Raw genomic sequence first — 72,089 nt, forward strand, 5'->3', positions numbered from 1 at the left:
GCTATAGTTACTGTTTATTATTAAAGTATGGATTGTTAAAAATTCGTAAAAATATAATCTGTGTCAGCAGTACTTCAAGAAAAAACATGTAGGTAACAAAATACTTGAAAAATCCTCAAGAATTCTAATTAGAGAGAGTATCCCACTAACTACGCGACCGCAAAAAAGTTTGTATTTCATAAAAATATTTTGCGGATGACAGTCCGATTGAACGAGACACAACAAAGTACGAAGCCAACAACTTCCCTGAAGTTTTTAAGGCTATGACCACATTAATGATACATCACATGTGCTTTCAGTAGCTCAAATAAGTATGTCCAAAAATCGAACCTTGTTATTGCGAGTAGCTTTTTAACGACCAATCTGATTATACAATTCTGAACTATGTACTCTTTTTCTAATTCTCCATTCATGCTTCATTAGAGCGAGAATTTGCTGTCGGGAAACTGGACGAGGATTGTGCTCAGCATAAGACAGAAGTCTAGGGAGAGCATTAGCTGGGACAATTAGAAGGCATTAAGGCATTAGAAGGCATTTTCAACAATTAACATGTACCAATGATGTGTCAGCTAATAGCTTAACTTAGACAGAAATTAACCTGACACCGCATCAAAGTCAGTACCACCACCCAACTCAGCAAATATGTGGTGGGATAGCGTGGCCTCCGAAAGAGAACCAAAGTGACCGACATAGCCCGCAGGATTGCTAAAATCAAGTGGCAGTGAGCGATGCACATTGCACATAGCTCGTAGAGCAGGTGGCCGCTGGAGCAGAAAAGTTCTCAAATGGCGACTACGGGCCGGAAGACGTAATGTGGACAGGCTCACTAGGTGGACCGACGATTTTGGGAAAGTTTCGGGATGTGCCTGGATGTTGGCTTAAAGGCCTTTGTCCAGTAGTTGACGTCATTTAGCTGAAACGATCACGATAGTGTGGTCTCCACCTATTTCGGGACCGCTTCAATGGTAACTTTTTACAGAGGATTTTCCCTCAACATGCAGCGAGAGTTTTCAACTAAGTATTTCAAGTAATTACGGACCGATGCCATAGAAATACAACTTTATCTGAAGACTGGATGGTGACTTTTGATTGCGACTTTGCGTTTGAGTTATTTTCTGTTAAGTTTCATTAAAAAAAATAAACTAAATTAGTCAGTACATTACGTTGGAAAAAAATATTTAGTAACAAAATCTGTTGATACTATTTTAGAAACATAAACGAGTATAGTCTAAGACCTATAAAGATCATAAAATGGATGCCGTAAAAAGTGCAACGTCCTTTCTTAAATAAGCCAAATAATTTTATTCACGCTCACCCTTTATTTCAATCACACCGTTGAAAACACCATAATGGGTATGTTAATGTAATCTCGATCTAAAATCCGTGACAAAGAGACTGCGCATTTGGCTCATCAGTTTGCAAATTAAAAATACACCGCAAGCCTAAAGCTTGGTCACAATAGACAATGATGCAGTTGCTTTAATTAAATTACCTTTACAGACCTTCTTTGACAGTCCATAGAAAGAAAGAACATTTATTACGATGAACATCACTTGGTTAAGAACAAAGAAAGTATACGGAAAAAAAAACAGAACTAGCACACAAATATTTCAAGGAAATAAAAAGTGAACTGAGCAGTGCCACCCTGTTGCAACAGCGATGCCCATCGCAATGGGATTCCACTCAGCATATGCCGTGGCCCACGGCGGGGAAGGCCCCGACTGTTTGTCCAGCGACGGCCATAGCTGGACATACTCTTACGCCCGAAATTACAAACATTACTATGAGGTCTCACAGTGCACGTGAACGCACAGGGTGACACACGAACAAATCACAGAGCTCTATTCAACGCTGTGCGTTCGATATGCTGCTTCACCAAGCATCGTTTGTGAATACGGGCGTTACTCAATACTCAGCCAAGGAACTTTTTGTTATCCAGCTATCGCCAACCCTCTTCTTGGGGTCGTCGGTCCATCAACTTCCCAGCCCTAAACCTTTACTTCAAAATGAAAAGATATTACAGGGTGTTAGGTAAATGGGTATATGAGCCGACACTAGACCATGTTAACATATGCATATAAATGGTATGGTGAAGTCAGAAAATTGATCCATCATTTTAATTATTTTAATTTTCATACAAATCTGATTTTATAAATTTTATTCTATATGAAAATTTAAAAATTAAAATGATGATATCAAATTCCTGACTTCACCATACCATTTATATGCATATGTTAACATGGGCTAGTGTCGGCTCATATACCCATTTACCTAACACCCTGTATATTAGTTAAATAGTAAAGTGGATTGAGTCTAAAATAAATCTCCGCTTAACGTAGGAGCGTACGTGCTATAAGCGCTGTTGTTTTCTTAGGATACCATTTTTCCAAAGACTTCTATGTTTTTTTAGACAGGCGATATTAAATGGTAAATTAAACTATTAGGTAGGTAATATTTTTATATGTATGTATCAGAAACATTTATTTTATAGATTGAGTCTCACAGAGAGGAGTCGTCACGAGGCCTGCGTCATACATCATTCATAGTGACTCTAAAATGTCACCATTAGTTACTTTATTTTGTACACATGATTTGAAGTTACATTAGTCGCTCGGTGTATGGCTATTATTGATACTGTGGCATGCTCTGACACAATTTTATTTTGAACAGATCGTGTCTAGTAGCATGCTTAGAAGTCTTGGCCTCTATCCTGTATATTATGCGTTGTCTATGTGCGCGTGCCGTGTCCCCGAACCTACTATATTTAAATCCCTTATGTCACAGATAAGAACCATAAATACGCTCTATTGTTTATCCAACAAAGCGAATATTTCTTTTAACGTGACCCTTTCGGTAATAAAATGCGGTCAAAAGTGCTAAACAATAATCTGGTTAGCATCGCGTCGTTGGGCGCGCCCTTGGGCCCCGTAAATCGGGCAGTATTCGTTTTAATATTTTGTATTGATTTAAATAAAAACGGGAAACAGGATCATGGTCCGGTGAAACAATTCCCTCGGTAGGTGAGGGTTTCAGATTTTATTATTATGGATGGTCGATATTTTTGGGTTTCAGGCTCATAAAAATGACCTCGCAATGACATAGATGTACTTGATTACCTAATTGGAATTTGATGCCGTATTACCAAGGAAACAGCAGTTGCTGAATAAAGGTTTTCAAGTTAAAACAGTGCAATTCGTAGACAATGCGATGCTTAAACTGAGGCATCAGCCGAGAGAACAGCAATTTGTGTCAGAAAAAAGAAGCAAGTTATCACATTTCAAATTTACCCCGGACAGAAACAAAATAATGGCTTGAGAGGACTAATGACATCGTGACCCCAATTATTTTTATAACAATAGCTGTTTTGTACACCGGATTCGGGAGTCCGCCCGAAAATTTGCATGACATTGCCTAACACCAAACACGATTTGTTTTTGTGAATGCCCAAGCGAATTCGGCCTTTGGACTGCCGTAATTTTATGTATGAACGTTATCCACTTAGCGGCCTGAGTATACTTGAGCGGGGACGAAAAAATAAATCGAGATAAAAATATCTAATGGCCCCAGGATGATACGGAACGTGGCTCGCAAACTGTCACCGCTCCGTTCGTTTAATAGCGAAAAATGTTCTTAAAGCGAGACTGGAAACGTTATATCTCTTCACTACATAAATCAAACATAAATAAAGAACCTCATAAGCTGTCAAGGTAATGCCATTCAAGCCAGGCCAGGGTGCGTAATATCACCAGATAAATCACTTTTAGCTAAAATATGCCTCAATACCCACTGTTGAGAGTAAAATCACTTTCACATTAGTTGAAAAGGTAACCGATTCGCGGAAAAAAGGTGAAATTGCGAACATTTCTCAACTTTTTCGTACTGTCTCAACTTTTCGTAGGTATTTGGTATCCTATTTATTTGTATTTTTCCGAGAAAGCTTTGTATCGTGAATATTTATTTAATAAAGTTTTTCAACTTCCACGACCTGAAATAAGCAGTTTCGATAAGTGGCGTCAATTTAACTTTAAGCCGAAAGTTCGGTAAATTGATTCGGTCTTTATTGGTACATTAAAGTTTTAAAAGGCTGTTCACACTCTATTAAAACAAAGTACCACAAAAGATGGAGTTACTAAATTATTAAATACATACCTATAAACTGATGGCTCCCAGGATTGGTAGTGTAAGTACCGAAGTACAATGTCACTAGCTTTGACTCCTTCTTATTATTAATGTGTATTAACACGACCACTTTCAGATTCATTCAGTAGTTATATTCTTTATTATGTCACCATAATAAATAATCTCTGCTAAGATTCTGTTTAGATCATGAGTGTGATATGTTGGAGATTAATTTAGTAAAAGCAATTACTTTTACTTACAAAAGTAACTATTTACTTTTAAGTTGTATAACAAGCATAACGTGTATAGCATTATGTTTTAAGCCGGTATACTTAACTTTTGTTTTAAAGTGAAAACTGTACTTTGGGGTACTTTTTCAGTAGCTTCTTACTCCAACTTTCACCCTGCTTGATTAAGTGCGGAACATTAAAAGAACTTTTAGTGAGTTTTGTTGAGTGTCCAAGTTAAAAAGGAAATATCTTACAGCTGAGATAATGTCACTTAGCATGCAACGCTGCACTTTTTAGTGCTGCCAAGAAACTGCTTTTTGTTTTATTATTTTGTTAATTAGATAAGGAGGTTTGAGTACCTTTGACTAGACAACATGGAAGATCTTGTCCTACACCTTACCTAATGGAGAGTGATGATCACGCTGGAACTGGAAACAAGATTTACTTGGAATCCTCAATCACATAACATCAAAATGTAATAAAAACAAATGAAAAATTAACTTAGACCCTATGGCACACGCAATTTTAAAGTAAGTAATGATTTTAAAATATTTTTGATTTTAACAAAAGCCTTCTATTTATACACCTGCCAACCAGAGTAGCATGAACGAGTCGATATAATATTATTGCAATATTATATCGATTTGCGACAAAGTGTGTAAGATTCAATCGTATCGCCTATGCTAGTGAAGCAGAACAGTTAACTAGATAAAACCCGCTTCAGAAAACCGCGTCCAAAACGCAAAGTAAACAAAAAAATGCGCTGATATTTTACGGATATTTCCCGTACAGTTACGTTCAATAGTATTTACTCTGCGATATCATCCCTTGTGAAAATCTCTCGGATTCATAAATCGCTCCGGGTGACATAATAGCGTAAAGGGAATGGTCTGGATTTATGCATGTTTGATTTAGAGGGAGGTGAGGGCTGTCATTTCTGTGCCCTCAATAAAAATATGGAATGCTCACTTTGCCTCGCATTATTTTTTACTTGAAAAACATTCGCGTGTGTGATGCCCTTACCCGGGTAACGTCAACAAAAGAGAGCCCTGTTTAATTTATTTATTTGTTGTAACTTATAATGGTTAGTGTTTGTCTGTCGTGAAATTTTTATAGGACGATCTGCTTTAGAACTATAAAAACCAATTTATGTTCAATTTTAATAATGCGTTTATTGCAGAGAGAAAATAATTATTATATTACAACGCCTAAGTCTTGCCTTGCGTCTCCTGTTGATGAGAGCGCCAGATGCAAAGACACACTTGGCACAATAGAGCAGCCTGAGTGACAGATTAACATTTAATTGAATGTCTTTTTGTCATGTCATTTTTGTCGTTTAATGTCCATTGTCATTTATCGACTGGATTTGATTTGCTTTTCAGCATTTAATGACATAAATTGACATTTTAATTATATTGCTGACTGTACTAAATTAAATTAACAAGCCTCATTGGTTCCACATCTTACCAAAGCCCAAATAAGGCGCTTAAGGCAAAAGATGAAACACCTCACGCGCTATTGATCTGCATGCTCAAAAATTGAAATTTAGCCTTTATTCTCAAAAACAAATACTTATTGCGAAATTCGCCTTTGCCTTTTGTGAGCTCATATTTTGCGCTCGATTGGTAATTATTACGAGATTGAATATGATCGTAAGGTTTTATTTTGGGCCCTTTCGCTTGAGCCGAGAAATTGAGATGAGAATCCAGGTACAAAGATAACTAAACTAAGGTTTCGTGATACAATTTAGGATTTTAGACTAAACAAAATCTCAATAATATTCAATTTAGGTTTTTTTTTTCAGTTGGACTGTTAAGTTGTTTTAAAACGAATTTCATGTAAGTAATTACCCTTGATTAGATTTCACTCTATCACATAATTTATTTACCGTTCGTCACTTACGCCCGTATTCACAAACGTTACTATGAAGTCTCACAGTGCGCGTGAATGCACAGGGTGACACACGAACCAATCACAGAGCTCTATTCAACGCTGTGCGTTCGATTTGCTGCTTCATTTAGGTTAGCATCGTTGTGAATACGGGCGTATTACAGCTTTCAATATATTACCTACTTACCTATAATCAAGATAAAGATACGATTCCGAATCACGTGGCCGATTCTAACTCAAGGTTACACGTGCATCGACTGCAGTAGGTAAGTATTTCTATGAAATGTATTGTAAGAAAAGTCGGCAGTGACTATAACGATTTGCAATTGCAGACTGTCACAAGTCGCAGTTTGGAAAGGCACCATCTGGGTTACTCCGAAAAACGTTATCCGAAGTTTCGAATGTTTCTATTCCTTTTCACGCAAAGCATGAGTGACGGTGACAAGTAGACCCGAAGCTTCGTAAACAACGTATCGTAGTAGCCCTGCTTATTATGATTGTACCTACCTAACTATTTTTTCACAAGATTTTGGTGTTAAAGGTTCAGCAAGGTAGATAGAGATAGATACGCATGCTCATTACTAGCACAAAAGCTTGCTACTATTGAGCAGATTGCTACCTAGTAGCATAATGTGTCGAAACTATTGCAATAATAAGCATTCTCATTTCTCATTATACCTATTTTTCTAGCACGCTTGTTTTAAGCTAGCTAAAAAGCATGACATTTTATGAGCATGTATCTGTATCTTAACATTAATCATAATGAAAAACATATTCTGAAGCAACAAAATACACCCAGTTTTGTATCAAACTGCACTAATTTTCTTAAGGCTAAATTCATCCAATGGTTGGAGTAATATAATAATTTAAAACGAAGCAATAGGCTCGGCGTTTAGTAAGCAGTACACGTCCCAACAAACATATTAAACAATACCTAGCTGTTTACGTAAGCCTCTCTCTTAGCGTTTTGATTGGAGTGTCTAGAATTAGCTATTTCTCGATGCTGACACAATAAATGTGTAAACAGAAAGACTACTTTATTTATATTTACTAAAAAACTAATGTCGCCAGATTTGTGGGTAAAAAGTGTGCGCTATGACAACACTGAGCAGCCGCAGGGTACGGACGGACGTGAGGGCTTGCTGCTAGCTCATACATTTAGCACACCGTTCGTTTGTTCGGTTCAGCACTTTCAGCCGAATTACGTCCACTGCTGGACAAAGGCCTCCCTGCGCCGCCTGCATTCAGGCACCTCCCGCGACCTTCATCAGATCGTCGGTCCACCTAGAGAGGGTGGTGCCTGTTGAAACTCAATGTAAACGCAGTACTCAGGTGGTCTTAAAGGAACAAATTATCAGAAGTTTAGGTACACATCTTAGGCTGGGTTGCACCATCTTACTTTAACTTTGACAAACGTCAATAATCGAGCCCTTTACTTTCAGAAGCACTAAGCTTTCTATGCATACTTCAATTGTATTGCCAAGGAAGTCGGTGTTCTAAATTCGAGACACGATTCAAATTAAGTGATAAAGCGGGTGAAACACGCTGCCCGGTTGACAACCGGTAACGTCAGCTAGACGTGCTAGCAGCAGAACTTTGGTGGGGACGTCACGCAAGCAGACCCTGCGGTCTTAACCCCTCCGTTCCCTCCGATAAGGCCTTATGGCATTATACTATAATGCCATCCGGGCACTCAGCGATTAATTCATAACTTGGCAGGAAAGAGGTAGCAGATCATTAACGTTATCTTCAGTAGATTCTCGGAATATTTTGGCATTTAGTATGATCAAACCAAGATGACCCATTTATGTAAAAAACTACCCCACAATGATGACGATGAGATTCTGGTGCTAAAATTAACATTTTTCGACATCGAAATCTAAAAAAAAATACAGTTTCCATACCAATGTTGACTGACCACCTGTGACGATTCATACATGGAAAAATATTTTTAGCTAACTGCAGCTAAAAAAGCTGCTGCAGAAGTTGCCCGAAATCTTGTTCTAAAGGTATTATCACAAAATTAATATTAATTTTGCAATAATTTGTCTAATTTATGTTCATCTATAACAACTTGAAAATATTTGCCATGCAAACGAAAAGATCCACACACAAGGTAGACCAACGACATCGTAAAGGTAGCAGGAAGGCGCTGGACGCAGGCCGCTGCCAACCGGGCAACATGAAAAGCATGGGGGGGGAGGGCTATGTTCAGGAGACGTCCAATGGCTGAGATGATGATGAAATGAAAGGATAAGTAACTTGAAACATTCTGATGATTATCACTTTTGATGTAAACTGTACAATACAATAATGTACGCATGAAGATGACCTAGATAGTTTTCCAATACAAAAGATATACTGCATCAATCCGCACAGCCAGGCTATCGTTTATTCTATGTCCAATTTATCGGATGCTCTATTAGTTTTATTACGAGTATTCCATTTATATTGTCTATTATTCAGAACCACTTTCAGTGAAATGTTTTGTCCAGTATTTTGGATATCAAAGTTATCCCAAATTCTGTTTAGACTGTTTAACTGAATTATTTAATACAATAGGACGTTAATCAGATAAGGTGATGTTTAGGCGAAATTATTATCTACACTAATATTATGAGGAAACATTTGACTTTTTTTGTTTGTATTGGATAAGCCCCAAAACCACTGGACCGATATGAAAAATGCATTTATTAGTTTTGATGAACATAAGTGGTACGAAGTTCGCGGAGTCAGCTATTATTTTAATAAAAATACTAGCGCAATTAAGAACAAAATAACAAAAACAGTTTTTTTAGTTTCCAGAGACTAACCAGAGTCTGGTCTGAATAAATCTTTAAAAAACTTTTGATTACTTTTCTAACTTTTCTAATATCTTAAACAGCTCGTGAAACAAAAAAGCTTTTATATCAATTTCATCATTTTTATTCAAAAATCTATTTTAAAAATACTTAATAACTCGTAAAGGCGCGCCATGATCAAAATTTTTAATCAAAAGCATTTTGAGACAAATTAATTTTCCAGGAAAATTTCCAATTTTGAAAAATGCTTGCGTTATTTTGGAAGAAAAAAAGATATTCTGCAAAAGAAACGTAGCAGCAAATTAAAGAAAAATAACGTCCAATGTAAGTAACAATGATAAACCATAGTTTGGCGAATGTGTATGATAAAAATGTTAAGCGATAAACGGTTTTATCAACAAGTACGCACAGTTCTAAATGCTGTTGAAATAACATCAAATCACACCAACACGATCACGTACTCCACACCAAATTCATAATCGGAGGGTACTTGAGGATATTTGTAAGGGATAACGCGAAAACTGGGGGTGTTTATGATTTTACGATCCTCTTCCATCCTCGGTATTGTAGACCGGGAGGCGGGAGACTGAAATGGTGAGTAATCGAATCATTGATTTAGTTTCTGTTTTTAAAGTAAGAATAGTAAGTAAAAGTATAGAAGAACAGTAAGTATAGTGTACTCTTATCTGTAAAATATAACCTCATAATGTGTAATTTTCATTTTCATTAATTACATCACGTTTTCATTTTCACTTAACATAAATGTTGGACTCAAAACTGTTAAAAGCTCTCATTGACTTCCCATGATGACGGTCTATGAAAACTTGCAAAAATATTAATAACACATTATGCATTTATTAATGCAAACATTGCATTTTTTAAATTTAATTTTTGATCTTTCATGTTGGTTCGAAGACGATAGTGAGTTTTCGATTTTCCTTAGGTGCACAAAAGTTTCTCTCACAAAATACAAGCTACATTACTTCTCCGACGCCCGGTCTAGAATCGTACAATAACGATAAACCGTTACGACCTTCTCTGTGTACGAAAAAATTGTCGTGAACACGTCCCAGCGTGAAGGATACGGGCTAATGATATTTTTACCTTAATAACGGGAACATGTGATGCTGACGTGTTAAGAGAAATACGCCAGGATACGAAAGTGTCGCGCTTTGCCGTAATTGATTCATTTTGATGACGTATACTTTTAATATAAATGATAATGGGGCGTGGAAAGTGTGAATGCTTCTTTAGTAATATTGGTAGAGGGCATTTTGCGGATACTGTATTTGATGATGACTGGTTTTGGTAATAGGAACTAAAACCTGCCAAAAAACGGGGTTCTTGAATTAATTTGGGGTGACAGTTTTGGAAGCATAAAATTTTTGGAGATAGTTGAGAAGGATATTTTTGAGGCGTGAAACCCTACCCCTCCTACCTCTAGTTTCGTTATCATGCCGTGACAATCACGAAGTTTTTTTTGTGTGACAACAAGTGACACTTTTTTATGAAAACAAAAAATCACCCAGCAAATAACAATAGAGGCGCTTAGATGTCATTCCTGCTACTCCTTTCAACTACTATCTCTTAATAAGCTACAAGAACTCACAGATTTGCTATTTTGGCTATCAATAAACATGCAAACGTTGAGTATGTCCTGCAATGTGGTAGCCAAAAAATTGTCTCGTCAAAGCATACAAATGACTCGACGGAAACAAAATGTATTACAAACTTCACAATATTGTTCCAACTCTATATCACTTTTTGCTTGTCGGGTGTGAAATAATACACAGTGGAGACATATTTATACGTCCGAGCTTCCCGTCAGCACCCACTTTGAATATTATACAGCACCTAGAGTTTAGTAGTTCATGAAACAGTACAACAAACTACATGGTCATTTTTCATACGATAGTTGCAGGTGTTGTAGGAAATAAGTTGAATTTCAAATAGAACCTGTGTAATGAAGTAGAGTGGCGCCTCGGATGATGTCGCATGTAGAAATAAAAGAGCTAACTTAGTACCAATTCCATGAAACAAAAGACAAGTGGGTTGATTTGAGCTTGCAACGCACTAACTAGGAGCTATTAATAACAATAAGCTTAGCTAAGAATAGCTTAAACGATGTAAACATTCCCAGAAGTTAAGCGCGATTTTAAGTTCTAATAAGTTAAATGCGTCTCCAGATCGACAACTATCCTTTTGCACCTTGCAAACCCGTATTGGCCGTATTTAAAACATCGCCGCGTCTCCTAGATGACGTAGGGCGTGCGTCATATATGTACGAACTTTTGTAGACAGGCTGCGTTGAATTGCGTGCTGAGCAGTCATGAATGAACACGTGATAATGAAAAATAAATGAAAGCAAATGTTTACTTACTCACTGCTTCATCAAATCACGTAAAACAACGCGTCGAGCTAGCCATAACACAGATTTATCAGAGTTTACTTGCTCATTGGTTCAACGAATCACGACTACAAAGATTATCTGCTTTAACTACTAATCACACGCAACATGGTCAACAAAATACAACGACACAGTGTAGCATGTTATTTGCTTCATCAAATCACGTCAAAGCTAGTCACTTAAAAGATTATCAGATTTTACTATATCAAACGCAGCATGGGCAAACAAAATGCAACCGCATAGAGAGTTGTAGCATTCTATAACTCCAGGGGGACATAAAAGAGGTTGGGGAAAAAATGTTTTGCGTTGGCACACGTCGCTCGCATTGTGGATTGTGTGCTTAGCTTGAGTGTCGGCGTTTTAATAAACGTTTCATTTCTTACTGTGACGTCTATGACTGGCAGCTTTCGTGGGGTTGGTAAGACAAGGATTTTTTTCTAACTTACCTTCTTTTAACTTGAAAAAACAAACGGTTTCGCATATTCCAGAATGATCTAGATTAATGCTATGACGCCGATGTTCATCCCTAGATGCCTTAATTAATATTAAAAAAACATACATTCGTTTCACTTTTAATGTTATTAAAAACATAAAAACCTAACCTAGTAAAAATCACGATGAAGTTTCAGTGGTTTTGATGTGTTACTAAAAATAAAAAGTGTAAGTTCTAAAAAAGACTACACTATTTTCGGAACGGTAATAAACAATTCATAAACATGAAAAAGGCATATTTACTTTGACTGTATAATAGGTGCAATTAAAACGATCAAACTTGTTGTCAAAGCCATCGTCAAACCTAAGCAATGCCTCGAAAAGTCAAACTTACTTTGTAAAGCCCTATTATCGGTATCTGTCCCTTGTTTACAAAATTAAAAGCTTGACAAGTTTCTGTAAGCTACTATTGTATTCTTTAGTTTATCTTTTCTCACTTTTCTCGTTAGTAAATACGCAGAAATTTTTATAAGGAGCAAAACTACTCGAAATTTGTGACTCGTTTGAACTACATATTATTATATGCAACTAAACTCAGTGTGACTCAGTGTTTTGAAAAAAAAAATGTAGCGCACCAATACGCGAGCTTTCAAATAATTGCAACATTTAGCAATGTAGACTTTAGCAATAAGTAATAACAGCGATTATCGACTTGTCTCATAAGGTCATGAAAATATAAACGGTTCTGTATGACCCCGAGTGGGCGCGGGGCGAGCGGTCGCGATTCCGAACTCGCTCAGTCTCGCGTCTGCCGCCGTCGAGGATGGACGTGTGTTGTGCGCTCTGACAGCACCGATATTACGTGTCTCTAGTGCGTTACCATACAACTCGGACCCAAAGTATGTAATTCAAGGTGTGACTGTGTTTGGAATATCCGGGAGTCTGTGATAAGTGATGGAACTGTTATTTTGAAACTTATGAGGATGTATGTCTTATTGGCGATACTCAGCTTACTTGTGAAAGGTAATTAGTTTTTTTATGTAAATGGAAGTAATTTTTGGAAACAAAATATGAATGTTCAGATCATCTGCTAGAGTAAAAGGGACCGACGCGAAATGCATTTAAGTAGGGTCCCACGTTGGGCGCCAATATCCGCGTAGTTCGTACCATTGCGACTATATCCGAAATGGAAAGGAGATGTCAAATTAAATTACATTTTGTATACAGAATACAAATGCGGTATGTAAAATCTTTGTGGAAACATTGTGAGTTTGGAATTCTGAACTACGTTAGCGTTAATAATTTCGATCGAATACTGCAGTATTTGAAAGCATACCAAATGTCGAAACAGTGTATTTACTGTTACATACTGGATTTGTTATAGTCAATAGGTGTAATTATTGGTTTTCCACGTAAAGCAAATTGTACGTTTGCTGTCTGTGTATTTAGCGTTAGAGTAATTACAGTGGATGATTAAAACAAATAGGTCACTTTGATTATATCCTCTTTCTATTTAAACTATATTTACTTCAATGTTTCATAGAAACATATTATTAATTTTCTATAATTTTTTTTCACGTTGAACAGGGTCCAATCTTTGAGTATCTTTTACGAAATCTTTTCAATCATTTTTCAATAGAACTTTACGAATAAAGTTTTCGTAAAAGCCTGTTAGCAGAAGCATTATTTAGATGTTTTAATGTGTAAACGAAAAAGTTAATAATGTCTGTTTGATTCTTCGAATGAGAAAGTTTTGGTAACAAACTTACTGTTACTTGACTTTATGAGGGGAACTCTGATCTAATATTGCTAATGTATAAGGGCGCTATTTATTTTTCGATAGTGACTGAGTTTCTTGCTTTAACGCTTTATTGTCCTGAAGCAGTTGTAGGGTTAATACTGGGACGTGTAATAGTGCTTTTTTAAAGCCTATTTGCAGAAATACATGAGTTTTTATGAGTTTTTTATGTGTTTTCCTCCGGATAATCTATAATATAAAAATGAATCTCAAAATGTGTTGTTACGCGTATAACTCAACAACACGTGGACCAATCTTACCAATTCTTTTTTTTAAATGTTCGTTGAAGTCGCAAGGAAATTGAATATGTCCGAGTCAATTTTTTTTCGTTCTTCGTTGTCACATTTTACTTATTCTGTCGATGCCATTCGTACAGTTAACAGGCACATCATACTATAATCTTATCTTATAATTACTCGTACACTTTCGTTGTAAAAATAACCTTTATTTCAACAACATAAGATGCCACAGTATTTAGCTTTATGTACTGCTGTACATTAAATCTAGAATTCGAAATATTATAGGTAAGTGGATTTCAAGTTTCCAACGCTCGTTGCAGAAATTGCTGAACGATTTTCCTAGAATATCGTATTTAGGAATTCGTATATGAATTTGTGCTGTTTTATGCGATTTAGAATTTGAGCGCTTTAAAAATACGAACCATAGTCTTGATAAGATTGAAGATTTTAACTTAGTACTTTAGACCAAGCATCGAGTTACATAATTCTTACTAATGCTACTACTGATAAATAATATCCTACTTCCTACTAATATTATAAATGCGAAAGTCTGGATGTCTGGATGTCAGATCTAAAAATCATACAGAAGTATTTTGTTGTCATATTTCGAACCCGCGACCTTTGAGTCGATAAACCACTGCGCCATAATGTCAAATCGATTAAAATAATAAAGTTGAATGCAACTGTACGTATCAATATTTACTTTTATCTGTTACTTCTTCAACGTAAACTTCGATGAATGAATGGAAAGTGCTTCCCCCAAATTTGGTTAGGGAAAGTGCTTCCCCCAAATTTGGTTGTCACAGAAATCTGAGGGCACGGCAGTGCCCCCACCAAGTCGAGCAAAAAAGCGGCACGGCCGTACCATCCTTTTCTCGAAGCAATTCAGGCCATTTTCGACCCCCTGTATCATCGTTGTGGATAAAACTAGAAGACTGAATTTTCAGTATCCATGCAGGCATTGTAAAGACACGGTATATTTCAAATTTCATTCAATTTGAACCAGTAGTTTAAGAATTATAACGGGTCAAAGTTTCTTAATTTTGTCACTCACTGACTGACTGACTGACTCACCGATCATCAAAATTCTAAGGCACTTCTAGCAGACCTAGAAGCTTCAAATTTGGAATATAAGTAGTGTTTGGTGTATGAATCAAGGAAAAACTAAAATATTTGGGGGCACGGTAGTGCAACCGCTAAGTCTAGCAAAATTTTTCAATTTCGGTCCAGTTTTATAAATATTTAACTACTTACCTAAATAAGTTTGTAATATCATATAAATTAAATATAAAGGCACACGGTAGTGTCCCCGCCAAGTCGAGTAACATTTTTCAATTTCGGTCCAGTTTTCAGCTCCAGAACCGGAAAAGAGAAAACGGAAGGCTACCTACAAAAATAAGAAAATTTCATAAGTCAGAGAGAGGACTTTAAGAAAATTCGTTGCTGGTTAGTTAAACATACAATAAGTAGAAGGTACCGAAAAGGAAAAAAGTAGAACTGTTTACAAAATACAATAAGTTAAAATTTTATAAAAAAAATAAAACCGACTCCAAAAAACCTACACTAAAAAAAAGTAGAAAAATAATTACTAATTACCTACTTATTTATTAGGACGAATTATTAATGTTTATGTAGGTATACCATGATTGATACTTCTGGAGTCGGTGCCAAGATTATGAAACATGTAAAGTTTGCCTGCACCGACTCCAAAAGTATCAATCATGGTATACCTACATAAATATTAATAATTCGTCCTAATAAATAAGTAGGTAATTAGTAATTATTTTTCTACTTTTTTTTAGTGTAGGTTTTTTGGAGTCGGTTTTATTTTTTTTATAAAATTTTAACTTATTTCTTGCTTTTCAACCGACTTCAAAAAAGGAGGAGGTTCTCAATTCGACCCGTATGTTTTTTTTTTTTTTTCTATGTTTGTTACGCGATAACTCCGCCAATTATGAACCGATTTGAACAAATCTTTTTTCGGCGTATAGGTAATACCTCAAGGGTGGTCCCATTCAAATTTAATAATAAAAAAAACAACCCCCTAGGGTGGAAAATTGGGGATGTACTTTTTTATACGCAATATCTCCGCCGATTATAAACCAATTTGAACGATTATTTTTTTTGTTGAATAGGTATTATCAAAAGGGTGGTTTCATGCGAATTTGAAGAAAATATTTCACCCCCAAGGGTTGAAAATTGGGGATGAACTTTTTTATACGCAATATCTCCGCCGATCATGAACCAATTTGAACGATTATTTTTTTGTTGAATAGGTATTATCAAAAGGGTGGTTTCATGCGAATTTGAAGAAAAACTGGTCATGGTAGGTACAACTCCTTAATGCTTAGGAGTTGTAGGATAATTGAGAATGTTACTAGGTATGCAAAATCACTTGAAACCTATATTACAGTTAAGCTTTTACATTTACAAATACATTAGTTTTTATTTCATTCAAAAATACCCAGTAGTTATGATTTTATAGGCATTCAAAGTTCGCTTAAATATTGAGTCCCGCCGACGGTCACGTGACCCCGCGTGACGTACATTCACAGTGTCCGCTCACTAGAAAACGGATATAAACATACTTAAATACATTTTTTTTTTTGTAAATACAAACTTATTATAATTAACACCCAGACCTATCACAGAAATTAAAATTGAACCAAACCCAAACTTGATGCGATTGTGTCGTTTTATTGCGAATTACCTTCCAGCTTCATCATTAGACCCTGATTACTATATAGAATTAAAATACTCATTAATACAAAACGAACGAGCCCAAACTCGATGCATTTAACTCGTTTTATTATAGAGTTCCTATGGCCACCTTCCAGCTCCATCATCAGATCAGCTTCATGTCATCATAATATTGCATGGTCATCCAAATCACATGTGTTTGCGAAATTTCAACTTAATCGGTTGCCTGGAAGTGGGTCTTAATTCAGCTTGCAAGATTCCACCCATACAAATATGAGCCAGTCACTGTAATATGACGTCACGCGCATAAAATGGCAGGACGGCCGCCGCCCGCACTTTTAAAATTCAATATCTTGGAAACTAATTGACGTATCGAAATAATTCTTTCACGTGTATTTTTTATTTTTAACAGAGAATACAGAAAGCTAAAAAACAAAATTAGTGAACATTCTTCATTCTTTAAATATTATAAGTACATACTGCCTACCTTCAGTGGTAACATCAAGGTAATAATTAGTTAACTAAAAAGCAAGAAATAAGTAAAATTTTATTAAAAAAAATAAAACCGACTCCAAAAAACCTACACTAAAAAGTAGAAAAATAATTACTAATTACCTACTTATTTATTAGGACGAATTATTAATATTTATGTAGGTATACCATGATTGATACTTTTGGAGTCGGTGCAGGCAAACTTTACATGTTTCATAATCTTGGCACCGACTCCAGAAGTATCAATCATGGTATACCTACATAAATATTAATAATTCGTCCTAATAAATAAGTAGGTAATTAGTAATTATTTTTCTACTTTTTAGTGTAGGTTTTTTGGAGTCGGTTTTATTTTTTTTAATAAAATTTTACTTATTAGTTAACTAATTATTACCTTGATGTTACCACTGAAGGTAGGCAGTACATTGAGACCATATTCTTCATATCTAGTGTAAAATAATATTCCCTACAAAATACAGGTTACCATATAGGAAACCTAAAAAGACCTTAAACCGTCAGCCCACCTTAAAAACATGAAAGAATACAACTGTGGGTCTATTTGTACTTATAATATTTAAAGAATTATCCTACAACTCCTAAGCATTAAGGAGTTGTACCTACCATGACCAGTTTTTCTTCAAATTCGCATGAAACCACCCTTTTGATAATACCTATTCAACAAAAAAATAATCGTTCAAATTGGTTCAAAATCGGCGGAGATATTGCGTATAAAAAAGTTCATCCCCAATTTTCCACCCTTGGGGGTGAAATATTTTCTTCAAATTCGCATGAAACCACCCTTTTGATAATACCTATTCAACAAAAAAAATAATCGTTCAAATTGGTTTATAACCGGCAGAGATATTGCGTATAAAAAAGTTCATCCCCATTTTTCTACCCTTGGGGGTTGTTTTTTTATTATTAAATTTAAATGGGACCACCCTTGAGGTATTACCTATACGCCGAAAAAAGATTTGTTCAAATCGGTTCATAATTGGCGGAGTTATCGCGTAACAAACATAGAAAAAAAAAAACATACGGGTCGAATTGAGAACCTCCTCCTTTTTTTGAAGTCGGTTGAAAAGAAATGAGATCCCATCAAAAACAATACTTGTCAAAAAAACCAAGTTTCGCAACTCAGTTGTTCTACGGTAAAAAGTTGTGAGATCCATGTAATACCAAGTCCAGGTAAATAAATACATATATTGACTTGGCCATCGCATGAAAACACGTGTAAATTAAATTATTTAGTAATATTTACTTGAACCGCGTAAATAGCAATTTTATTTATTCTACCAATGGTCCGTGACCCTCACTCGGCATGGGGCACACTGAAAACCAGCGCCGTGGCCTTCGTCACCGTGGGCCACGGTATATGCTGAGTGGGTCCCGTCCCGTTGCAGTAGGCATCTTGTTGGTGAATGGGTAGCAATGCTCAGTTTACTCTTGTTTTTATTTTATTTTTTTCTTCTTCCATTATTATGTGCCACTGTCATGTCTATGTAATTGCCTGTATTTGTGTGATGACCATTGTAATAAATGTATCTTTATTTCTTTCTAAATTGGTAACGATTTAACCAAACTACGAGTATGTAAATGAATACAGATACAAACTTATTGAATAATAAGTCCCTTTGTGGAAGGTTTCAGCGCTAACGGTTGAATAAAAAAGTCTTTAAATAAACCTAACTTTGTTTATCAGTTCAATTTCCACGGGTCCACTATACAACTGATCACCATACGATTTGCATGAATTCCGTTATAAAACAATTTTACGGGTTGAGTTTTAAACTCGAATATTTATTTAGTTTTGCAAAAATATAATATTAGTAAGAGCTCTATGGTGAAATCGTTTGGAATTTTTAGGTTGGTTCAAACATCAAAATGTATACAAATACCAATATCCAGTAAGGTGTTACGACGGAAAAATGCTGCTTAAAGATATAAATAAGATGAAGTAAGAATGAAGTAGATGATAGGACTAATGTTTGTTACTCCTTCACGCGAAAACTGCTGGATGGATTTCTATAAAACCAAAGTCTGTAGTTACTGTAAATATACATCGTACACCGGACAGAATATTTAAGGTGTAGTTAGGCTACATTTTATTGAAAGTTTGCGTGAACAGAGCCGCAGGCAAAAGCTGGCAATACAATTGGGTGTTCAGCATAATACGCAATTGTTCTGTTCTACCTTTATATTTATTTTTATATTATCACTAACGATGGCAAGGTTATCAAAAAAAGGTTAATAAAAACAATAACAATCATTTAAACAATCCTGGATCAGACGTCAACACATGTTAGGATTTGTAATATACATAAGAAGAGCTATTTTGCAATAAATGTTGTCTCCATTCTTATAATACTTATTCATTGATAGGTATGTTTAAAGATAAAGTTTACGAACGTAATAAATTATAATAATTTAATTTTGTTAACTCATAATCTGATTTTCAATCTTTCTTATATTCAAGTCGTGTTGCTAATTTTTAGGACTCAGTTGCTAAAATTTGAAATCTACGTGCTACGTCAAGCTGCATTAACAAACAAAAATTTTTTTTACAATTTTATTCAAGTCCTGTTGCTAATTTTTGGGACTCATTTGCTAAAATTAACACCATGATTGTAATTTACATGCTACGTCAAGCTGCATTAGCCAACTTAAAGCAGAACAGATTCTTGAAGCAAGTAATAAGAGACGACTTGCGAATTCACAAAGGAATAAACTTGTAAGTGCACTTAACCTCTAACACGTAGTGATGTTCAAGACTCGACGCGTCGAGTCCTATTTTTGAAGACTCGAGGTGGAATGGCAAGACTCAGTGAGCTCGGCAGGCTCGGTGCCCCGAGCTTAGCCGAGCTGTAAGCTCTCTGAGCCATGCCTCGAGGCTTTAACAGAGCTCGAGCCTTCAAAAGAGCTCGAACCTTCAAAAGAGCTCAAACCTTCGAAAAAAAAAACATCACCTACATTGATTTTTATTATAAGATTTTTTAAATTTACTTATATTTTATTATGTTAGGAAAAGTTATAATTCTAATTGTATGTTGTCATTATTTGATTTGTGTCCTTTTGTGAAAAACGTTTTTCAAATATATATTTTATTGTAGGTATCAGTATTCCTGCAGTTTTATTAAATAGAACGATCTTAACACAAAAGTTAACAGGGCTTTCAAAAAGGCTCGAGCTCTGCGAAAGACTCCAAGCTTCATACAAACGAGGCGAGCCCCGAAAAGGCTCGAACTCTAAAAAAGACTTCCGAGTCGTCGAGCTTCATACAAACGAGGCGAGCCCTGTAAACGACTCTGAGCTCTCGGCAAAAGGACTCGGAAGCCTCGAGCCTTGTACGTACATCACTACTAACACGACCTCTATAAAACGTAACGTTGATCTACTAATGTGTCCGGCACAAGAGCCATAATTAACCAACTTTAAAGCAGTTACCTTCGTGACGTCTCGGTAGCAAGTCAGAGTTGAGAGTACAGATTAAACAGTACAAGTTTGTTGGGTTAACAAGTTTTCGTGCCCGTGTTACTCGCAAATGATTGTTCTGAAGTCCGGTTACCTTAACCGCTAGGGAAATAAACGGCAATATTATCTACCTTTGTTAACATCTTGAAGAGCGAATGTAAATTATTAATGGAAGTAACTTTAGTCCTACCTTTGTAAGGTGATGAAAGGCGGTGAAAAAGTAAAAAAGTTTCGTTGTATACCTACTTTAATATAAGACATTTTTATGGAAATACCTACCTTTTTGTAAATATCTGTTGGGATGTATTTTTTCCTTCTTTAGGAATAAAATAAATCGCTAGTTGATCGTCTTAAGGCCGGGTAACAGAGAAAATGGCGAAAATGAGGTTTTCATTTTTCATTTTTGAGGTACTAAACAGTAAAATAAAAGGCTAAGATTTTTTTTGGGCATAGTTGAGGATATTTTCTAGGGCTATTAACGGATGGAAACACGATTTGATGAAGTTGACTCGATAGAATAAATTCCCAAAGTTACCTCTATTCGTTTTCTAATTATGGTTTTATTTTTAAAATAAGCGATTTGAGATTCTGAATCTTTTACTAAACTAAAGTTCAGAAATAACTTGAGGGCTTTTAACGGATGAAATTTTTATATTGCGTCTTATTTAGTTACTATGTTAAAAAATGTGGAAAAATCGCCCATGACGGCTTGGACAATCTCAATCAGTCGCGCGGTGGCGCTTACGGAGGACGGACGCGTGCCAGTTTTTTGGCCGTGACAGTTCTCGATTTGTCAATATTTTTGACAATGATGACTTTGATGAGTCACAGTATAATAATACCAGTGTTACTGGAGAAAGCTAAAATTTTTGATAATTAAGAATTCTGAATTTTGTCTACCTATTGAAATTTAAATCGTTGGCATCCTTTTAAACTAAGACTCTACTCATGATACATTCCTCAAATATGAGACAAAACCAATGAGTTAAAATTACATTTTAATAGTACCTACATACAATCGTCTTCACTCTTTAGAAGAGCACACTGACACAAATAAATAATAAAAAATTAGGTCAGTGGGTCAAATATAGGGGCAGCTGCACGTCACTGAAAGACAATTCTGTTTACTCGGCATCTGGGCTGGAGAACATGAATCCTTGCTTACAGATGCAGATGTAAATAGAGTTATAATTGGACAAATTTTACATGAAATGTTTAACAGAACTCAGTTAAAAGACACATACATGGAATACCAATAAGGTTGCGGAGGGAAAGCTACCTATTATAAACTAGCGGCCGCCCGCGACTTCGTTCGCGTGGACCTCGTTTTACCCCCGTTAGATATGATGTTTTACCTCATTTTACCCACGTTTCACGGTTTCCCCCGAATGAATATTTACGAACGTCATACCGTAGTTTGTCCAGTGCTGTAGATTTTAACCAATGACGATAGATGGCGCTTTTAGACACGTCTTATTTATTTATTGAAATTTATTTGCCACATATCGTCATAATGTTAATCTGGGTTATAAACAATAATACTGTAAAGTTTCAACAAAATCCGTTCAGTAGTTTATGCGTGAAAGAGTAACAAACATCCAGACATCCAGACATCATGACATCCAGACATCCAAACTTTCGCCTTTATAATATTAGTAGGATATTTCACAATCCAAACTAATATTTACTATTTAGCATTTACTTACAGTAAATATCAGTTTGGATCGTGAAATATTTAAAATAAAAAAAAGAATAAAACAAAATAGGGTTTCAAATCACCTATCTATAATCTAATATTATAAAGAGATAAAGTTTGTGTGTTTGTATATTTGTTAAATTGTAAGGGGTAATCTCGGGATCTACTGAACTGATTTTAAAAAATCTTTCACCAATAGAAAGCCACATTATATCTGAGTGTAATAGGTTATATAAAAACCAAAAAATTCCACGCGGGCGAAGCGGCGGGCGGAAAGCTAGTTTATTTATAATTATGTAAGAGCATAATTATTAAAGTCGAAGTCAAACATTCTTTATTTGTGTGGACCTATATTAACGAGAGATTACAAGAGATTACAAGGCGTCAAATATTTCAAGAAAAAAATTAAAAACTATTATAAAGCTAAATTTTGCTCTCATGGAGCCTTTACCTACTCTGACAAATTAAGACTCAGAGAAGAAACTAATAATAAAACTATTTAACTGTCCTGCAATGAAAAGCTTGATCGGGTACAACACCTCAAGTTATTTCAGAACTTGATTTCATTAAAAGACTCCGAATATCAAATCGCTTAGGTATCTAAAGTCAAACGATTCTGAAATGTCAAGTGGACTAATGAATAACCCATTAAGATAGTAGCGCCCTCCTGTCAATTACATACCTAGAACGATAGAGTTTTGAACAACTAATAAAAATGCTTTGTCCTAAATGACTGACGGATATCGTAGAGACCTGAAAGTTGGAAGGTGTGTTCTTTTTATGACGTAGGCATCTCATAAGAAAAGATTTTCCGAAATGGGGTCATGAAATGAAGGGGGTGAAAAAAGGGGGCAAAGTTTGTATGGGACAAAGTGATTCCTTGGTTCAATCTACTTGAAATTTAGTTTAACAATACCTTAATATAATTCATGAAAGACGTGTGGAACGGGTAGAAAGTAATTTTGGCAGTCATTTTCTTCGAAGTTGATATCAATACTACTTAGTGCCTTTGATTTAATTACTTTTTATTTTTACAAGTGTTTGAAAACTCCATTTCAGATTGTGTTCAATGTCAAGTGAAATCTCAAATTGAAATGTATCAATCTCAATGAGGAGACTCTGTATTTATTCCTAGAATTCCCCAAACACCGTCAAATTACCCTTTCGAATTCAAGACAGTGCAGTTTCCCATCAGTCTGCTTCGTAATGACTATAAACAAAGCTCAAAGTCAAACTCTAGGGACCTCTGCTTAAACTCCCATGAGTGCACAGAGGTACGCAGGTAACCGCGTGTGATGCTCATAGCAATTTTCGATAGGTACAGAACCCCGTACATACGTCATACATATTATAGAAAGAAAACACCCAGACCAATACAAACAAATATGTTTCTGCAATTTTAGTATGATATTTTTATTTATTAATGAACAAAGAGACTAAACAAAATTGATGCGTACCTATACTGATTAATGTTATTAACCACATGCAAAGCTTCGTGAATTGCAACAACTATAATTAAATTTATTATCCAAGCTCTAAATAATCGCTACTAAGAGTAACTTATCATAAAAAAAAATCCAATCGCTCAAGCTCCCAAGGGCCTACCGATAGGTCGGGTGACGTAATCTTGAAATTCTTTAAGCCGGCGCAGAACTTCCAGAAGGTTGGGCGACGCCACGGCCACTTTGAACCGTGTTTACTTCTGCAGTTATATTTTATATTTATTCGATTCTAGAATATATTCCCAAAAAGTCTGAAAGGTGTTTTAATTTGTATCACTTGGATATGATTTGTATTAGAAAGTGTTGTGAGTGTGACGCTTGAAGGGAAGGAAGTCAACCTAACCTAACCAACTGCGTATTTCTATACTGTGTAGCTGGAAATTATGGCGGGAGCTCTTTGACGCGCTGTTTTCGGCGAAGAATTGCGCGCGCAGATTTTGACAGCGCGAAATACCTACTTTAGAAGAAATACCAAGCCTTAATACAAAAGAAAATTTAGGCTCCTCCCTTCTCACTCTCTTGCTCTCTATGCTATTGTAAAGACTCGTAAAAATTTGCTTTAAAAGTACTTACACGTTTATATTATGTATGTTTGAAGTCATTATCTTTAACGCTGTAGGTATATTTCTATGTATAGATGAATAACGTCAAAATAGTTCATTGATTACACAAACTTTTGAACAATGTCCCCACAAGAACAACATTCTGGCCTTTCCAATATTGTAGTTGTCTATGTTACAGTCAAAACTCAAATTCGGTCAAAACTAATTTTGACAGATTTTTTTTTCCAGTCAGAAATGGTTTTGATAAAAGGCATTAGACAAAACCCATTCTAGATGATGTCCTAATAACCAATCATAACTTTGTGTGAAATTTGACTGATTGGTAAAATTTTAAATCAGGCGAACCACTTTTGCTGATTTTTGGCAGTCAAAAGTGATTGTGACTGACGTGACGTCCTTGGTCAAAATGACTTTTGACTAGAAAAATCGGGCAAAAGTGGTTTTCACCTAGCTAGAGCATCAGTCAAAACCCCTTTTGCAGTAAAAAGTGGTTTTGACTGATCATGAGTTTTGACTGTAACATCTATAACGACTTGCTATAAGCTTAACTGGATGGAAACTATGGTAGATAGATAGGTAAACTTCTGTTACTGAGTTTCAGTAAGGTGCGACCCTAGCGTGTATTTCAATAACATTTAAACTATTAATAATTCGCTCGAGTACTTCACTTGAAAGGTGGTTCAGCAGGAATAACTTCAATATAGAAATTGTATAGTAGACTATTTGAGTGTATGTGCAATATAGTTATATGCTTGTTTTATTGTTTTAAGTATTTAACGCAGCAGTTGCTAAATATAGTGTTTATTGAGGCATGTAGGCGTGAAACAATCAGAAGTATTCCATTAAAACTTATAACAACCTACAAGATATAATAATATTGTAAGGAAATTTTCAAAGCATCCTCACACGGTTCTAAATAAGCCAATTTTAAGCTCCAATTGAAAGATCGAGAGTAAAAAGTAATAAGTAATAAAGTCTTTACTGTGTATGAACAAAGGTTACAAGGTTTCTTTAAATAGGTTACAGGCATCTCTTAGTTCTACCTTTTCAGGCGTATACACTATACATTATTATAACATTACAATTTATTTATATTGCAAATATTGTTGTACACTATAGAAACATTTATCAATAAGCCATTTTTTCAGTACAGTTTTATACTCTTTAAAATCATCTGGCAATTTATTATAAACTAGCTGACCCGGCGAACTTTGTCCCGCCTTAATGGCAATAAATAAGCAGACTTTTTTTTTAATTTCGAACGGGATAAAAAGTATCCTATGTCTTTCTCCTGGCTCTAAACTACCTCCCTGACAATTTTCAGCTAAATCGGTTCAGCCGTTCTTGAGTTATAAGTGGTGTAACTAACACGACTTTCTTTTATATATATAGATAGATGATGATGCACATTATTAAAGTATTATTAGATACAAGTGTTAATTTAGACTGAGGTTTGTATAGTTTATTTTTATACATCGAGCGAAGATTATGTTTAGAGACTTGACAATTTTGTTCAAATAGGTCATTATGTTGATACACAAATAGACATATATCAAAAATATATAAACTGGGCAGTGAAAGTAAGTTATAGCGTCTAAAGAAAGGTCTACATGAATCTATTTGCCTAAGGCCAAATATGGCGCGAATACACTTCTTTTGTAAAATAAATACCCTATCTTTATTGACAGAATTTCCCTATTATCATAATTTCGTATCTTAAACAAGAATTTACGTAGCCGTTGTAAGCGGTAAGTGCAGCCTCTATCGATACAATCTGACTGATGCGAAAGAGGGCAAATACAAATTTATTTAATTTGGAGCATAATTTTCACTTATGTGCTGTTTCCAATCGCAGAAGCAGTCCATTGTAATCCCAAAAAATTTAGTACTTGTAGCTGTTTCTATAACTTTGCCATTAAAATTAATATTAAGCTTATGACGTTTTTAATTTGTTTAAATAACTACCAAATTGAAGGTACTTAGTTTTTTCAATATTTACATTTAAATTATTACAACTTAACCATTCTATTACTTCATACAAGGCAGTGTTTATATTATTTTCATAATACTTTACATTTTTGTTTTTATCTCCCTTAATTATGACAGTTGTATCGTCTGCAAATAAAATACACTCATGCGACAAATATTAGGCAAATCATTAATATATAAGAGGAACAATAGTGGACCCAGAATGCTACCTTGAGGGACACCAAATTTATTGACCTTAAAAGTAGATTTGTACTTTTCTAAACATTTGGTCTTAGGACAGGATCTCTGGATTTCCACACATTGTTCTCTATGTGATAAGTAGGTAGTTCTTAATCCAATCATAACATGATCCCCGAATTCCATATTTATAGAGTTATATCAACGCATAAGCTTGAATCAAGTTTTTAGAATCGTACCATGCGTATACCTTAAATTCACAAGAGAGAGTATCGATTTTATGGTGATAATGGGATTTGATTTGGAATGAGATGGTCTAGGACGCGCGCACGATAAACTGTTATCAATGCATTCTATCGATTTTACGCAATCATTATCATCTCAGCTATAGGACGTCCACACCGTCCACTGCTGAACATAGGCCTCCCCCAATGCTTCCCATGTTGCCCGGTTGGTAGCGGCCTGCGTTCAGCGCTTTCTTGCTACCTTTATGATGTCGTCCGTCCACCTTGTGGGTGGACGTTCCACGCTGCGTTTTCCGGCACACGGCCTCTACTCCAGAACCTTGCTGCTCCTGCTGATTTTTCGCAATAAGCTAATTTAATTAATTAATAAGCTAATTTAATTTTTTCAAAGCGTTCCAATTTCTCATACATTTGCCAGCTAAAATCCTCAAAAAGATTTTATCCCGGTGCGCATTTTAGAGGCAGGAGATCCTTTTGTAGATCGCAATAATGATACATTCCAGTGTCAATTGAGTTCTTTTTCACAATCCCGGTAAAAACATGTTACGTAATTTAAATGAAGTCTTCATAAGTGACAGAAGGTGAATGTGGTTCTCATTATATTCAGCTGTTCTCGTACCCCTTTGAGGCGGGAGCTTACATCTGTTTTTACGGGGTCAACCTTGACGTATAGCACTGCGTATCAACAGTCTAGTATGATAATGTCATGTGCCTTTGTATGGTCGTTGGAACTTGTTAGTTTTATTTATGTGTACAATACGTAGAAGTAGTTGAAAGTTATGAAAATAAAATTTACGTTTTTATGTTTTTTTCATCGTGTTTAAATAAATGACGTCACAGCAAGGGTGAAAGCTTTTATAAGCCGCCATTGGGGTCTGGCGAGACTGAATGAACCAACTTAACATTCATGTTCATTTTCATCCTGTATCTGGAAACAAATAGACCCAAGTGTATCCAAAAGCTCTTGACTCGAGAGAAACCATCTGTCTAACTCGTATAAGCATTCTATTTTTGAAATGAATGTATTGGTATAATTAAATTACATAATATTGATTAACAAATTATCAATATTTTAGCTATAAAGTAATTGCTAACACAAAGGGAATTACAAACTTATCTATTATGTAATAACTTCTATCTTTGGAATCATACACACATATCACTTAAATGGAAAGAAAAAAGATCTATAAAGGCAGAGTTGCCTCATTCATACAATAGTATTAACAAGGAAAATGCGAGGTGAAATCCAATATTCAGGTATCCATTAACCAAATATTACGTTCTTCGGAAGCATAATATTATTACCATCGATTGACTGTGAATACTAAATCGTACAGTACAGTGGGAGGTTTTAGTTAAATCAATGTTATGTGTGCTATTTAAGTGAAATATGGACCATAAGCGCAGTTTTAAGTACCTACTGGATAAAGTTAATAGTCATAGTAAAATTGAATAGATAACTCTTAAATTAGAATAATATTGCACTGCAAAGATTTTTTTTTAATTTATTTGGGTAAAAAAACAGTATTGAAGTACAAGTAGTAAATAAATAGTAATAATATACCAAAATTATCTAATTTCAACACCAGCATCATTTACCACAGCTTAGATAAAACAATTAATTAAACTTTTGTTGAAAGCGGTCGTATTAAACACTTAATACGTAGATACAGGGGGTAGCACATCGAAGGAGACACTGTGGCATTTTCTGCGGTTGTCTAAATGCCACTTTGGAGCAAAAATAGCATAGCAAGAAGACTACTATTCCTTCTAAATAATGCGTCGTAAAGTTGTCGAAAATACTTAAAATACTTTTCATTAAGTAAACATGGAAGCAAAATCACTATAAAGATCCAGGTTGGATTTGTGGGACAGGCCGATCGATCGAAATGACTGTTTCAAAAACCATTGTAGAGATAATTTATTACAAATAACTTTTTGTAGTAAAATTATACACAGAGAAATGAGTAGTAGTCTACTCATTTCTCTGTGTATAATTTTTTTATATCGATTTTTTAAATCTTTGAGTATACTCGCTCGTATGTAAAGCCTTGATCACACCTACCGAGTAGACGGGCGATACAGTACAATGATACTAGGCCGAGAGAGTTGGGTGAGTCGTCGAGTAGCTGACTCGCCAAAAAACTCGGCTGAGCGCACTCGGCGTAATGTTCATACACACCGAGTACTCGGCCGAGAGCACTGTCTCGCCCGTTTGCTCGGAACGTGTGATCAAGGCATAAGAGTATTATAGTCAGTCAGTCACATTTATTAAACAATTTTTTTACAATCTTTTTTTTTGTTCCAGAATCTCTACTACTAAGAATAGTGCGAGTGTCAGTGCCCACATACAGGGTGAGAGGTCAGCCTACACAGCTAGAATGCGACTACGAGCTGGGCTCAGACAACCTGTATTCAGTGAAATGGTACCGAGATAACGAAGAATTCTACCGGTATATGCCCAAGTACGACCCGCCGAAGCACGCCTACAAGTTAGAAGGGATCAAAGTCGATGTAAGTTAACACTAATTTATTTAAAGTACCTAATAATAAGGCAGGTAATATCCACTTAAAAAGTATTCATCATTCTCTTGACGACCAATGTCCATTTGTCACTGATAGACGAATACAGTTTCATACTAAGTTGAACAACAATAAAGTATACGTAGGTGTACGAAATTAATAAGAAAAAGCTAGAAAATTGTAGTTTCTAACATTAATTAAATAACAAAACTTTAAAAATAAATAACAAAACTTTATTCTTAGGTAAGATACAGCTAAATATTTATAACGACGAAGGCACGTTACACACAACTTTTATTCATTTATCATCTAAAATAATGACTCGTGTTACATTTTCTACATAAAAATAGCTCTCAGTATTGTTTAACTTACTTTTTGAAATACCATTTGCATCTGAATATTGTATAAAATTGACTTTGGAAAGAGCATTACCATTATTCAGAAGTCGAAACGTAATGGCTTTTTTAATTTCATTTGCTACATTGTTGAGACCCTAACATATTTCATCGTGGAATAAGTGACTTTTATCATGATCAAGTAAAGCTTGTCGGAGTTTATCCATTAAAAATAATTACGCCTATTGTATCTACCATCCCGAGTCGTTTGCGCGATGAAAGCTAGAGTATTTTAACTTTCCCATTATGATAATTTCGAGTTTAAAAATGCCGGTCCATTTGAAATTCGAATACAAGGCTACAGAAAATATTTTAACACAAATGGTCTGCTATTATGCAATCTGATAGAAGGGAGAACATTATCAAATAACTCGAAAGGTTTCTTGAATTTTCGTTCTCTAAAAGAGGTTGTATGGTTCAGTTATCTATTCCGAACACAATAGGGGATGTCGTTCGAAAAGTACTGACAAAAGATCGGGGATGGGAAATGAGCGGAAAGCCAGACAATCCATACGAGCACTCGACTATTCTACTGCGCGTTTTGCGCACACAATATACAGATAGCACCCGTAGCAATCACAGACAGACAAAGTAATAGACTCATAATTTAAGTTCGACTTTGAGTTTGTCTCTTGAATTGACAGTTTCCGAGAAACAAGATATAGTTAAATAAGTTTTCTAACTCAATTTGATCGTGCGAGTTAAAACTTATTTATTTGTTGTGGCATTATTTTCAAACAAATAACTGGATAAATTGACTTGTGGTAGAATAATTTGAATAGTTGTACGCTTTTAATTATAGAGGCGTATTTGGAATTAATTCACGTTAAAATAATTTCTGTTCATGTTAGTTTAATAGTTCTGAAAATATCACAAGAGAAGTTTTAATCGATTCTAATTAACTAAAGATCCAACTACCTATCCTAATCCAATAACCAATTCAATACTAATTCCTCCCATAGTATTTTTGGTGTGGCTATACAAGCTAAAATAGCTTGACCTAGCAATACATCGAGACAGCATATTGGCTGTTTAGTCCAGTCATTATAGTAAGTTCACCTCGGAATTCGAGATACCCAGCTGTAAGTCTGTAAATACGTGTATATTCACACCCTAAAAGTTGTCTCAAAACCTACATATGGTAGGGTGTAAGCAACTATTAAATTTCAAGGTCAACGGTCACAAAAAACGGTTTTTTGCGCTTTTTTTAGAAATATCTCATTTCCTGTGGGTTTTTTGCTATTTGTATTTATTATCAATATTGTAGAATACTAAATTCTCTACAAATTTTGTTTAAAAATTTTTTTTATACGGTGAACCGTTTTCGAGATAGAGGGCGGAGAGCGCGCGGTCACTGCATCACTTCAGGTCAACTTAAGCGGTTTAGGTTTTTCATACAAAAGGATTTTCCCGCTAATTCCCGTGGGAATTTCGGTAATTACTTGTTGTAAATAAGCTTTACCTAAGTTTACTAAGGTACCTACATGCCAAATTTCAAGCGTCTAACTTCCGTTAAGCGTTTAGATTTTTCATACAAAAGGATTTTCCCGCTAATTCCTGTTCCCGTAGGAATTCCTAAGTAAACTATAACCTGCCCAGGTGTATGAAGAATAATTGTACCAAGTTTCGTTAAAATCCGTCGAGTAGTTTTTGTTTCTATAAGGAACATACAGACGGACAGAATTCTATACCTGAAATATATTTTCAAAATAACTATCAGGGGGTGATTAGTGATCGATACTGATGCCAAAAATGCAATCAGTAAAATTTTTGTCTGTCTGTCTGTCCGTCTGTATGTTCCTTATAGAAACAAAAACTACTCGACGGATTTTAACGAAACTTGGTACAATTTTATTATTCTTCATACACCTGGGCAGGTTATAGTTTACTTAGGAAATCCCACGGGAACAGGAATTAGCGGGAAAATCCTTTTGTATGAAAAATCTAAACGCTTAATGGAAGTTAGACGCTTGAAATTTGGCATGTAGGTACCTTAGTAAACTTAGGTAAAGCTTATTTACAACAAGTAATTACCGAAATTCCCACGGGAATTAGCGGGAAAATCCTTTTGTATGAAAAACCTAAACCGCTTAAGTTGACCTGAAGTGATGCAGTGACCGCGCGCTCTCCGCCCTCTATCTCGAAAACGGTTCACCGTATAAAAAAAATTTTTAAACAAAATTTGTAGAGAATTTAGTATTCTACAATATTGATAATAAATACAAATAGCAAAAAACCCATAGGAAATGAGATATTTCCAAAAAAAGCGCAAAAAACCGATTTTTGTGACCTTTGACCTTAAAATTTAATAGTTGCTTACACCCTACCATATGTAGGTTTTGAGACAACTTTTAGGGTGTCAATATACAAGTATTTACAGACTTACAGCTGGGTATCTCTAATTCCGAGATTCTTACCTAATTTAAGCTTAAATGACTGGACTAGTTTCTGAGAAGTGGCGAAAGAAACTCATTCCTTGTCAGCCGTTCATTTGTTTCAGAAATCGAATAAGGTATATGGCCCAGAACAGACGGTTGAAACGCAACTGCAACGAAAGTGCAACTGCTAGTTACTTTTGAGTTGCATCTAAGTTTCTGCCATAGCGTCCGTTGAGAGACCACACATGACGCGACCAGTTTGAAACTTTCAGTTTCAGTTTCATTCATCAGAATCATCACAAAGTTGCAGTTTCGTTGCAGTTGCGTTTCACCGTCTGTTCTGGGCCTAATTGTTAATTTCTTTGCAGCTACAAAAGTCAGATGACCGGAGAGTGGTGCTCCACCCAGTGATGCTGAAGTCCAGTGGGCTGTATAGATGCGAAGTGTCGGCAGAAGCGCCGAGTTTCGCATCGGGATCAGACGAAGGCAGGATGGAAGTTTTATGTAAGTCTTTACTCATAGTACGCTCAAATATTGTATTTATAATGCAGTACTATGCATGACCTTGGGGGAGGTCTTTGACCAGCAGTGGACGTCATTTGATCACAATCAAACCTGATGTGAGATTCAGTCTAGGATGGTACATACCAGTTTAGTAAATGTCTATTCCCTCTCACCTTGAACAGACTCGGATAATTGCGCAGCAGCGAATTCCAGTGCCTAGTTGTTCGCATTCTAAAAAATCTTCAAATGCTGTTGGGAATAATTAATAAAAGATGTCATACAAAACCTGCAACATAAAAATTAATTTTGTAGACACTAGGGATACTACTCTTTTTGTGATATGTTAAAGAGAACTATAGATAGGTCCCATTGAAGTTATTTTGCTGTAGAAGTCCAATACCCCAGGGTTTCCGTGAGCATTATTGCGAAATTGCGAAAATACGGACATCCTTTTAAATCCCTCTTTGTATATTTCACATTCAAGCAAGTATTTTATACATTTTGACATAACACTATTCCAGTAAACCGAGGATTTATCCACGTTCCTCACTGCGGCTCGTTTACAATATACTCGCATTGCACTCATAAACTACGGGATTCATGGACATTTTAAATCCCCTGAAAATGAAACGCCATTTTTGTCTATTTGCTCCAAAAATACAGGCCGAAGTCCCGGCGATCCAATATATTCGGATCCTTTATCCCTTATCAAGGTAATCGGGTCCACGAAGCGAGTTTTGTTCTTGACTGAATTTTAATGTGCCGCTATGGGGACCCTGCTGATAATGTCTTTAATAAGGAAACATGCGCTCGGAAAGTATTGCCGCTTTAAAGAATTTTTGAGAAAAGTATTCTTTGGGGCTAAACTTAATATCGTGAAGCTGAAGTGTTTGTTTATTTCTTTTTGGTTGAACGCGCTTATTTCAGGAACTACTGGTTTGAACTGAAATATTATCATCACTCTCCATCACGTGCAATGCAGGCCAAGAGCTTCATTCACATTTATGGGGCACACTGAAAACCAGCGTCGTGGCTTCCCTCACCGGGGGCCACGGCATATGCTGAGTGGGGTCCCATTGCGATGGGCATCGCTGTGCGACAGGGTGGCACTGCTTAGTTTATTCATTCATTCATTGTATGTTTTATGTCACCTCTTGTCTTATTTGCTTTTTTTTTTTCATTTTACCTCTTTTGTCTTTTGTGATGTCCATGGCAATAAATGTTTCTTTCTTTCTTTCTTTCTTTCATTCCTCGTTGCGAAAAAACATTTAGGCTGAGTTGCACCACCTAACTTTGACCGTAACTATAACGATAACCAATGTATTTTGTATGGAGTTTGACAGATTTTTGACGTTTGTCAAAGTTAAAGTAAGATGGTGCAACCCAGCCTAAATTGAGTTAAATTTATCGAGGAAGGTAGGCTATGACCAATAGGAGCAGAGTCAATGAAAAATGTTACAAAAACTAAGAAAACTGTTAAAACTATTTTACACGCGTACGAACTCGCTAGCTATGTCTTTAATGAGGAAACATTTCTCTGAAATTGTTGCCGCTTTAGAAAATTTTGACAAAAGTATTCATCGGAACGTTCGGTGAATTTGAAGGTAATTTATCAAACGCCGATTCCTTTGGATACGAGAAATTGAGTAGACGAGCTCGTTTGATTATCCATTATGTATTTATCTTTACGAAATAAAGGTTTTCAAGATGTCAATTATTGAAGCATCTGGCTTTTTATTGGTTTGTACTTATGGTATCATAAAATTAGCTGTTTTGTTTTTACTTGAGTCAAATAAAAGCTTTAATATCTGGACACAAATTAAAATTAGGTAATCTTTAGTGCCGCTAACATTTTTGTTTACTGCCAATAAAGAGATCTCGCTTTATTTGATATCGTAAGAACCGTCATTTCCTAAATAAGGTTTCAGGGAAAAAAAAGATACTTTTAGAAACATTTTTCATTTACTTCCCAGTTGTTTACTAATTATATCGACTCGTCGTAAAATGATTTGACAGGATGTTGGTAATTTTGTGACGACCAGTTTAACATACTGGCGAGTTTACAGAACGATACCTGAAAATTACTTTTTCAACCGGTTAATGACCTGTGAAAAATCGGATAACCTTGTTTTACTAAACAAAATACGGTTGTAGCTCACAAATTGGAACGGCGTTGTATTGCTCTGCCCGTTGCATGTTCAAATCCAATCATGCAGTCAGTGTCATAAAAACTAGGATCAATTACTGCGAATTCAGCCAGTGTTATTACTTTGTACAGTCAGCTGCACATCAAATGGCAAAAAAATACAGGGTGGCCCGAACCAGATGAATATATATATTTTTTAAATATTGATTCGCTAATTTACTTATAGTAGGTAATACACGTGTGGTTATAGGTTATATTGATTAGGGACCTATCGGATCCCAGTAGGAAACAAGTGCTGAAAATCACTTTATTTTATATTAATCGAGCTCAACAAAATCCGTAAAGTTCAATCAAGTCATTTTTCTAAAATTGCGGCATAACATTCGAAATTGATTTTTAAGAGAGTACAGACAGTGTATTAAATTGCAATAAAAATCTGAAATTATTATTAGAAAACAAAAATTGAATATAACCATGTCTTCAAATTAAAATTCATAACTCGTACGTAATCGAAAAGGAAGCGATTTTTTCCTGGCGGGGCCTTATTGGTCTCTAATCCAAATTATTTTTTTTTTATTTCCAACTGGTATTTATTTAATAGGACAACCAACAAAACATACACTACAAGACAATCAATTTTGTACCTGGCCAGCCTGTATTTTTGTTGCAAAATAGAAGCTGTTATACGTAGTACTTATTATTATTCTGTGCCACTATTTAAGATACTAGGTGATTAGCTTGATGTACCGCTGTCGTATTCTAAAATGTGATTTCGGTAAAAAACTTAAGGTTGGATGATTAATGCTTTAAGTTACCTTACGTAAGATTAAATGATTAATAGCCTCAACTTTGTTTAAGCTCACGCCGTATCTAAGTACTTTGCTTGGTTTCACGCTCACTGAGTGGTGTAGTATGAAACTCACGTGGATAGAACCCTGAAGGTTTTTTATAATAACGCTGCTTTTTATTCTATGACATTAATAAGATCTCACATAATATCAGCATCTCACTTAACATCAGGTCCGATTGCGGTCAAATACCTGCCTTATTCTGCATAAAAAATCCCGTTGCTGAAAGTCCAAATTACAGTGTATAATTTAAATAACAATTTTTTTAAAGCTAAAGTCTTTCGGACATTGTGTTTTTTTTCTCTTTCTGGTATTGATTACTGGCAAATCGAGTACCTATCGCCTTAAATAGTCCTTGAGTAGATATCGAATATCTTTAATCTATTATAGAAAGCAATTGATCCCATTCCAAAAATAAGCAAGACTTTTTTAATAAATTTAAGCAAATATGCGTAACTACTAGATATATTCTTACTTAAAACTGTTTATTTTTGTAACCTTGTGTAAGTCTTCAATATCAAATAACAAATTGGGGCTACTACACTTTGCTGGGCTTGTTACGTACAAGCTTAGATTATTTTAGGAGTCCTATTAGATCAGCCGTTCTGGAAAGTTCGATTTTCGAATTCTAATGAATACTTCGCTAGTTTTTAAACGAATAAATCTTTAATACGGTCGCGGGAAGAGCCTGGATGCGGGCAGCGGAGGACCGTGCATTGTGGAAAACCTTGGAGGAGGCCTTTGTCCAGTAGTGGACGTCATTTGGCTGAAACGAACGAAATCTTTTATAATGCCGCTAGAGAGATCATCTGAAGAGAAAAAAGACTGGTAGATCTATAAAATAAAATCTTATAAATAAAACACTGGCTACTTAACTCTCACATTATATTGCCTCATTTACAATCACTTATCTTACTTAAAACGCACGGAGACGTCCGCGCGCGTCCCTCTATTCTGACGTTTCTAGAGTGACATTACTTACGTCAACGTCACTCTGAAAACAGCTCATTGGCTAACGATACTGATATTTTAACTTTTAGATTTTTGACAATTAACACTGCCTACTTAATTCTAATTTTGACTTTGTCCTCAGATTTACCACGAGAAGGCCCAAGAATAACAGGCAACGAGCAAGAGAACAGAAGAGGGGACTCAATGTTCTTGAACTGTACATCGGGACGATCGTACCCAGCTGCTGTGCTTAGTTGGGACATCGACGGAGAGAAGGTTAGTCAGTTCGTTCGTTCGTTCGTTTCAGCCGAAAGACGTCCACTGCTGGACAAAGGCCCCCCCCAAGGATTTCCACGAAGACCGATCCTGCGCCGCATCCAGGCACCCCCCGCGAACTTCACCAGATCGTCGGTCCACCTAGTGGGAGGCCTGCCCACGCTACGTCTTGGGTTACGTCTTAGGAGAAGGTTAGTATCTAGCCATTCCTTAAGGTCTGGTACACTAACTACTAACTTCTACCACAATTTCTAACTTGTGTTAGAAATTAGTTCACTGTAATAATCCTGCCGACAACGGGGATTGGACTTGCAACCCTATTGTCATTTGTTTAAAATACTTACTTATAAAAATCTTTGCTAATATATTAAATTAGGTGACACTAAGCACCTAGCGCCTTAAATCAGTCTAGAAAATAGTGTTTGATATAGCTTCTGTTGTCGCAACACGTTACTAACTTTATAACTAGAAGTCAATCGAAGCGATTTTGATGCCGATATTATATTGTCTAAGGATATTGACCACGAATGTATGTATATCAGTGCGACATTGCAGGAGCTATTCATGTTCAGTCAACAGCACATCAGATTTTTTTTAGCACATTTTGTTGCAAAATTTGCCTGTATTACAACGAGATACAACGCCACTGTGTTTACCTTGACATGCCGTCGTCATAATTTAGGTTCTGTCTATACATGGATCTAATAGTTACTTAGTTTTGCCTGCAGTAGGTTCAGTAATTCTTGAAGGATCGGTTCTATGATAAGAACAACTTTACTGTCGGATTTCACATAATTGCCGCGGTCTAAGCCTACCCTATTAAGCTCACGTATAGTCTGACGAGCAAAGATTGACTTATGCGATATGGCCAGCTAGCTAGTTTGCAATTAAGATGAACTAGCAGCGGTTAACCTAGACTTAAGGACTCATATCAAGGGATTACAACTAGAATAAAGTTTCTGTTTGGAATTTTTGTTTTAAATGTCACTAAATACGGCTAGTCATCTACTTCAGTCCCCAATGTGGGTTCCTAAGTAAAACCTAGCTTTAGAAACTTGAAAGGTTAATGTGTGCAAGCCACTTAATTTTAAGCTGCATGTACTCGTATCAAACAAGGCTGTATGTTTCTTTAATAAATTTTTAAAAAAATAACTTTCTTTGCCACTGCCGAATATTTACTGCCACTGCAGTAGGTACATAATTAATTTTATGTCGCATAATATTGTTTAATTTATGAAATTAATAACATAGGTCTCTGCTACATTGATACTAAGAAGCTTCTACAACCGATTCTTGCCTTTAATAATATTAAAGAAAAAGTAATTTTATTCAGGCAATTAATTTGTGTACATTTTCATTGCACAGCACAAATTTAATTTGAAAACGATACAAATCGAGTAAATAGCCATAGGGCATTTTCTCACAGTGAACCTTTGCGATGAAACAGAAAAAGCAGTGCGTGATTTTACAATTTAAATCTGGCTGTGTAGTAAAATATGGAAATGAAATATTCATTTCTTGGTACCCATTTTTAATAATACGGGATGCGCATTTCGTGAAAATTTAAACTTTAATATTTATTTTAATCATTATTAATGCAAAGACTCCGTCAATTTTACTGTGAATTTAAAATGGAAATGACAATATTACACATACTATATTTCTTTTATCATGGGCACGACATTATCACATGGACAATTCTAAAATTCAATCGAGTACAAAATAATTAGTTACGTTAACAGAATAGGTAAGTAATTGTCTTCCCAAAAGAGCGAATTTTGAATTAAATTTAAAGATATTTTGAATTAAATCCAAATTACGTGTTTAAATCGGGCTTCGTCATTAAATTTTCAGCGCTTTGAAACACTAGTGAATCATCCCCTAATTTTATGACAATGTATATTAAGCTTTAACGACCACATCTCTGAATTCTTTAGTGACATAATATAACGTCTGATCAAAGTCGTAAATGAACTGATTTACATTTTACGAACCGAATTTTCTGTTAATTAATTACTTAGGCACTTTTCATACGCTCCCAGTGCTAAGAATTATTGTAAAGTTCTTAAATACCTAATATTACGTACCTGATGTTCAGTATTGCCTAAAATACTTCCTCTTGACTAATTAATTTCAATCTTTTATTTTTATTTTAGAAGCATTCGCTCTAGTATTGAAGGATTTTCTTGCGTGAGCACATTCCTCGGCCGTTTGGTGTAGTGGTTCAGAACGGACTACTATGCCGAGAGGTCCCGGGTTCGATTCCCGGCCGGGCAGAAATTGAAATGATGAATTTTAATTTCTGTGACGGGTCTGGGTGTGACTATGTATAATATTTATGTATTTAAAAAAAAAAGTATATAAGTAGTATATCCGTTAAGCTAGCACCCATAACACAAGCATTAAGTTGCTTACTTTGGGGCTAGCTGGCGCTGTGTGAAATTGTCCAAAGATTTATTTATTTATTTATTTTATTTATTTATTTATTCCTTTGCAAGCCAAATAGTTTGGCGAGCACGTGAATCCAAAGACTATGCAAACAGAGTCCGGATTCGCGTGCTCACCAAACCACAAAACATTCACTTGGCGAGTTTCGTTCCGAAGTCGATGCGAATGCTCCTGTCAAACTTAGAGCTGTCAAGTCGAGCTAATTGTTCATACTAACTAGGGCATTCTAGGTCGATAGTTGCTCTATTTCTGCCCTTTCCATAGTAATTAGACTTGCGACTACTAGCTTGGTATTGCCTAGAATTCATTCGTTTTAACTAAAAAACGTCCACTGCTTGACAAAGGCCTCCCTCAAGTATTTCTAATACTACCAGACTGGTCCTGACTTAAGGTACTATGTCCCATGGGGCAGAGGGCGTCCACAACTGTCCTCCATCGCGTTCGGTCTTGAGCTTCGCGTTTGATCTCACTCCAAGTCTTGCCGAATTTCTTCGCGTCGATTGGTCTTGCGCTGCCCGCATTAAGGCACTTTCTACAACCTTCACCAGATCGTCGGTTTACCGAGTATGAGGCTGCCTAAACTACGTTCTGCGGTCCGTGGCCACCATTCGTGAACTTTTCTACCTCAAGGGCCATCAGTAACACAAGCTATGACAGCCTACTGTCGGGTAAATTCCGCAGTTTCGTTTCAGCCAAATGACGTCCACCGCTGGACAAAGGCCTCCTACAAGGTTTTCCACAATTAAGTAACGGTCCTGCGCTGCCCGCATCCAGGCTCCCGCGACCTTTAACAGATCGTCGGTCCACCTAGTAGGAGGCCTGCCCACGCTACGTCTTCCAGCCCGTGGTCGCCAATCGAGAACTTTCCTAAATTCCACAGTTTAATAATATTAAATCAATATAATGCGACGGTGTGACTGTCTAACCAAATATTAATTTAATGGGACAGTTAATTAACTAAAACACGCCCAACCTTCAATGCTTGCATTTGCTTAACCAAGCTCATGGCTTCAAGTATTTGCAGAACAATATCTTTTAAAATACGTTTAGAAACTTCAGGCTGGGCAACGTTGATTTAATAATGGCTGAACGTAGGCAGGTTACAGGTATTGTATCTCAAAGGCTTTGTAAGTTCTATTTATCTTCAACTCTAAGAATTATTAAGTTTTTCCGCTCTGTCTGAAACCTGAGAATGCCGGGATGTTCTTATTACATGTACAACGTAATAAAGACTTGTAATGCTTGAAACCAGGGTAGTTATAACCTTTGAAATCTTTTCCAGAAAGAAAGAGGGACCTGAAATCTAAATACATAATGCTTTAAAAAAATGCTGCATCGTTTTTCTAAAGCAAGTTCCTCGAGCTCTTTTGTTTAACAAAAACTTATTATAGAATCATTAAAAAAATATTTTCTTCAGTCTTTGACAAAACATTAAGGAATAAAGTTTCATCAAAATAATGTTAGTTACTTACAATTTTATAAGAATATATGAGGCATCCAGCCCGTAGCGTGGGCAGGCCTCCTACTAGGTGGACCGACGATCTGGTAAAGGTCGCGGGAAGAGCCTGGATGCGGGCAGCGCAGGACCGTGCATTGTGGAAAACCTTGGGGGAGGCCTTTGTCCAGCAGTGGACGTCATTTGGCTGAAAAGAAGAAGAAGAAGACATGAGGCATATAGTCTGAATTCGTATACAGACCACATCATATACCTAAAGATAAAGCCTGCGATACTTTAAATAGTTGTAATAGAAGCGATTTTACACACCTTATGGAATAAGAATTAGAAAGTTTTTATTCAGCACAATATGGTAGACAAAGCAAGAGTAAACATAATTAACATAAAAAAATACGATGAACAGGCGCCCGCTCAGCAAAAATCGCGACATGACACAAACGTCATGCCGTATAGCCATGTGTGTCGACTGTTACCGCAGAACCCCTACACTACCGCTTGAATGCGAAACAATTAACCAAACTTTAGTATAATTATAACATTATAGTGAATAGCATTACTAAATTATGCATAATTGTTTTACGTACGACATCCTAATGTTCCAACCCAACCACGAAGCTTGCCAAAAGCTCCGATCTAAGTTCCCACAGTGTGTAATGGCAGTCGCAACTTTAGAAGCAAACTTATATGTACTTATCCTTATAAAGTTATAATTATGGAGTACTATCATTATAGACTTTAGTCCAATAACAATTACTTTACAAGCTTTTATTACTTTGACTTTGAAATGTTCCCAGAATTTTGATAAGTAATAAATAAAAGTATATTAAAAGTTATACACTCGCGACGTGATTTTAACCACAATTTCTTATGTTTCTATCTACATATTTACTGAGGTACAGTTTCTGATTAACACCCGTATTCACAAACGATGCTTGCTTTAGTGAAGCAGCAAATCGAACGCACAGCGTTGAATAGAGCTCTGTGATTGGTTCGTGTATCACCCTGTGCGTCCACGCGCACTGTGAGACCTCATAGACCCTTATCACGACTCCGAGACAACCTACCAGTTATTAACTCGATTCCCTCTTCCCCAGGTGACAGACCCAGATCTCTTAGTGGAGTACCCACCCACGCAGCACTCCCATGGTCTGCTGTCCACCGCTCTCGGTCTCCGAGTGCCGGTCGGGCGGACGATGCAGGTGCGATGCACCGCAAGAGTGGCGCCAGCTTGGAGAGAAGGCAGCGAGGCTGTGGTTGGGAACAGCCAGCTGGCTGATAGCAAGGAGGCTATGTTGCTTGGTGAGTTAAAAAGAAATTAAATGTTTATTGACTTTTTGGACCCATGATGGTGATGCCTGCTCCAGAAAAGCAATAACTCATGAAGATTTTAGTGAGTATAAATAATATCGCTTACTTGTCAATCAGATAATTATGTAGGTATAAACTTCGTCGTCGTGAAAGCCAGATACCATACTTAAACTAGAATCACTTTTGTCAAATCCAATCAACAGAAATACCTATGAATGTGTATTTTTTGACATTAAACAAAATACCAGTCTTCTCAAAATTACGCGAATATCCAAATGGCCACTTTATAAACTGAACTGGACAAAATTTTGGACAATGCGGGACTTCTAAAATATGTAATATGGCGCCATTTTCTGTACCAAATAACGTTACGTTAATTTTCAATGTAATGGATGGATGTAGAAACACAGTAGACTAGTTATTCGAATAGTACCTAATGCTTTTATTCTTTAGGTACTGGCAGTAAGGAAATCAAGTTACATGGTAAGTAGACAGAGAATAAATCCCAAAATTTTGGCAGGGCAAGCTTTTGTTGTGTCCTGATAACAACTCAACCAACTAACGGAAAGTATACAAAGGCTATCAACAAACTTTACTTGTAGGTATTTAAGTTAATGTTTTTTCAAGTAGGTAATTTAGTTGGAAGTAATCATAATATTATATGGTTTGATACTAAAAATATCCATGATTACCAGAACGACGAACGCTGATAATTTTTTATGATTATACGTTATACGTTCGTTTAAGCTAACTAATGTGACGTATTTCGTAAGATACTTTATCAAATTGAAGGACACAAAAATATCCCCAAGAATATCTGAAATATCTTGCTATCAGCTTTAGCTTGGACCTGGCTGCAATCTTAGCAGGACGCATTTCGAAATATGATTGAACTGTGTAGTATAGCTATAAGATCTATAGCGTGTCCGCCCGGAGAATACGATGATCCAAGAAACGTATGAAAATTTGCTGGGTCGGAATTGTATGTTCAGAATATTGCAGTAGCTTGCTAGCCTATTAGGGAGATAGGGTTTTATCTAAATTGAGCCTTTTAACTAAATCCAATATTGTGTCTATATTAAGTAAAAATAGACTCAATTGAGTGTAATTTTTATTCGACCATTTTAATGATGAGTGCGTTAACCGAGTTATAACCTCGCAGCCTCCAAATTATAATATAAATATTTAACAATAACATCCAGGTATAAAAAAAGAACTGTTGCAAATCTAAAAGGCTTGAAAGCTAAAACTATTGATTGATTAGGATTAGCTGAACAAGGGCCTTATCAGAATGCTATGACTAACTAAAAATAATAATATGTCTACTTAGTTGGCGGCACCACTAAAAACCACAGCAAAAATTCACTGTTTTCCATTCGAACTATAAGTTGAGGGTTGTATAAACAAAACCTATGCGTCAAAGGGTTTGTAGTAGCATGCTTTGATGACATAAAATATAAACAGGCCTTTGTAAAATCTATTTACGGACGCGCACTCGCGTGCAGTTGATGTTTAAAATCAACAAACATATTAAGCTTTGTTTACTTTAACACTGTAGGGTAATTTTACTTGTCAAATGGAGACGCTTCATGAAATACAAGAATGAAAAGGTCTGGATTTTCTAGGAGCATCAACTGCACAAACATTATTTAAACTGCGTGCGAAATGGAATCGAATTCAAAATTCATTAGTGAGTCTACGATATAGATTTCTTAGTTAGTTACCATTTGAAATACTTATGTGACAAAAAGAAACTTTCTCTAATATCTTTTTACCGCAATTTTCTTAAATTACTGGTTTTTGGACTAACGCAATGCGCCTTTGCGTATTCGTTAAGTTAATACAACTCCGCACACTTCGTTTGAAGTACGAATGGGCGTAATTCAAAATTTAAATACCTAAAAGGCGTGCACGCTCGCTAGACGAATTCGTGTCGATTTTATATAACGTTAGCACATAAAGGTGAGTATAGGCCGGAGCATTTACTTGTAACAAAACCACTAGCCGCTCTACAATATTATGGTCTTGTGTTAACCCCTTCACGAACCAAATGTCGTACAACCTGTATTGTACCATTCGTAAGAACTTTACATTACAATTCTCTAGCTAGTCTATACACACCTCAAAGGTATTTGAATATGAGCATTTAACCACCTAAGCTGAGAGGAGTTCCATCTCACCTATAGAATAATTTAATAGCTCCGCTCCGAATGTTCGCTATCATAACAATGTTACAAACGGATGTCGATAGAGATATCTTAGACCATTAACTTTGAGAATAGTTACCTGGCAGTTAGTTGCGAGAACTTATCGGTGCTTAGTTATAGCGAATACTCGTACTGCTTCGTAATAGGTGTATTAGCTGCTTAATTTAATAATCTTGTTCTGTTCGATTTGACATTTAAGGAGCTTACTTACCTGATGTTAATGTTTTGAACGTATTTATATTGGACTACCTACATGAATGAGTTTTAGTATTTTTGTTGTAGTACGTCGGTCCATTATGTAATTAAGGTACTGCAGCAAGTCTTAACTAAAGACTTGTATTCCCAAGGAGATATTCCGTTTTTTGCAAGAAATGTTTTTTGTAGGAACTTTTTTTTTCCCGATGCCGTTTAGTAGTATACTCGTAAGACGTATTTTATTATTAATTTTCACACGAACATCCCTTTGCTATGGCCCGCAAAAAACCGATTCTGAATTTTGAATTTCAAACACACGTCATGTGTGTTTAGCACATGATAGTCCAGTTTTATGGGATCCTGCATTACTGGGTCCTGCAAAACTGGATTGTCGTGAAAACGAACGTTACTTTAATGATGAAAAGTTAACCATTGTTTGTTATAAGGTTCGTTGAATGTGGATAGATATTGTTTTAGCGAAAAACGCGTATCGATTCCACCGAACAATTTGCACATAACGTTGTAAATGTGCGGGCTTGACAATCGCACAATAAAATTGTTTTGTCCGCTTTATGATTTAACTTTTTATCGTGACAAAACAATGATATCGGAAAATACGTTTAGGCGGTATTTTTCGAAACAAATAAATTGAAACAATATTTGGCATGATATGGCATGATCATTCGAACAAAGTGCTATATATAGAATTACCGCTCCCTTGGTACAATAGTAAGCTATATCTACATATACAGGGTGTTAGGTAAATGGGTATATGAGCCGACACTAGCCCATGTTAACATGGTCATATAAATGGTATGGTGAAGTCAGAAAATTGATATCTTCATTTTAATTATTTTAATTTTCATACAAATCGGATTTTAAAAAAAATATTTCATTTATATGACCATGTTAACATGGGCTAGTGTCGGCTCATATATAGCCCATAGTATATAATAATATCCTTGGACATAATAATATCCTTGGACATTTTACACTGCGCTTCTAGTCCCAAACTAAGCAAAGCTTGTACTATGGGTACTAGACAACGGATATAAACATACTTAAATACTTTTTTTTTTGTAAATACATACATATTATACATAGAAAACACCCAGTCCAATACAAACAAATATGTTAATGCACACAAATGTTTGTATTGTGTGGGAATCGAACCCGCAACCTCTGGAATAGTAGTCCGTTTCAAACCACTACACCAAACGGCCGACATATACCCATTTACCTAACATCCTGTATAGTATACATTGTGGTATCTTATGGAGTTGTATTATGGACTATTTTTCAAACAAAAACGTGCTATCGAAAAATGAGTTCCATTTGAGATGTTCGGGTATAAATGCGTTTTACATTAGGCATTTGTACTAGTACCAGATTGTATATGAACAGGGAACCTTACGCGTGTATTTGAAAAGGAACTTTACATGCCATATTTCAAAGACTGGTTTTGAGGCTCTCTAGTTTCCACGTGACACTTGGCATGGAAGCAAAATTGCAGTCATCAGCTTCACGCATCCGCGCCTAGCGCTGCTCCACCTGTGTACCTACGTCAACAGAATATCTGACTATACGTTTAAACTTCTAACCATGCTACTATCGATGGCTCCTACGTATACTGGCGTAAGTGAAAAAAGTTAATTTTACAGGAGAGCCATTTTAGTGGCCAGAACCATATTTTTGGGTCATATCTTCTGACCTACTAAAACGAATTTAATGAAATTTCACATTTAGCCTTAACATGTAATGCTTTTGCTACTGCTGTTATCAATTTTTATATTTTTCTTATATATTTTGAGATTTTACGCATTGCCCTTTTACGTCGTCACATTTCTATAATTTCATGTATATTGTTCAACGTAAAGAGACTTAAATGACAACGTAAATATAATATTTTAAGCGATTACTCTCTTTATTTATGCATGTAATTATTTTAATTGTTATCATGTGCTATATCAATAATAAATCAGTTAGAAAAAGTTGTTTAATGTATCGTTATTACGTTTTTACGCAAATACGCCCATATACTGTGCTCGAGATTTAGTTAGGTCTTTTAACATAATGTGTCATATTTTTAAAAATTATAAATAACTTGAAAAATCGAACCGCCTAAGGCGGGAATTGAACCCACGATGCCTTAGGCAGTTCGATTTTTTCAAGTTATTTATAATTTTCAAATTAGTTTGAGATGCGACTCTTAACGCTAAAAATTAAATAACTATATAATGTGTCATAATTTATAAATAAAACAATTTGCTAAATATTTTCATGGCTTTATTTAAGATTTGGATTATAAAAAATATATATTTATGTAAGCAACTACTCGTATAGATTAACGAATCGTATGATTGGGCTTTATACGTGGCGTAGTTTTGCACATACGCCTATTTGCCTAAAATTTTATTTTGTATCTAATGGAAAAAAAAATTTTTTTTCTTACTGACGTTATAGATTACAGCAAAATGAAATCATTTCTTAAATAATTGGAAAAAGGCGTAAGCGGCAGTTTCGCCTTTATACGTAGGAGCCATCGCATGTCAACCTTTTGTAGTGTACAGTCGTCCATATAAGGGATATTACACCTGTACCTCTAGCATGAACAATAATGGCTTTACCTAGAAAGTTTTCCGGGAGTAATGAAAATTGGTATTTATATAGATTTCGATGTGCTCTTTGCGAATTTCAACTTTGCGACCTCGTATGGTTGCCGCTCGCACGGCCATATTGGAAAAATGCTGCCTAGTAGCAGTTTTTATTAAATGTTTCCTTTCGGATTAACTTTATGACAAAATATGCTTAGAGAAACTAAAACTAGAGAAAATTTCCTATTTTTGATGTCTGCACAACCTCTTTGGGAAATCAATAGTTTAGGCGTAGGAGTGCCGTAAATTATACTTCTATATGCTTTTGTCTTCGAATCGTTTGCGTATTCGACAAAATTCGACACTCAATCTTCGAATTAAACGATAACGTGACAGTTTTGATTCTCAAAATAGGTTTCGTGCAACCATTTCTCATACTAAGTTTACTTTACGACACGTTCACAAGGGCGCTGTTGTAGTTCTTTGTAGGTACTAAATCTTTTGATGGCGATTCGAATACGCAAACGATTCAAACTCGAAAGATTTTCGTGCTAGCCGTACTGATATTTTAAATAATGTAACATAAAGGAGAATGCCCAAGTGACTATGGGAGTTGGTATCGCTATCAAATTCATTGTACATTAATCGAATAAAGCTTAATTTATAGTATGCATACAGGACTATTTGGCACAGTTATTTTTTTTTTTATAAAACTCCGGACTTTGACGTAATTTTGGTTTAAGTGAAATGAATGGTGTCCATTGGCATAGCTACAGGTTTTACCTTAGAATACCTGTTTTATATTTGTGGATAGTTACCCTGCCTAAAAAAACCCTAGCTACGCCAAAGCTAGCGTTATTTGATAAGGATCAGATATAAACACAAAATAATCTTGCGTGCATACCAATGTTATTTATACCATTTTGCAAGGGGAAAGGGATTTGCGGTTAGCCCTGACTACTTAAGGACAGGAAAAAATCAAATGATATCGCGAGCTAACTACGAACAGCGCCATCTATTGACAACCGTGCGAACTACGTAGTGTCGTTGCTCGGTGATAGGTGTTGCTGATTGCAGCTCATTGTTACAATACTTTTTATTAAAATCGGATTTTATTCCGGAGGTTTTACAATTTCTTACTACTTTCGCAAATCATTACAAATGAAGAAAGGAATTTACGGTGTGGTACCCTCAATGTACAATTAGATTTCGAGCGATACCACTTTTGGGCATTCTCCTTTTATGCAGTTTCAATCACAAAAAGTCCTGTAGAATAGTAATTACCTATAAGAAAATCAGCCAGAAACATTGCTCTGATTCTCTATGCAATGAATTCTACTGCATTTTTTACCCAGTGCTAACTGTTAAAAATAATTGGATACCTACATAAGTGGTTAACCTTTGTAGGAAAGAAATAAATTTTATTATAAAGTAATATTTTATCTAACTACGAAGAATAACAAAACACCCATTTAACCCCTTGAAATCAGTTCTTTACTAACAAACATTATTTGTTTCAGTGCGCAGCTCGAGCGAGGCGTCCACATTAAGCGTAACGCTATTAACACTTCCCTTGGCCTTACTCCTCGGTTCCGTAATACAATTACAAACGTGATAAATTATCTCCCTATTTTATTAACTAAACGTGATCTAGGAGACGACTAACGTGTTAAATAGAATACAAAGATTTCTACTTGGGTTAACTATACTTTGTAAGAGATACAGGCTGATTTAAAAATTCTTTAGCTTTCTTGTATTGATTTGCTTGACTTTGACTTTAGTAAGACCTTTTTGAGAGTAATTTATGTTTTTAATTTGTGTACAATAATGTTTTCGAGTATTTTTTAAATACCTTCGAATGTACAAACTGATAAGATCTTACTTTTTATTGTATCTAATACTTTCATTTTTTATCTTGTTTTTTAATTGTTTAATGCATATCGTTAAATCTTAGGTAGTTAAAGTTAATAATAGGTATATTAATTTTTTAAATAAAAATATTAAGTCTTCGATACATATCTGTAACGGAATAGTTAAAGCTAGTAATTGTGTAAGAAAATTTAAATCATTTGGCTCATTTTAGTTCTGATAATGTATAATTGTTAAAAGATGTATAGAATATTTTCGCAATGGAAAGCTTATGTTTTTTTTTTTACTCTACAAGATATCTTTTTACTTGAAACTTGTACATAATGTTAGAAACGCCTTCCTAGATGATATTAAATTTGAGATGTAAATAAATGGTTAAATAAATTAGGTGAAAGTAATTTGTTTTTGTAAAATACTAGGTAAAATGAAAACATTTCATGTAAAATAAATTGTAACCTCAAAATTTTTATTGACATTTAAATGTGTGAATTTCAAAAATATCACTTTATTTTCAGTGCATTGACTTGCATTTAACACGTATTTCTAATCGGTTACATTTTTAATGTATAATTTGTATTTGCTGGAATATAATTCTTTCAACGTTTCCAAACATTCCAAACAAAAGTTTGATGTTATTTTAGTAAACTCACAAAGCAAAAAAGCTTGGAGCAGCTTACCTAATTTGAATAATTGATAGTGTTTCTATCTAAGCAAAATCTATGAAAATAAAGTTATAAATGTTAATCAAATCTTTGCTAATTGACGAAGGTGTTACACGCATTTAAAACGTCATTTTCTATGCTTTTATATTCAAACTCAGTCACACTGGTTCTGCGGGCTGCGGTTAGGTCAACGTGAACGCAGCCCGCATTATGTATGAACAACCGCAGAAGACATCCAGTGCGGCAAATCCTTAAGAAATATAAGAACTTATTCAGGAAAATACTTTAGTTTTCCTCACTTAATGCAAGTCATTTATTATAAGTTGCTGTTTCCACAGTCCCAAATTGTAAATACAAACTAGAAACACTAAACTTGTCGTTCGCTTTTGTTGTTAACGTGTATTGTAATTAGTCTTACCTGGCATAATTTTGTTGAAATATAAGACAATTTGTTAAAAAGGCATTTTATTTTATCCTTTTGGCGTACCCAAAAGGTTGTAACCAATAAATGATAGAATGTAACCCTGTATCAGAATAGCACACAGGTGGGTTCTTCTATGCTATGACAGAGGGTTCAATTCCCACTCTATAGGTAGGTACTACGAGTAGTACTAGTAAATTAGTCTGGATGTTTTCATTCTCTCTATTATTTATTGATAAAGGATTCCCAATTTAATTTAGTTTTTTAATACATTTTTTACAATAATTCTACTTCCAACGATTCATTACTTTCATGGATACCCTACATGTTATGATAAAGCTGCGGACAAAACCATATCTGACAAAGCAAAAATCTCCAACAAATGTGATACCGCACAATTTTCCAAACAAGTCGTGTAATCCAATCTGGAAAATGCAGTACCTAGTGTTATTAGAGGAAGTCATTGAACAAATCCCTCTAAAGGACACAAAGAATCCAGTCCAGGACAAATCGAGACACTCGTATCTTCTTTTGTAAGCTATCTCCACACTTGTGTGGCCTTTGTAACGATCCTTCCGCGAATTCTACGAGAGCTATAATATCACATAATTATCATTGGTAAAGACGTGGAGTACATTGTTGAACACATTCAGGATTGGGTAATTTTTGTACTTAGGTAAGTCGGCATTCTTACTTATGATGTTGTGGTTTATTTTAGTTCATTAGTCGAAAAGGTAACTTTGTTGTTCAAACAAAAAGCAATTCTAAGGCTGGGTTTCTCCATCTTACTTTAACCTTGACGAACGACAAAAATCTGTCAAACTCCATACAAAAGCACCGGATATCGTCAAAGTTACAGTCATAGTTATTGGTGCAACCCAGCCTTAGATTACATCAGTAAGCGTTGAGGGAAAAATTGATTTCTTTCTATTAAGTATTTTTTTTGTGCGATACAGTAGAGTTAAAATTAATACGTATCAGTAGTTATCTCTAGATGACTTGCGTAAATATCAAATCATGAAAGAAAATCTCATAATTTTCGAAGCTCTAATATTCATAAAAGCAAATACTAACGTGACAATACACACAATGATTCATTTGCATAAAACGACGGGTGCTAGATTCGTCAGAATAATTGCGTCAACACCACCGTTATTTGATCCGCTAATTCCTGCACGACATCGCAATTTGGGAGGGTAGAGTGAAAAATTGGGGCTCTCCATTAGATGGCCGTATTAACGCCTCCAGAGTTTATAACACGCGAAAGGGCGACACGCATTAGGTGTTAAATGCGCGAGCTCTGTTCAAACAAATGTTCTTTATAATTACTACTATCAGAGAGCAACAATTTGAATGTTAGAAGTAAAAAACGAACACGGTTTTGATAATTAACATTTGCGTTTACAAAGCCGATGAGACTATGCCGGCTAGTGATTTGTATTTAACACAAAATGTAGGTAGTACCTATGTAATTCTACTTTACTTCTGAAAATATAATGTCGAAAACGTTCCGGTTAATATTCCATCCGTTCGCTTATCCAATAGCAATGCCCGATCCTATGAGCATATCAGTAAGAGTCAACCCTAATTGGTTGCCACGTGAGTGTAATTGTCATCCTAAATTAGTATTTTGTTAGTATAGGTACTAGCTGACCCGGCAATTTTCGTACCGCTTATGTAGGTACATCAGAAGTAAGAATTTAGAATTCTAGTGGTGAAGGAAGTCTGAATGTAATGGTGAAAGACATGGATGGTGAAGTGCTTTGACTGTTTGTGGGTGAATTCTTTACGAGGTCCATCGTTTGTGTCTCAGTGTGATCAATTCCAATCGGGAACTAAATCCTCGAAGAAGCGAATTACGGCGATCTACCTATGAGGAGGGCTCGAGTGGTCGCATCGCGATGAGGCTGTTCCCTGCTGCAGCACCAGTTGATGGTAAGTGTTCTTTTTTAATAGGTGGTGGGTGAACTAATTGCAACAGAAAAATAGTTGACTATTTCTTCTTAGGTATGAACTTCATCATTTCAGCCATAGGACGTCCACTGCTGAACATAGGCCTCCCCCAATACTTTCCATGTTACCCGGTTGGTAGCGGCCTGCGTCCAGTGCCTTCCTACTACCTTTATGATGTCGCTATGAACTTAATAGCTATTATGAAAAAATCTTTACATATTAGGTACTAATCTCAATGCTGAAACAAGGGGATTCTAACGATATGCTACATAACAATCAAAATTAAAAATTCAAAAATTCCAAATTTTCTTTATTTTCTTATAAGACACATTTACAGGGGTTTGGTGTCTCCTTTTAAGTTTATAAAACCTGTATTAGGAGACGCCCGCTCTTTCGATCAGTTTTATATATTAAGAAAATAAATTTAAAAAAATGTACATGATTTTGAAATTCACGTGCAGTGCCGCGAACGAAAGATAACTTACTGCCTTTATAGCAAGATAATTATACTTTGGTAGGTACCTATTATAAATAGGCACATGATAAATAGATATCATGGCGCATAACGCGTAGGCTGGGTTGCACCATCTTACTTTAACTTTGAGAAAAGTCAAAAATCTGTCAAACTCCATACAAAAAGCACCGGTTATCGTTAAAGTTACGGTCAAAGTTGGTGGTGCAACTCAGCCTAATAGTTTTTCATAAGGTTAGCTTTAAACGTATCGGTATAATTTCATAATCTAACAACGACTGGCTTTGAAACATTGAAGAATACCCGCTTTTAGCATCTCAAAACGTTGGAGTTTACGCAACAATAGCTTATGATTCCACGTCAACTGGATTGGAGACAACACTTTAATGAAAATGTCGCCGTCACGAGCCGTCAAGGAATTTTCGCTCGTCAAAAGGAATATTTGAGACAACAGAAATCCATTTATAGACAGAATAAATAAAATTCAGCGATGTTTTGTCTGTATTTAAAGATGTTGATGTAAATGCTTGTGGAAAAAAGAATCGCGCGCAAATATCATGTTTGTTAAGTTTGTTGTCTAATACAATGATTTAAAATTAGTAAGAAGTACGAATGTTTATAAAACGTGAGAGAGTCGAATGTGATTTCTTTGTAACTTTAGAGTCAGCGTGAATCAAAATCAAAATTATCTTTATTTGTATAGACTTATTAAATTAGTACCACCAGCGCTTCGAGACAAACATTTGGCAAGCGCTGATATAACATTGTAATATAACATTCTAACATACATAAATAACATCGACATGATAGTTTATATTTCAAATGAAAAACACCTACTTACTTATTTTACTAGTTGTTAAATCACCTGAAATTAACCTAGAAGTACCTATCCTACTTAGGCCCGATTTGACCAAACTTTTATTCGAGAATAACTCCTGGTATAACTGGCACTGTCAGTTTCAGTATGGGAAATATGTCAAAACTGACGATATATTCAGAGATTAATATTTACGTTGGTCATATCCACCATTGGAATTTTAATAAAGACGAAATTAACTGACATACACAAACAAAACCATATTATTTCTTTCCAGCAGTAATCCTACATAGAATTTTAATAAATATGAAATTAACTAGCATACAATACAAAGAAAACCATGTTAAGTACCTTAGCCAGTCTAATTACTAACAAAATTGAGAATTCAGGTTCGGTTTAAGGGCATCAATCCCTCATATCAGTTCGACATCAGCATAGCAAGTCTTTGATAGCAGTTCGCGCGTAAAAGCAAGCATTAAATTTCTTCTGTCCTGATAAAATCAGTGTCGGACTACGACGTTCTTCCGCCACACTTTTTATTCGCTCTTTATTCAAATTGACACAGCCCTACGGCGCGTAAAACTGATAGTGAAGTTAAGGCTCTTTCAAATTTGCTTTTTTACGTGCTATAATATTGTTTGGCGTACTATTTGGTTCTTCAGTAACCCCTTCAGGAGCTTATTCTGTTCTCAGTTACTTTGTTCTCTCAAAATTAATCATGCGTCTACGATCTAACACTAGCACAGAATAACATAATAATAGCAAATAGTACCTACGGACCATCTTTCATCATTGTAGGACTATCGAGACCCCAATCTTTGGTGTCAAACTTGCCATTTCATATTATGCCTCAATTGGAATACCTAATTCACGCCTAAATAAACTTACCAAACTGGGAAAAATAAGTGATTTTCCAATTTGTATGTTCCTGAGAAAAGAACCGGACCCCGTATTGAGTGACTCCAATTTTCTATCGACTATTAGGTAAACCACAGAAAAACGCAAATGTAGAACAGCCCTAAGGCTTGGTGCACGATAGTGGAATGCTCAGGAATGGTCAGGTGAAACTGATCTATGGAGTAGTATGACGTCACACGTTGGCTTGAGGTGACGATAAGTCAGTTTCTACTCTCAGATTAGCTTGTAGGTTTTCCGATAGCGGAGTTTTACATACGAATGGACACATTACTGATTAGTTAGGTCGAGCTTTGTCACGTTTCGTCACGCTTTGTGTTAGATCTTATCGGCAGATTCAGTAGCTGGCCTACTTTCATTTGTTTTTGTAACGAATGTTTTGTACAGCTACAGTTTGAATAAAATTAACGCCCGTATTCACAAACATTACTATGAGGTCTCACAGTGCGCGAGGACACATAGGGTCATTCACGAACCAATCACAGAGCTATATTCCACGCTGTGCGTTCGATTTGCTGCTACACTTAAGCAAGCATCGTTTGTGAATACGGGTGTAAAATATCTTTACTGTACTAAAATACTTGTTTGAGAATGAAATCCCATCCCAACTAATATTATAAATGCGAAAGTAACTCTGTCTGTCTGTCTGTCTGTCTGTCTGTCTGTCTGTCTGTTACGCTTTCCCGCTTAAACCTCGCAACCGATTTTGATGAAATTTGGCATAGAGATAGTTTGAGTCCCGGGAAAGAACATAGGATAGTTTTTATCCCGGTTTTTGAAACAGGGACGCGCGCGATAAAGTTTTTCTGTGACAGACAAAATTCCACGCGGGCGAAGCCGCGGGCGGAAAGCTAGTTTTGAATATATCCGTAAACAGCAAAAACTTTTGAAATATTAATACATACTATTGTTTGGAGAGAAACATTTCCTCCAATTGACCAGTAAATTAATAATAGTAAAGTATTAACGATTTCTTATAAGAAGTTAATTTTAATCAGTTTACTAAATAGCTACCTCAAAAAATGTTTCAAACCCTCTCAATTTTCGCACACAACTACAAACCGAGATTGCGTCTGGCATGTTTCTTCACAATATGGAGGTGTTCACAAAGAACGTAATTCGACACAGACGGCGCCTCAAAAGAACTGAATATTACCTATCCTCCTTGAGATAGCCTAAATTACAATATTACTATACTTACTAATAATAAATGCAGTGTTTTTTTATTGTGTACGATATGAATTGATCTAATGCCCGATTTCATCATCTATCCCTAATTTTTAAGTTAACTATGGAACACATAACAAGAATTTTGTTTTCATAGGGGTCACTTAAAAATTAGGGATTTATGGTGAAAAGGGGCATAAAGTTAATAAATTAGGTATACTTTTGTCATTGTAACACTTGTTACCATCAGTATTCAAACCCCACAACCACATATACGTAATTTGACATAGATCTTCAAATATCTGGGTACACACTTACCTAAATATTATCTGGGATGTTTCTTCACAAAGAACGTAATTCGACACAGACGGCGCCTCAAAAGAATTGAATATTATCTGTCCTCCTTGAGATAGCCGAAATTACAATATGTCGCTTCCCCTCTGTTCGCAATCGATGTCTTTCGTCGCGTAATTAAAAACATAATGAGGCCTGTTTTTATCTAATAATGTAAGAATACAGCAGCTAACATAATTAAGCTTGGCTTTTTGTTGGAAAATCGTTCCCATTACGAATTTAAAAGATAAGGTTTTAGGTTGATATACCGTTACTTGTAGGTTTCCTATTATACTTTGTGATTTTGTGCCTGGTTTGTTCAGTATCAGTTATGTTACCAATTGAGTTTTTTAAAACTATACTTAATACTTACTATAAATATTGAAAATTGAAATGTTACACCGTATAATGCATTTGAATTTGCGTTTAAGGATAAGTTTCCTACGAATTAAGATCCTATATATTAATTACCTTCTTACTACATTATAATTATGTAACACTCGTCCCTAACGGTAGGTACCTAGGTATACAAATACCTCTACCATACTCGTATTTTTCCATTGTACACCTTCAAATAATAATATATCTAAGTACTTGAAAGACTTGAAATACTAATATCGCATCGAAATAAAACTTCTAAAACTTCTTTATACAACACTTATTAGTAGAATTCCACTTGAAACATTTATTTACTAACAAAAGAACAAACGAATAAAAGTGTCCAACAAAAAAATCCAGCTCTTGCTACATGGTATTACACTGCCCAACCACGAAGACTAGCCCTAATTCCCCTGGCCTTGTAAGTGTCAAACCGTGTAAAACGCAAGTAAATCCCGCTTTTTATAGCGCCCAGTTAGGGCTGTCAAGTTTAGTACTGTTTAAACCTAAACGTTATAGGATCCTGATAGCGGTACTTTTTGAAGTAATGACGCACTTTTTTAAGGTGTTTTGTTAACGTTGTTTATGTCTTCTTAAATAATCATCTCCCAATAGTTTTCACAGTTTATTCAGTAGTGTGCAAAGTTTTTATCTTAAGTTCTTATTTCGATGGCGTAAGTAATAGGAGGTCACTCGCCTTTACGATGAATCAACGAGTGAAGATGTCTGACAGTGATTGAATGAAAAAAGCGGTCTAACAGTGGGCTGCCTTCTGCTGAAATGTAACGTTATTTTTATTTACGACCATTGAGTATTTTAACTTTAATAAATAAATAAAATAAACATCCTTGGACATTTTACACTGCGCCTCTAGTCCCAAACTAAGCAAAGCTTGTACTATGGGTATTAGACAACGGATATACATACTTAAATACTTTTTTTTGTAAATACATACATACATTATTATACATAATAATTCTGGTTAGTAACACCACCTTGTTAATATGAGGTAGCCCTAAAGTTAGTTCGTGTGAAAAAATGTCCCTTCAGTATCTCTTAAGCCATGATCAATGGCCGATGGTCACGCAGAGCACGCCACGCCGATACCGACGTCTGACACCAGCGGACATAAAAACGGTGCCTGTTCATTAGGTAATCGCTCCTTCATTTTATTGCCTTTTACTGCAGTTAGTTATCTGGCTAATTTGGTTTAAGTGACACAAGAAAATTTAGTGGTCTGAAAAGCCGTTTGCGGTAAGTGAATACTGATTTTGAAAGAGCTCATTACATTTAAAGCAAATCTGTAGTAGGTATAGTCTTTGTAAAAAAAATGTCCAATAGTCTCTCTCTTGCTTAAAAATGTTAGATAAGCACTATGGCACAGTCAGCGTCAAATACCTAGAGTAGCCAAAAAGTTCGCAACACGTCTTTGTTACAATTCGAATTAGGTTAGGTATGTTTTCAACTTTTTGACCACTTTGGTTACAAACTATTTGACGCTGACTATTCCTCTCTTTCCTGGATTTTATTAAACCCTCAAATTACTTTTTTTTTTTTCAATATTAATAAGAACAATCCTATTATTGATTCGAAACTACATTATTCAACTACCTACTAATACAGCTACATGATTTATTATGGAATATGATTTTCAAAGTCAATCACATTAATTGATCGTTTTGATTGTTAATTCTTGTCAAAGTTTGTTGACCTCTAAACTCAGAGTTCCAAGCACTTAATTCTCAAACAAAGTTCTTATTTAACTTCTAGGTTCTAGTTAGTTTACAATCGTGTTCATTAATGCGCTCACTTCAGGTAAGAATCCGATTCTGTCTAAGTTTCATTGCAGTGGTACTTCTACTTAACAGTACTTAGAGGTGGAAATATTAAACATAGCGTTTAACCGCTAGTTTGGTTTGGAACAATCTACCTTACCTTAGTTTATAGTACAAGCTGTAGCTGATAATGTAAATCTATGTATTTTCCACTAAAATGTTTTTTCATCGATACCAGTAGCCTTATTCACGTAAGAAAACTTCAACGACAACAAAATACTGAGTTGCGATCCTATCGAGTAATCGTTCTATCCAAATGACCCTTGTGAATACGGATTTAGAACTGTTTTTCAATAGGACGACTTCTGAACGTCAGCGAGATCTTGACTGTCAAAATACGTGAATTTCAGCCACAGGCCTTGCCTCCCTCAATGATTTCCAGATTGAGAAAAAGTATGTTTATTGTCATATTTGTAGAACGAGATGACTCATCAGTTTAACTATAGCATCATTTATGCAATAATAATAATTAAAATTTTGTAAACTTAATGTACAGTCTTGTGACTGTACCAACTAGCCAAAGGTGAGGTTATTCCCAGTTTCCCGAACATTCGAAAGGGACTGGAATTCGTTGCCTGCTGCTGTATTTCCCGAAAACTATAATCCGGGCCTCTTCAAGGCGAGAGTGAATAAGCACTTACAGGGCAGATATGTACCATCCTAGACTGCATCCCACTTAACATCAGGTGCGATTGTGGTCAAATACCTGTCTTGTTATGCATAAAAAAAAAATTCAAGTTTATTTTGACGATTGTGCAAATTCAGCAAAAAGATCATACGATCATTAAGTTCTTACCCGCTCGCTTCGCTCAGCTCACTTCGCTCGGCTTTTGAGCTCCATAATTAATAGGCTTAATACATCATACACTCACTATGGATTCCCCTAATTTTCTCCAACGATACGCAGGTATTCACAAGGATTACCCCGGCTTAGCTACGCAAAGACCATCAGTCAAGATTAAGAAGCAGAAGTACCGCCCCTTTTAAAAGCTTCGCCTTGTTCAAGTCAACTCATTAAGACACCTAACTTCGTTAACATAAAAGTCATTTTGAAAGTTAACTACGTTTTATTTAAGCCGTAAAGGAGAGTCGGTACAAATCTTTTTAATCGAAACCTAATTAAGTTAGACATAAAGCGAATGAACCTTACTTATAACTAACCAAAGTACCTAGGTACTCATAAAAGCGTGCTCTCGTTTGTAAAAGCTCCTACAATAACAAAAAATATTTATTCTCACATAAAAACGTCATGCATTCTATCGTATTATTCATACATGGTATCAAAAGGTTTTATGGAATGCAATTTCATAAATTGGAGTTACGGGATAATCTTTTTTGGTTTCACAGAAAAACTATCTTCAGTGGCATTATAATAATAGGAAAACGTAGGCCGATTGAAAAAAAAATCGTTTTAGATTATCCCCGTAACGTATTTCGAGTAAGTTTGATAACCAGAAAATCGCAGTATCAACTTTTTTGAAGTATTTGTGAGGGAATTTATGTTTACAATAACTATTAGGTGATATTATGAAAAATAATAGGGGTTAAAGATATCTACACGAGGAACTTATTGAGGTAATCATACTCATTTGAATGTAAGTGAAGTAATGTTTAAATATCAGTGAATCGTCAATACAAAGTAGAATTGTTCGAAAATTACGTTCAGAATTCTCGCAACTGCTATAAAACATCTTTAATTATCGCCGAATTCCGATGCACGCATAAGTATAAATAATTAAAGTAATTTATAACATTTTATTGTTTCAATTAATGGTGCCTTCGTTTCAGTGAAACGACAGCTTTTGATTAAGAACGAAGACATTGATTGCATTCTCAATAAATTACTAGGACTTTTTTAAGTGTTGCTTCTGTTGGATAATTAACTTTGTTTCTATTTAGTTGATACAAAGTTAATTATCCAAGCCCAATAGGTAATACAATAAAAGATCGGTATACTTGTGTTATAGTTTATTCAAAAGCTCAGTAGGTCACAGGTAGGTCTTTTGGTCGTTCGTTTCAGCCGAGTTGGATTCGACGATTAACCTCTTTCTCGAAGTTGGACCTACCTAACTGGACTGTTTGTCCCAGGTATACATAATTGTCAACAAGTTCGAGTGTAGTGTCTCCAACCTTCAGAGGAGTGGGTACAACACGGGCATTTGACATAATTTTTGTCTTGTCCATGTTCATTTTAAGACCCACTTGTTGAGAGGCTCTACTGAGGCCATCGAGCATTGTGTTTAGGTCCTCCACGGTCTCAGCCATGACTACGATATCGTCCGCGAAACGAAGGTGTGTGATATACTCGCCGTTGATATTTATGCCGAATCCGCTCCAGTCCAGAAGCTTGAAAACATCTTCCAGGGCGGTGGTGAACAGTTTCGGAGATATGACATCTCCCTGTCTCACCCCTCGCTGCAACTGGATAGGTTTCGAGTTCTGATCCTGGAGGCGGACCGACATTGTGGCGTTTTCGTACAAGCCCTTCAGCGCTTCGATGTATCTATAGTCAATTTGGCACCGTTGGAGAGACTGTAGCACTGCCCAGGTCTCGATCGAGTCGAAGGCTTTTTCATAGTCCACAAACGCCAGACAAAGTGGCTGATTATACTCCTCGGTCTTCTGTATAATCTGCCGTAGCGTATGTATGTGGTCTATGGTACTAAAGCCTTTTCGGAAACCGGCTTGTTCGGGAGGCTGGAAGTCGTCGAGCCTGCGTGCGAGACGATTCGTGATGACTCTCGAAAACAGCTTGTAGACATGGCTCAGAAGTGAGATGGGTCTATAATTTTTCAACAAGGTTTTGTCGCCTTTTTTGAAAAAAAGTATCACCACACTTCTGTGCCATGCCGTAGGCGTTTTTCCCTCAAGTATGACGGAATCGAACAGCCTCTGAAGAGCCTTTAGTACCGGCGTTCCGCCTGCTTTCAGAAGCTCAGCCGTGATTCCATCATCACCCGGTGCCTTGTTGTTTTTCAGCTGTTTGAGAGCCATTCTAATCTCGTACAGGCTGACGTCCGGGATATCTTCGGTGTAGTGTCGGGTCAGTCTAGCTCTTGGGTCTTCGGCTAGATTTGTGACAGGTGTACGTACACTCGTGTATAATTGTCCGTAGAACTTCTCAACCTCTTCCAATAACTCAGGCCCCGACGAGATGTCTCTGCCATCCTCGGTCTTCAGCTTGGTCAGTTGACTTTGGCCAACAGACAGATCCCTAGCGAACACTTTAGAGCCTTTGTTACGCTCAATCGCCTCTTTAATACGATCTGTATTAAATTGGCGTAGATCGCGAGTCAAAGACTTGGAGATCTGTCTGTTAAGACGCCGATACTGAGCAGCATCTTCAGAGGACTGCAGAACCAAGTTTCGTCTCTCTTCCATAAGTTTATTGGTGAGGTCAGAGATCTTTTTGGTTCCTTTTGGACGACGGGTTTTAAAGAACTTAGACCCAGTCGTTTGGACAATTTCCAGGAACCTGTCATTGTATTCGTCCACATTTTCGCAGTCTCCTAGGCATTCGAAACGATTTTGCAACTCGAGCTGAAAGCTTTCGGGGTTTTGGAGTTGGATGGGCGCTGGGCGGAGCGTAGACTTCATCAGTCGACGCCTCTCGAGCTTGGGTCTGATATTCAATGTGCCTCTTACCATTCGGTGATCGCTTCCTGTTTTGACCGAGTTGATCACAGAGACATCATTGAATATATGCTTCTTCGTCGACAAGATGAAGTCGATCTCATTTTTTATAGCGCCATTGGGATGCAGCCATGTCCACTTTCGCTGTTTTGGCTTCCTGAAGAAGGAGTTCATCATAAAGAGGCCCTCCCTCTCCATAAAGCCAGCCAGCAGTTGGCCACGTGCGTTCCTCTCTCCATACCCAAATTGCCCCACTTTCAGCTCATTATCGCTTCGTCTACCCAGCTTCGCGTTGAAGTCCCCCATCACAACGGTAAAATGGGACCGGGAGCTATGTATGGCTCTGGAAATATCCTCATACATAGTCTCCACTTCGTCGTCGGGGTGTTCCGTGGTCGGTGCGTATACCTGTATGACCTTCAGCGAATACCGTTTGGTGATTCTGAGTATAAGGTACGCTACCCTCGCCGAAACACTCTCGATCTGGACCACGTTGTTGACAAGGGACTTGTGGACGATAAACCCGACACCACCCTGGGACTGCTGGTCGCCCTCCCGGAAATAGAGCAGGTTTCCGGATTTCAGGATTATGGTGTCCTCCCCCTCTCTTCGGACTTCGCATAATCCTACGATATCCCACCGCAACCTGCTCAGTTCTTCCTCGAGTTCGGCGAGCCTCACGTCAGTCCGCAGCGTGCGAGTGTTAAATGTTGCCAGGGCCAGAGGTCGTCGGGGTTGGTAGCCTGTCGGTACCCGGTGATTCTTAGCACCCCTCGCCCCACCGTTACCGTGACCGCTACCGTGGCCCGGGATAGTGGGGCCGCCGGGGACTAGGGGCCGTGTTTTTTTGTTCCTCTCCATGGGGGGGATTTGCCTTAATCGCCACGCTTGGCAGGCGGGTTGGCGATCGCAGTTTTTTATAAGGTTTCGCACGCAGACGCTGCTGCCCGTCCGGTGCTGCAGGGATTTTGTCGCCTCTTACGACACGCCTCCTGTTGGCGGTGGGGAAGAGTATTCTTTATGGCCGTCCCCACACGGCACTTTTGGTCTTTTGGTCACAACAATCTAACTCAAAAAGTCTAGATATCATCCGAAATTAGGGGCTAGGTAAGATAGGTAAAAAAATGCCGACTTGAGAACCTGCTCCTTATTTAAGTCTTTAAAAAACAGAGCTAAGTAATTAAAAGTGAGTCTACAAGTAGAAGCGTTAGGTATATTTAGTATCTCAAGATATGAGATTCAAAATGTTACATTGCGCACTTAAATCTTCCCACGTCATTACCCCACCAAATAATTATTTCGTAAGACCAAATAACGTAGGGTTCTTACGGCAGAGCATTCACCCCGATCTCATTAAAACGTCTCTTACAATGAACATGTGCTGTGACGTCATTAGCTAGCAATCACGTCACAAGAGGCATCTGCCTTTTGTTTCTCCCGGGATTCATCTGCGCGTGACTTTTTTTGGAACTATGAAATGCTGGTATGAAATGTCATTAATATTTAAGTATTATTTTATGAAACAGGTACGCTTTGTCCAACGTTTGAAAGAGCGGAAACTTTTACCTGCATCATATTTATTTTATAACACGGTCCATTTGAATGTCGGTTTGTATTAAAGTTGCGGTTTACGTTTTGTGAAACATTTAAGACTAGCTTTTGCCCGCAGTTTTGTTCGCGCGCGCTTAACCCTTATTCTGAATCCTGGATAAAACCATCCTATGTTTTTTCTTGGATCTTAAACTATCTGCTTAGTATAGACGTTTCATCTAATTTGGTGAGAATGTTGGAGAAAATTTGGTTATGTCAAAAGCTAACAGATAGACAGCATGTAAGTAAGAAAGTGAGATTATGTGAAGTTTTGATTTGATTACCCAGCGGTACCTATTACACCTAAACGTGAAAGCTCTATTTGAGGTTGTTTTAACATTATCTTCTTATTTACTTTTTATTTCTCCCAATCTACGTCTTATCTACCCTTCGAAGGCCTATCTAAAACGCCATAAAACTAAAGTGGCGTACAAGGCTGTGTCCGAAACCGTCACGCGACAACACCGCGACAGATTCACGATAACATTGTAAAAGGAATTAAATGGAATACACAAGGGAATCAAAAGTTGGATCTTTAGATAGCACTTCAGTGAACGCGTAAAAGGTTTTTAGTTCCAAAGTGCGGTACTCTCAGATGCAAAATTATGCTGATTTTGAATGGAAAAAAGTGTTGAAATCGGACTTATCGCAAAAAGGCAAGTTAGATGTGCTATAATCTCTCTAGGTATTCGTCTTTTATTTTTAAGTGCAGGACTAGGTACTTACATTATGATAAGTAACTGCTATAGAGCAGCAGTTCGGACCGCACAGAATCGATTGTGAAAATCCTTGGGGCAGAACTTTGCCCAGCAGTGAACGTCATTTTTGGCTTTAACTGACGACGAATTTTTCGAGGCTGAGCAGAAACCAGTGTTTCTGTATGGAGTTAGACCGATTTTTGATGTTCGTTAAAAGTAAGGTGGTGCAACCCAGGGCTAGTATTTTTCTTTTTTTTTTAAAGATGATTAGTAATTTGTTATTTCACAAATTACTAATAGTCCCGTTAGCCCCTCGTACTAAGCTAAATATGCTTGTGTCACGAGTGAGCTCACCACAATAGTCGAGCAGCGGCGGGGACCGAACTCACGTTCCTCAGATCACGAGTCGGCCAGTCCGACCTTCACCGTTCGGCTATCGTGGCTTAGTATTAAATATAATCTATATATATAAAAGAAAGTCGTGTTAGTTACTCCACTTATAACTCAAGAACGGCTGAACCGATTTAGCTGAAAATTGTCAGGGAGGTATTTTAGAGCCAGGAGAAGGACATAGGATACTTTTTATCCCGTTCGAAAAGAAAAAAAAAAGTCTGCTTATTTATTGCCATTAAGGCGGAACAAAGTTCGCCGGGTCAGCTAGTATAATATAAAATAATAGACAATAAAATGAATGTTTAAATTTATTCTTTAATATTACTGTACATTTTATATATTTTGTGACAAACCCCGATGCATATTTCACCACACACGCCTCTCAGCGTCATACGTTACATACCCCGCCAGAGATCAAATAGCTTAAATTCTCCGAAGGAAAGCAAACCTTATAAACTGGGTATGATGCAACTACCATCCGTAGGCTAGTTTCCAGCCTTTTCTCATGTATTATTTAGATATAGCGAGTCACGTATTTTTCGAGAAGCACCAGTCCGCTTTTGCTTATGAATAAATGAAGGGGAAAATGCCTGTGGCAATTGTACGGTTGCACGCGAATAAATATCTGCAAATACACTGATAGTTCTGTTGATTTATGCGAAATGATGCCAATAATCTAGTTACTGCAGCGGGAGCCGTCCAACCTGTAAATATGAATATTTGTTCGGCTATCGGATTATGTTAAAAAGTTTAAACTTTAAACTTTTCAAATCTATAGTTCCAGTGGATCTTACATGAGGTTCATACGATTTTCCATGCATTAATAAACTATCACCTATAAGTTCCAGCTTTTATGTTTAGACAAGTTTTATGTACCCAGTGTTCTCTTCAAATTCACTATTTTTATATTAATGACGATATTAATAAGCATTTTCCGTTATTCTATCTTCCACTCATCTGGAATGCATTAAACACATAGTTACTTTGACTCTGATTGAAACTTTCATAATCCAGTCATGTTGATTTTGCGAAATTCACTTCTAGAGTTTCAGTTGTTTGAAATTTCCTTTTATTTTGAAGGAAACCCAATATCAAGGTCCAAATAAGGTGCCTTTGAACGGACTCGCGGCCACACGACATGTGTAGCGGATAAAGCTAGTGATGCTATGCTAGACACTCAGTCTTCTTATAAGACCTTTAAAAGAGCATTTTGTCCCTCGAACACTTGAATCAAGACGAGAGTTTCAATATTTTTGTTATTTATTAAAAATTATAAATTTTCATCAAAACAAATTAAATTATTTTTAATAATGCTGACCTCAACCTTATGGTTTTAACGCGATTGTTTATTCGTATCAGTCAGTGGATAATTATACGAGTACATTACTTTTTGCATGTTTTACAGTAAAAACGGGTACAGTAAAAAAAGGTGTAAAATGTAAGTTCTTAAAGGCTGAGTTTCACCACCTAACTTTGACCGTAACTTTAATGATAACCAGTGTTTTGTATGGAGTTTGACATATTTTTGTCAAAGTTAAAGTAAGATGGTGCAACTCAGCCTTAATATGAATTCAAACTCACTCATTCAGTTTTAGTCTTATGACCTTATAATTTAAGAGGATTAGGAGCCCGAACCAAACTGGACTTATCTTAAGGTGAGTCGTCTTGTTGCAGGCCCTTAAAGACCAATCTCACATCACTACCTAAGCTGAGCTGTGCTCGGTTTGCTCGGTTTTATTGCATCTTTATTTGTTCGCGAGCAATACCAGCCGACCAATACGCTTCCGATTGTGATTATTCTGTCAAATCGTCGTATAAGTTCTATCACCACGTAAGTCATTTTTAGCAACTTTTCAGGAGATTAGACGTATCGACGCATCTTTCGATTCTCGACCTAACGAATGGCATTGTGGGGTACGCCCCACGGGTTACTGGAGTTGCGCCTGGGAGTTGTTGAAGGCTCGAAGAAGAAGCGCCCGATGCAGAGATGTCGCCGTCTCTCTCTCGCCGGTGTTCACGTAGCGGGGTAGCGGGGAGGGGGTGTAGTGAAATAACAACCCCTTATTTCCTGAGTGGGCTTGTACTGGCTGCTGTTGGCTTCTAGGGACTTCTTGTTTCTTAGTTGTTACTTCGTAGCTATCTTCAAGTGGACTGTGTTTTTGGTTTTTTTTTTTTTTTTTTTTTTTTTTTTTTTTTTTCGGACTGACTATGCTGATAGCCGTGAGCGGCTTTTTCAGCTTCACCGGACAATAGGTGAGCGCAGATGGCTCTCAACCTCAAAATTTAAGCAACGAGCCTAAGGGCGCCCCCGAGTGGGGCTCGGACCTCGGCCTAGGGCGTTGCTGGGGGACGGTAGCCTAACGTAGGTTTGGGGAGAGAAGCGGCCCGGCACGTGCCGATACCGCGAGAAAAAGGGACGGGTCGAAGGGGACCGCGGCGCGAGTCCTCGCCGGCGAGGACGGTAGATCGGTTGGAGTGGAGTGGTGCTAGTTTTCGCGAGCTGTTGGGCGGCCTCGATGGCTAGGGTGATGTCGTCGTCGGGATCGCTGAGGGCGTTCCTGGGACGACGTCTGCGCGGGGGGGTGGGGAGGTCCGGCGAGTAGTTCGCCGCCCCGGAAATGAGGGGGTTCGGGTGGGACGTGGCAGAGTCAAAATAGTTCTCAGATAATTGCTTGAGGTACGACTTAATAGTCGGTAACCCCAAGTCAATATGGAGATTTTCATTACGCAGGTACCACGGGGCTCCCGTGGCCTTGCGCATGAACCTATTCTGGAGGACTTGTAACCTATGGATGTGGGAGGGGGCGATGTGTGCAAACACTGGGCCTGCATACGTGAAAATGGGACGAATGCAAGTCATGTAAATTCTCAACTTATTTCTAAGCGACAATTTACTACGACTGTTTAGAAGACAGTGGAGGCGACCTAGAGCGAAGGACGCTCGGTCGCGAACGGTTTTCACATGTTCGCGGAAGGTTAACCCTTTGTCAAGAGTGACGCCGAGATACTTAACCTTCTTTGTCCATGGAATGGGACGATCGAACATAGTGATCGATTTGGGCGTGGGAGGGAATTTGCTATTGCGAGCAAAGATGATGGCGGCGCTTTTATCGGGATTGACCTCGATACGCCATTTCCTAAACCACTTGCCGAGGACGTCGGCAGTGTTTTGGAGGGTCTTGACTATGTGGGCTGCCCGGCGGGACGTACAGTAAATGGCTGTATCGTCCGCAAAGAGGGCGGTGTGGGTTGTAAGCGGCGATGGCTTAAACCTCGGGAAGTCGCTAGTAAAGAGCGAGAAGAGGAGAGGCGAGAGCACGGACCCTTGGGGGACTCCGGCTCGTATGGGGTGCGGGGGGGACAGTGTCCCATCCACTCGGTAGCGGAAAGAGCGATTCGACAAAAAGTCTCGTATGATGTGCACGAGACGGTCTGGCACTCCGATGTTGTAAAGCTTATATAATAAGCCGTTGTGCCACACCTTGTCGAAGGCTTTCGCCACGTCGAAGAATAGAGCGCCTGTTTTGTAGGGGGCGTTCCTGCTGTAAAAACCAGCTAACGAGTGCAAAGCCAAACTGCTCGTTGGGAATGAGACTTTTGGACTCTACGTAGTCCTTGAGGCGTTTATAGATAAGTCGCTCGTACAGTTTCCCAATAGTGTTGAGAAGACTGATGGGGCGATAACTTGTCGGCTCTGCGGCAGGCTTTCCCGGTTTAGGGATGCCTATGACGGTTGCCTCTTTCCACGCCTGCGGGAAAGTGCAATTGCTCATAGCCGCGTTGAATATAGCGGTGAGCAGGACTATTAGGGGGGCAGAGAAGCGCTTGAGCACTCTATTAGTGATGCCGTCTGAGCCGGGGGCTTTGCGAGGGTGGAGACCCTTGATGAGGGTTTCCACCTCTTCGGGGGTGATGGGGTCTAAAGGGGGGTCGGTGGGGGGAGTGCAGTTTCTCCTTTGAACCTCCGAGTCAACCTCAGCGAGGTGTTCGGGGTCTACCGGAAGTAAACTGGGAGCACATTGGGACTCGAGACTGCTCGCTAGACAGTCCGCCTTTTCGTCGTCGTCGAACGCCGGGGGCAGGCCGGGACGGTTAAGGGGAGGAGTGACTGCTACAGAGTCAGACTTGAGACGCCTGGTCAACTGCCAAAAGGCTAGATGGTTCGGCTCGAGGGATTGTACCATAGAGTCCCACCGTTCGTTCCGGAGATCGCGAATGCACTTCTTTACAGCACGCTGCAAGGAGCGCATGCGAACCCGGTTCTCTTCGGTGGGGTACGAGTCGTAAGCTCGGATGGCCGCGTTCTTCTCCGTCAACAGAGCGCGTGCATCAGGCGACAGGTTCCATCTTTGGTGACCCAAGTCCGGTACCTGTCGTGAACAGTCCTTCACGACGTTCTGCACGTGACTGGTGAGGGAGTTGATCGCGCTGTCGGTCTGTTCCGGTGTGCTAATCACATCCGGAATGGTATCTAGGAGGGGGGAAGAGGCCGACTTGAGGCTTTCGCCCAGTCTGCCCCAATCCACCACTACCTTAGACGGGGGTGGGAGGCCTGTGTTCGAATCGGGGCCTACTCGGGGGATTAAACTAATGACCACAGGCCTGTGGTCAGAGTCCAAGGCGTGATAGAGCTCTATAGAGCTTAAGCGAAGATTTATGTTCTTAAGGAGACATAAATCGAGAATGTCTGGGCGGTGTCCTACTATTGCAGGGAAGTGGGTCGGAGACATGGGAGCGATGACGTCAAAGTTCAATCGGTCTGCCAAGGACTCTAGCTGCCTACCGCGGGGGTTTGTGTTAACACAATTCCACGCGGTATGTTTGGCGTTTAGGTCCCCCGCCACTACGACGGAGCTACCTAAGTTGAGAATCGCCTCTAGGTCGCTAGTAATTAGCGATCTAGAGCGTTCGGGGTTGTTGTTAGCCGGCGCTAGGTAGGCTGAGACTATGACTACAGGCTGGTGACCAGACATGGCCAGCTTGCAGACCGAGGCCTCAAGGTGCTCGAGACGGGGGGGATCCATAGGTATACAGTGCAGTGACCTTTTATAGTAAATGAGAGTGCCACCGCGGGCGGAAGTAGTCCTATCGTTGCGAACTATGTTATAGTTTGCAATTTTAGGATCCCTGATAGAGGGTTTTAGAAAGGTCTCCTGCATGAGAAAGACGTCTAACTGGTGCTCCCTCAGGAAATCAGCGATTTCCATTCTTTGGGATTTGTACCCGTTAGCGTTAAAATAGCCTATTTTCAAGGCTTTTGGTTTGACTCTGCTCTTTGTTTGTAAATCCATTATGGGTTTACTCTGAAGTCCTTAAGGGCTCTGCACAGCGTGCGGGAAGAGTAGGCGACCTGAAGCATAGCCTCGGTATTGCCCTCGGCCGCTTTCAGTGCCTCAACAACTCGTTCGACTTCGTCGAAGTCGATCTCGTTGAAAAATCGACTTAATAAGTCGATTTTGAAGCTGTCGCTAGAGGGGGAGGGGATGGGGGGGCGCGACGCGCGCGGCGGCGCCCTCGCGGCTGAGTATGGGACCGAAGCCGGTGCCTTAGGGGCCTGTGGCTTCGGTTGGGGTTTGGCCTTAGGGGCCTGCGCCTTTGGCGCCGCAGGAGCGGCTGCCGCCGGCTTTGCCCATCCTGCCCAGTGAGGGGCAAGGACGGGGGGGATGGGGGGGGGTGCCGCTCTAGGTAGCGGCGGGAAGTGGGCCGAGGTGGGGGGTCCCGCCGGTGCGGTCTGAGGTCGCGGGGCGGGGGCATTTCGCGGCTGAGTCGTACGACTCGAACGCGGTGCCTTGGGCGCCTTCGGGCACCCGCGATAGTTCGCGGGGTGTCCCGTCTCTCCACAGAGGACGCAGCTAGGCGGCTCTGTGCAGAGTGATAGGTCCTTCGGGCGAGGACATTCGGGGGTGCCGTGGTTACCCAGGCACTTGACGCACCTGGGCTTGGCGAAACAATTGCGGGCAGAGTGCCCATAGAGTTGGCAGCGATGACACTGCCCTGGGGGACCGCGCTTGTGCGGGACTTCGACACGGATGCCGGAAAGTTGGCACAGTGTTTTTATATTAAACACTGCCTTTCCAGCGTCCGTCCGTTCTAATATGGCTAGAACCATGTCGTATGGTTCAGCTTGGCGGCCCCGGTACATTCGATGTACCTCGAGGGCGGGAAAGTTTTGGCTTTTTAGATCAGCCAAGATCTGCGAGGTTTGCAGCTCGCGAGGGATACCGCGTATGATCACGCGCAGAAGTCGCTCCTCTGGGAGCGCGTAGGTGTGAAAACCTACCTTCATGCTTTTCAGCATGGTAGTGAGAGATCTATGATCTCGGGAGGTTTGCACCTGCACCTTGATGCCCTGAGGCGTGGTGCGGGCGGAGAGGTAGTTGACGCCGGTAGCGGCGCACCTCTTTGAAACATCGACCCACTTGTCCTTGTCCTGGATGTACAAGGGGGGTGGGGGGCGCTCTTTCCTCTGAGTAGAGGAGGCCTGAGAGGGGGCGGGCGACTCGGTGGTCGAGTTCGTCCGGGGGGACTGCGGCGCGGGGGCGAGCTAGTCGCCTTGGGCTTTGACTTGCGGGCTCGCTTGCCGGACTTGCCGACTGGGACGAATTCGTCCGACTGCGAGCCTTCGTCGGATGAGGCGGAGTCTGAGGACGTGGACGAGTCCTCCGATTGAGATCCCTCCGAGGTCTCAGATGGACGCTCTTCCGAGACGTCCATCTCCTCTTCGGGGGCGGAGCCAGAAGCGGCTTCGCTTTGGCTGGGCGGGGGGGAGTCCTCGTTAGTGAGGGGAGAGCGGGGGCGAGCTGGGTCAGCCGGAAGGGCTTCCCGAAGCTCCGGGATCTCTTCGGAGAGTGACTGAATCACCTCCGGGAATCTCGAGGCCAGCGCTCCGAGGAGCCTGACCACAAGGTCGGACGGCGCCATCGCTCGCCCGACCAACAGCTGTTTAATGATTAACGAACTTACTCTGGTTCGCTCGCGTCACGTTCCGCACAGAAGAACCAGGAAGAAACTGTGCGGCGGTCGTGCCTACTCTTGGCCTACTTTCGGTCCCCGGGTGGGATTACCCGGGGGTGTGTGCTTTGAATACCTTCCCGCGGGATAACGGGAAGGGTGTGTCCTAGGGTGAGCCCTAAGCTTGTAGGCCTCTTGCCGATCTTAATGTGCAAGAGGGGCCCTAACAGCCTCGAATGTAGAGGGTAGCTTCCAGCCGGAGCCTTTAGCGCCCAAACAACACCCGAGGAATGGGATAGAAGGAGAGGGGAGGGGCGGGAGGGAGACAGTCAGGCTCGGCTAGGAGATCCCCCAAGGCCGGTGGTCCTGACCCCGTCCGATTTCAACTTAGTCCTTAAGGGATTAAGTCGGCGATATCGGGTCAACGCCCACTAAGCTTCGTTAACACCGCTAGGTATCCCACTTAGTGACCACTATAAAGAGTGGGTTTGCCAAATCGCGACGCGTTCGAATCCGCGTGCCCGCCCGCGTTATTGTAATAACAACTTACGCGAACGCGCACACGCAAAGAAACAGGAAGCCTAGAAACCGCCTTGAAAAAGGCAGACAGTCTGGGCAAGGGGGAGCGGATCGCAGCGAGACGTCCGAACCGTGTGAGTGCGACGCGAGAACTCTCTGTGTTGTGTTGTCTGTACTGTGTTTTTGGCTTTTTTTTTTTTTTTTTTTTTTTTTTTTTTTTTTTTTTTTTTTTTTTTTTTTTTTTCGGACTGACTATGCTGATAGCCGTGAGCGGCTTTTTCAGCTTCACCGGACAATAGGTGAGCGCAGATGGCTCTCAACCTCAAAATTTAAGCAACGAGCCTAAGGGCGCCCCCGAGTGGGGCTCGAACCTCGGCCTAGGGCGTTGCTGGGGGACGGTAGCCTAACGTAGGTTTGGGGAGAGAAGCGGCCCGGCACGTGCCGATACCGCGAGAAAAAGGGACGGGTCGAAGGGGACCGCGGCGCGAGTCCTCGCCGGCGAG

General features: G+C 37.9%; 1 protein-coding gene across 1 annotated transcript; it reads left to right on the top strand.

Annotated features, from left to right (window-relative positions):
* The first annotated feature begins 12,696 nt into the window (after positions 1–12,696).
* LOC135088599 (uncharacterized) lies at positions 12,697–49,970 on the top strand. Its single transcript, XM_063983505.1, has 6 exons — positions 12,697–12,902; positions 29,060–29,265; positions 32,416–32,551; positions 36,639–36,772; positions 41,771–41,975; positions 48,501–49,970. Exons 1-6 carry the CDS (start codon positions 12,857–12,859, stop codon positions 48,593–48,595), a joined length of 822 nt encoding a protein of 273 aa, XP_063839575.1. The 5' UTR covers positions 12,697–12,856; the 3' UTR covers positions 48,596–49,970.
* Positions 49,971–72,089: the final 22,119 nt, after the last annotated feature.

The sequence above is a fragment of the Ostrinia nubilalis genome, chromosome 4 (assembly GCF_963855985.1).
Source record: "Ostrinia nubilalis chromosome 4, ilOstNubi1.1, whole genome shotgun sequence".
In the NCBI taxonomy this organism is placed as follows: domain Eukaryota; kingdom Metazoa; phylum Arthropoda; class Insecta; order Lepidoptera; family Crambidae; genus Ostrinia; species Ostrinia nubilalis.

What these genes read in the sequence shown, in the direction of transcription:
- LOC135088599 (XM_063983505.1), top strand. Translation starts at nt 12,857, where the DNA reads ATGAGGATGTATGTCTTATTGGCGATACTCAGCTTACTTGTGAAAG. An exon ending in TAGAAGGGATCAAAGTCGAT is followed by an intron (nt 29,266 to 32,415) that starts GTAAGTTAACAC and finishes ATTTCTTTGCAG; the next exon opens with CTACAAAAGTCAGATGACCG. An exon ending in CAAGGAGGCTATGTTGCTTG is followed by an intron (nt 41,976 to 48,500) that starts GTGAGTTAAAAA and finishes TATTTGTTTCAG; the next exon opens with TGCGCAGCTCGAGCGAGGCG.